Below are 72089 nucleotides of genomic sequence, written 5' to 3' on the forward strand. Positions count from 1 at the left end.
ATTCTTGCCCACATTAGTAGATATAATGGTCATCTGAATTAAATTCTCCTGTTCTTGTCCACTTTAGTTCACTGTTTCCTAAAATGTCAATGTTCACTTTTGTCATTGCCCGTTTGATCACATCCAATTTACCTTGATTCATGGAACTAACACTCCAGGTTCCTTTGCAATATTGTTCTTTACAACATCAGACTTCACTTTCACTACCAGACACATCCACAACTGGATATTTTTTCCACTTTGGCTCAACCTCTTCATTTCTTCTGGAGCTATTTCTCCACTCTTTTCTAGCAGCATATTGGAGGGAGATGTTCATCTTTCAGTGTCATATCTTTTAGTCATTTCATACTGTTCATGGGGTTCTCAAAACAAGAAGAATGAAGTGATGGGAGGGGCTGGCTTTGGAAAAAGCTGGGTCTTGGTATGGTGTGCAAGGCTATGCTCAGTAAATCTTGAGTCTGATTTTCTGCTGATGTGTGGGGATATATTCCCTCCCTATAGTTTGTTCTGAGGTCAAACCATGCTATGGTAAAGTTATGTGTGTCCTTGTGTGCTTAGTAACTCAGTCATGTCCAATTCTTTGCTACCCCATGGCCTGTAGCCCACCAGGCTCCTCTGTCCATAGGATTCTTCAGGCAAAAATGCTGGAATGGGTTGCCATGTGCTCCTCCAGGGGATCTTCCCAACCAGGGATCAAACTTCGGTCTCCCACATTGCAGACAGATTCTTTACCATCTGAGCCATCAAGGAAGCCTAGATGTATATACATACAGAATATGTATGAACACTTGCTTGACTCAGCTGCCTAAGTTTACTTGAGAAAACCCCTGTGGTTAGTTAGGGTTTGCTTAGGGCACATGTGCTGGTGTTGGAGAAGCCCCTGTGACTAGTTTGTACCCACTGTACACCTAGGGTGCAAGCAGAATAGCCAGAAAATTTTCTGTGGTTATTTCTGTAGCATATCTGTAAGCTCTCCTGGGTGTGTCTAGATGAGGTTTAGAGATCAGCTTGTGTCCTTTTCAGCCAGTCCACCCCCTCATTACTCTTGTCTAACTTCCTACCTAACAATTGTGATAAACTTAGCACATTCATAAAATTCAGGGTGCTTTTACATTTTGAGAAAAAAGTGGATTTGTGGGCACTCACTTTACAGGGAGTAAAGAAAAGGGGGGAAAATTGAGGGAGCTTTTGCATACACCAATTACAGAAACTTAACTTTTCTTTTGATTAGAGTCACAGAGGTGACTGAAGTGATTGAAAATGTTCATGCATTTTAAAGGAACACAACTGTTATTTATCTAGATGTATAAGAACAAAAAATAAATAAATAAAGAAATTAGAAACTCGGGGACCTAAAATTAACCCCAAACTGTACAGCTTTTATGAGATTATTGTATTCTACATACACATTAACATCGTAAGGATTGATATGCAGGTTGAAACTCTTTAGGAATGCCATAAATAGCATATTTCTCTATGAGATTACAGATGGTAATGGGATATTAGCAATAGCCAAGTCTGATGCTTTGCATTTTTATAAGTGTATAAAGCATTTTTACAAAGTGTGTATTCTGAAAAAAAAATGTATTCGACTACTCACATTCATGCCAGAGACTTCTGTGAATAGCTTTAAGAAAATTATTTTATGTAAAGGTGTACATATGTTATATATCAAAATTAACATGCCATTTATATAATATGCTAACTAAATATGTAACAAAATAAATGAACCTTAAAAAAAAAAAAAAGTGTGTAAAAATGCCTGGGTAGAAAGGACCCTAAGAAGAAAGGCACTGTAACTACTCAGAATACGAGTCTTTTTTTTTTTTTTTTTTCTGGAAATTTTCATTAATTAAAAATAAATAAGATTATTCCCTGAAGTTATTCATATTTATGAATTAATCTGATTATGTCCATTGTCTTTACACTATTTGACAATTATGATGTATACTTGTTTATCATTTTTATACTACCTCTTTTCCTTTGGGTTGTTTATTAGTTACAACATCATTAAGAATTTTTTTTTTTTTGTACTATTAACTCTCAGAAATCTAAGAGTTTGATTTCTGTTGCTGTTGGGAGGAAGATTCAATTTACATTGCAATTGACTTTTTCTGCAGGTCTTCAATGAAAAGTTGTGGAGAAGGTCATAGAACTGATTTCAAAAAATTATCTTTGATGGAGTCAACATAAAATAGAAATAGTACAGACAGTATCAGAGAATCTGTGCATATTTGAACTTCTTCTGCAGTAAGTAGAGTTCAAGTACTAAATGTGCAATAGGCTCTGTGCTAAGTGGTATGAATATGAAAATAAAAAAAGTATGAAGTGCAATCTATATTTTCAATGCAAACAAAATAAGTGGGAAAGAGACCTATAAATCAGATCATTACTATTCAACATGCTAAGTACAGTGTTTATACAAAATGCCAAGAAAAATACTGACAGAAACTAACTACACATAAGGATTATGGAAAAGGAGCTACAGGGAAGTTATGTCAGATGAGCTGTGAAGATAAATAAGAATTTCCCAGTGAGAGAAAAAGTATTGAGGAAAAGTAATTCCATGAAGAGAATTGCACACACAAAGTCTCACACATTAGAGAAATATGAATTTACTTTTTGAAAGATCCACAGGAGTAGTTGAACATGTAGCCCTCTTAGAGGGCTCATATCTTAATCTCTGAGAGATTTCCAAACGTTCAGAGAATTTGAACTAGCATATTCATGACGACAGCTCCTAATATGAATTTTTTAAGGTACTGCTATTTCACAGAATCAAACTTTGCATTTCTATTCATTTCTTCAGAACCACAGAGATTTCCTACTGAATTACAGTGTTTTGTAAACTTTTTTAAGTTTTTCTTTTGTTGTTGTTGTTCTTGTTGTTGTTCATCCATTACTTATTGAGAGAGTGCCAATTGTTGAGGGAAAATGGTGGTCCAACTTTCTTTTATTTGTTTTTGCTTGAGTCAGAGATTCAGCATACCTAAGAGTATACTGAATAATTAAAAAATACAGATTTACATGGAAAAACTTTTTCCAGCCCCTCACTTTCAGTCTGTATGTGTCCCCTGTTTTGAGGTGGGTCTCTTGTAGACAACATATATAGGGGTCTTATTTTTGTATCCATTCAGCCAGTCTTTGACTTTTGGTTGGGGCATTCAACCCATTTACGTTTAAGGTAATTATTAATAATAGAAGCCAAAAGAAAGCAGGATTAGCAATACTCATATCAGATAAAATAGACTTTAAAACAAAAGCAGTGAACAGAGACAAAGAAGGACACTACATAATGATCAAAGGATCAATCCAAGAAGAAGATATAACAATTATAAATATATATGCACCCAACACAGGAGCACCACAATATGTAAGACAAGTGCTAACAAGTATGAAAGGGGAAATTAACAATAACACAATAATAGTGGGAGACTTTAATACCCCACTGACACCTATGGATAGATCAACTAAACAGAAAATTAACAAGGAAACACAAACTTTAAACGATACAATAGGCCAGTGAGACCTAACTGATATCTATAGGACATTTCACCCCAAAACAATGAATTTCACCTTTTTCTCAAGCACACATGGAACCTTCTCTAGGATAGATCACATCCTGGGCCATAAATCTAGCCTTTGTAAATTAAAAAAAAAAAAAAAAATTGAAATCATTCCAAGATCTTTTCTGACCACAATGCAGTAAGATTAGATCTCAATTATAGGAGAAATACTATTAAAAATTCCAACATATGGAGGCTGAACAACACTCTGCTGAATAACCAACAAATCACAGAAGAAATAAAAAAAAGAAAACAAAATATGCATGGAAATGAATGAAAATGAAAACAAAACAACCCCAAACCTCTGGGACACTGTAAAAGAAGTGCTAAGGGGAAAGTCCATAGCAATACAGGCACAAGAAACAAGAAAAAAGTCAAATAATCTAACTCTACAACTAAAGCAACTAGAAAAGGAAGAAATGGAGATTCCCAGGGTTAGTAGAAGGATAAAAATCTTATAAATTAGGGCATAAATAAGTGCAAAAGAAACAAAATAGACCATAGCAAAAATCAATAAAGCCAAAAGCTGGATATTTGAAACAATACATAAAATTGACAAACCATTATCCAGGCTCATCAAGAAACAAAGGGAGAAAAATCAAATCAATAAAATTAGAAATTAAAATGGGAAGATCACAACAGGCAACACAGAAATACAAGACCCATCACAAGCATGGAAATTGAAACTGTAATCAGAAATCTTCCAGAAAACGTCCAGACTGCTTCACAGCTGAATTCTCCTGAAAACTTAGAGAAAAGCTAACACTTATCCTACTCAAACTCTTCCAGAAAATTGCACAGGAAGATAAACTTCCAAACTCGTTCTATGAGGCCACCATCACCCTAATACCAAAACCTGACAAAGATGCCACAAAAAAAGAAAACTATAGGCCAATATCACTGATGAACATAGATGCAAAAATCCTTAATAAAATTCTGGCAATCAGAATCCAACAACATATTAAAAAGATCATACACCATGACCAGTGGGCTTTATCCCAGGGATGCAAGGATTCTTCAATATTTGCAAATCAATCAATGTAATACACCACATTAACAAGTTAAAAAACAAAAGCCATATGATTATCTCAATTGATGCAGAGAAAGCCACTGACAAAATTCAACATCCATTTATGATAAAAAATCTCCAGAAAGCAGAAATAGAAGGAACATACCTCAACATAATAAAAGCTATATATGACAAACCCACAGCAAACATTATCCTCAATGGTGAAAATTTGAAAGCATTCCCCGTAAAGTCAGGAACAAAACAAGGGTGCCCATTTTCACTGCTACTATTCAACATAGTTCTGGAAGTTTGGCCACAGTAATCAGAGCAGAAAAAGAAATAAAAGGAATCCAAATTGGAAAAGCAGAAGTAAAACTCTCACTGTTTGCAGAAGAAATGATCCTCTATATAGAAAACACTAAAGACTCCACCAGAAAATTACAAGAGCTAATCAATAAATATAGTAAATTTGCAGGATATAAAATCAACACACAGAAATTCCCTGCATTCCTATACACTAATAATGAGAAAATAGAAAGAGAAATTAAGGAAACATTTCCATTCACCATTGCAATGAAAATAATTAAATACTTAGGAATGTATCTACCTAAAGAAGCTAAAGACCTATATATAAAAAAACTATAACAGACTGGTGAAAGAAATCAAAGAAGACACTAATAGATGGAGAAATATACCATGTTCATAGATCAGAAGAATCAATATAAGTAAGATGAGTATACTACCCAAAGCAATCTATATATTCAATGCAATCCCTATCAAGCTACCAATGGCATTTTTCACAGAGCTGGAACAAATCATTTCACAATTTGTGTGGAAATACAAAAAAACTCGAATAGCTGATGCAATATTGAGAAAGAAGAATGGAACAGGAGGAATCAACCTGTCTGACTTCAGACTCTACTACAAAGCCACAGTCATCAAGACAGTATGGTACTGACACAAAGACAGAAATATAGATTAATGAAACAAAATAGAAAGCCCAGAGATAAATCCATGCACCTATAGACACCTTATCTTTGACAAAGGAGGCAAGAATATACAATGGAGAAAAGACAATCACTTTAACAAGTAGTGCTGGGAAAACTGGTCAACCACATTTAAAAGAATGAAACTAGAACACTTTCTAACACCATACACAAAAATAAATTCAAAATGGATTAAAGATCTCAATGTAAGACCAGAAACTATAAAACTCCTAGAGGAGAACATAGGCAAAACACTCTCTGACATACATCACAGCAGGATCCTCTATGAGCCACCTCCCAGAATAATGGAAATAAAAGCAAACATAAACAAATGGGACCTAATTAAACTTAAAAGCTTCTGCACAACAAAGGAAACAATAAACAAGGTGAAAAGACAGCCTTCAGAATGGGAGAAAATAATAGCAAATGAAGCAACTGACAAAGAACTAATCTCAAAAATATACAAGCAACACATGCAGCTCAATTCCAGAAAAATAAATGACCCAATCAAAAAATGGGCCAAAGAAGTAAATAGACATTTCTCCAAAGACATACAGATGGCTAACAAACACATGAAAAGATGTTCAATATCACTCATTATCAGAGAAATGCAAATCAAAACCACAATGAGGTACTATTTCATGTCTGTCAGAATGGCTGCAATCCAAAAGTCTACAAGCAATAAAGGCTAGAGAGGTTGTGGAGAAAATGGAACCTGCTTACACTGTTGGTGGGAATGCAAACTAGTATAGCCACTATGGAGAACAGTGTGGAGATTCCTTAAAAACCTGGAAATAGAACTGCCTTATACAGAGCAATCTAACTTCTGGGCATAAACACTGAGGTAACCAGAATTGAAAGAGACACGTGTACCCCAATGTTCATTGCAACACTGTTTATAATAGCCAGGACATGGAAGCAACCTAGATGTCCAGCAGCAGATGAATGGATTGGAAAGCTTTGGTATATATACACAATGGAGTATTACTAAGCCATTAAAAAGAATACATTTGAATCAGTTCTAATGAGGTGGATGAAACTGGAGCCTATTATACAGAGTGAAGTAAGCCAGAAAGAAAAATACCATAAAACTTCTGCTGGATAATGGAAAAAGCAACAGAGTTGCAGGAAAAAATCTATTACTGCTTTATTGACTATGCCAAAGCCTTTCACTATGTGGATCACCATAAACTGTGGAAAATTGTGAAAGAGATGGGAATACCAGACCACCTGACCTGCTTCTTGAAAAATCTTTATGCAGGTCAGGAAGCAGCAGTTAGAACTGAACATGGAACCACAGACTGGTTCCAAATAGGAAAAGGAGTATGTCAGGGCCGTATACTGTCACCCTTATTATTTAACTTATATGCAGAGTACATTATGAGAAACCCTGGACTGAAAGAAACACAAGCTGGAATCAAGATTGCCGGGAGAAATATCAATCACCTCAGATATGCAGATGACACCACCCTTATGGCAGAAAATGAAGAGGAGCTAAAAAGCCTCTTGATGAAAGTGAAAGAGGAGAGTGAAAATGTTGGCTTAAAGCTCAACATTCAGGAAACGAAGATCATGGCATCCTGTCCCATCACTTCATGGGAAATACATGGGGAAACAGTGGAAACAGTGTCAAACTTTATTTTGGGGGGCTCCAAAATCACTGCAGATGGTGATTGCAGTCATGAATTTAAAAGACGCTTACTCCTTGGAAGAAAAGTTATGACCAAACTAGATAGCATATTCAAAAGCAGAGACATTACTTTGCTGACTAAGGTCCGTCTAGTCAAGGCTATGGTTTTTCCTGTGGTCATGTATGGATTGAGAGTTGGACTGTGAAGAAGGCTGAGCACCGAGGAATTGATGCTTTTGAACTGTGGTGTTGGAGAAGACTCTTGAGAGTCCCTTGGACTGCAAGGAGATTCAACTAGTCCATTCTGAAGGAGATCAGCTCTGGGATTTCTTTGGAAGGAATGATCCTAAAGCTGAAACTCCAGTACTTTGGCCACCTCATGTGAAGAGTTGACTCATTTGAAAAGACTATGATTCCGGTGAGGAATTGGAGGCAGGAGAAGGGGACGACAGAGGATGAGATGGCTGGATGGCATCACTGACTCGATGGACATGAATCTGAGTGAACTCCAGGAGTTGGTGATGGACAAGGAGGCCTGGCGTGCTGCAATTCATGGGGTCACAAAGATTCAGGCACAACTGAGTGACTGAACTGAACAAAAGTATACTAAGGCACATATGTGGAATTTAGAAAGATGGTAACGATAACCCTGTATGCGAGACAGCAAAAGAGACACAGATGTATAGAACAGTCGTTTGGACTCTGGGAGAGGATGAGGGTGGGATGATTTGGGAAAATGGCATTGAAATATGTATAATATCATATATGAAACGAATCGCCAGTCCAGATTTGATGCATGATACTGGATGCTTGCGGCTGGTACACTGAAAGGAACCAGAGGGATGGTATGGGGAGGGACGTAGGAGGGGGGTTCAGGATGGGGAAGACGTGTATACCTTTGGTGGATTCATGTTGATATATGGCAAAACCAATACAATATTGTAAAGTAATTAACCTCCAATTAAAATAAATAAATTTATATTTTATAATAAAATAATCAAAATACAGATTTTAAAAGTCACAGTCAATAAGAACTTTTATTAAAATTTTAACTTACAAAATTAGTAAAATCTTTCAATTCCCAAACATGTAAGTAACAAAAGAAATTTTGTGTCTGATATTTAAAGTTAGTTTGAACCCCAGTTGAACACCAGATATTATAATGGAATTATTTAAGATATTTCTCTCTGAGAGATTTCACAGCTTCAAAAAATAAAACTGGCATCCTTGATTGTTTCTGATCAGGAGAATGTGCATGTTCTACTAAATACAGATCTGAAGGAATGAAGATTATTTCTTGAATTTTGGACAAGTACATAAAAATTGAATATTCATGATATTTCTTTTCCATTGAAAGACTCAGATGTGAATTATTTAGTGATAACATTTATAACATTATTCAAAATGCAGTTATTAAAATACTAACAGTTTAGAAAACAATTTGTTTCAAAAGTTAGTTGCATCAAGTTATCTAATAAGGGAAGAACACAATTCAAAAATTGATGATTCATGCATCACCACATCATCATATGAAAATGTATTTCTTATTCCTATAGAAAATCATAAATACATTTAAAATAAAGCATGACATCCATCTTAACATTGGGTTTTCAACCTAATCCTCCTTAATGGAAAAAACAAAACCCAAACTACACTTCTCCTTGACTAATAAATTGAATAAATGAGAATAAAATATTATCTAACTTTCAAAATTAGGAATGTTTCTTACTAAATTTTCACTTTAAAAACTTTAAATATGGTCATTATAAACATGGCATTATTGGCTTGGTGACTTCACAAAATATTCTCTTTTGAAAATAACAATTATTACGATAGTATACAGTTTATTTAAACTTTTACAATTAACACAAAATGATCAGTGTTATCATATAATATGTTCAAACAAAACAAGAAAATAAAAATGGGAATATTTGTTTTTCAATCTAATTTTCATGGTTCTGACTCAATCAAGTACATTCTCAGAAATAAATTACAATCATACAATTCCAGTCTTTGATAAACATTCGAAGACAAATATATTAATGACAAATATTAGCTTAATAAATGTTTTATTAATGTATAGGTGATATACAGTTTTAAGTAAATATTTGAATATATTCTTCTAACGACAGAATGATCTCTGTTCATTTCCAAGGCAAACCATTCAATATCACAGTTATCCAAGTCTATGCCCCAATCAGTAATGCTTAAGAAGCTGAAGTTCAATGGTTCTATGAAGACCTACAAGACCTTTTGGAACTAACACACAAAAAGGATGTCCTTTTCATTATAGGGGACTGGAATGCAAAAGTAGGAACTCAAGAAACACCTGGAGTAACAAGCAAGTTTGGCCTTGGAATGCGGAATTAAGCAGGGCAAAGAATAATAGAGTTTTGCCAAGAAAATGCACTGGTCATAGCAAACACCCACTTCCAACAACACAAGAGAAGACTCTACACATGGACATCACCAGGTGGTCAACATTGAAATCAGATTGATTATATTCTTTGCAGCCAAAGATGGAGAAGCTCTACACAGTCAACAAAAACAAAGCCAGGAGCTGACTGTGGCTCAGATCATGAACTCCTTATTACCAAATTCAGACTTAAATTGAAGAAAGTAGGGAAAACCACTAGACCATTCAGGTATGACCTCAATCAAAGCCCTTATGATTATACAGTGGAAGTGAGAAATAGATTTAAGGGCCTAGATCTGATAGATAGAGTGCCTGATGAACCCGGAATGAGGTTCGTGACATTGTACAGGAGACAGGGATCAAGACTATCCTCATGGAAAAGAAATGCAAAAAAGCAAAATGGCTGTCTGGGGAGGCCTTACAGATAGCTGTGAAAAGAAGAGAGGTGAAAAGCAAAGGAGAAAAGGAAGTATAAAAGCATCTGAATGAAGAGTTCCAAGGAATAGCAAGAAGAGATAAGAAAGCTGTCTTCAGTGATCACTGCAAAGGAATAGAGGAAGAGAACAGAATGGAAAAGACTGGAGATCTCTTTAAAACAATTAGAGATACCAAGGGAACATTTCAGGCAAAGAAGGGCTTGATAAAGGACAGAAATGGTATGGACCTAAGAGAAGCAGAAGATATTAAGAAGAGGTGGCAAGAATACACAGAAGAACTGTAAAAAAAAAAAAAAAAAAAAAAAAGATCTTCATGATCCAGATAATCACAATGGTGTGATCACTCATCTAGAGCCAGACATCCTGGAATGTGAAGTCAAGTGGGCCTTAGAAAGCATCACTGCGAACAAAGCTAATGGTGGTGACAGAATTTCAGCTGAGCTATTTCAAATCCTGAAAGATGATGCTGTGAATGTGCTGCACTCAATATGCTAGCAAATTTGGAAAACTCAGCAGTGGCCACAGGACTGGAAAAGTTCAGTTTTCTTTCCTATTCCAAAGAAAGGCAATGCCAAAGTATGCTCAAACTACCGCACAATTACACTCATGTCACATGCTAGTATGGAGAAGGCAATGGCACCCCACTCCAGTATTCTTGCCTGGAAAATCCCATGGACAGAGGACCCTGGTAGGCTGCAGTCCATGGGATCGGAAAAGTCGGACACGACTGAGCAACTTCACTTTCACTTTTCACTTTCATGCATTGGAGAACGAAATGGCAACCCACTCCAGTGTTCTTGCCTGGAGAATCCTAGATACGTGGGAGCCTGGTAGGCTGCCGTCTATGGTGTTGTACAGATTCGGACACGACTGAGCAACTTAGCAACAGCAGCAGAACATGCTAGTAAAGTAATGTTCACAATTCTCCAAGCCAGTCTTCAGCAATACATGAACCGTGAACTCCCAGATGTTCAAGCTGGTTTTAGAAAAGGCAGAGGAACCAGAGATCAAATTGCCAACATCTGCTGGATCATGGAAACAGAAAGAGAGTTCCAGAAAAACATCTATTTATGCTTTATTGACTATGCCAAAGACTTTGACTATGTGGATCACAATAAACTGTGGAAAATTCTGAAAGAAATGGGAATACCAGACCACCTGACCTGCCTCTTGAGAAATCTGTATGCATGTCAGGAAGCAGCACTTAGAACTGGACATGGAAAAAAAGACTGGTTCCAAATAAGAAAAGGAGTACATGAAGGCTGTTTATTGTCAACCTGCTTATTTAACTTACATGCAGAGTACATCATGAGAAACGCTGGGCTGGAAGAAACACAAGCTGGAATCCAAGAGAAATATCAGTAACCTCAGATAAGCAGATGACACCACCCTTATGGCAGAAAGTGAAGAGGAACTAAAGAGCTTCTTGATGAAAGTGAAAGATGAGAGTGAAAAAGTTGGCTTAAAGCTCAACATTCAGAAAACGAAGATCATGCCATCTGGTACCATCACTTCATGGCAAATAGATGAGGAAACAGTGGAAAAAGTGTCAGACTTTATTTTTTGGGCTCCATAATCACTGCAGATGGTGATTGCAGCCATGAAATTAAAAGACACTTACTCCTTGGAAGAAAAGTTATGACCAACCTAGATAGCATATTGAAAAGCAGAGACATTAGTTTGCCAACAAAGGTCTGTCTAATCAAGGCTATGGTTTTTCAAGCGGTCATGTATGGATGTGAGAGTTGGACTGTGAAGAAGGCTGAGCACCGAGGAATTGATGCTTTTGTACTGTGGTGTTGGAGAAGACTCCTGAGAGTCCCTTGGACTGCAAGGAGATCCAACCAGTCCATTCTGAAGATCAGCCCTGGGATTTCTTTGGAGGGAATGATGCTAAAGCTGAAACTCCAGTATTTTGGCCACCTCATGCGAAGGGTTGACTCTTTGGAAAAGACTCTGATGCTGGGAGGGATTGGGGGCAGGAGGAGAAGGGGACGACAGAAAATGAGATGGCTGGATGGCTTCACTGACTCAATGGACATGAGTCTGAGTGAACTCTGGGAGTTGGTGATGGACAGGGAGGCCTGGCGTGCTGCGAATCATGGGGTCGCAAAGAGTCGGACACGACTGAGTGACTGAACTGAACTGTAAATGCAGTTAACATAATTAGAACTTCTTTTAAGGTTGACCTCTTCCGTTTTTCAAACAAATCTAATATCTAGACATAGAAAGGTAAATCAAATTGATTTTCACCCATATTATGCAATCTCTTTTAAAGAAATGACTTCACTTTATGAGTACCATTTTCAATACTAGGGTATAAATAATTAAACAAATTAAAATTTGTGATATTTATGTTTAATCTTTTCCCAAAATTCATTTATTAAAGAAATATAGTATGATAAATCTGCCAGGCATTTTTCTAGATTATTTTTTGCTTAAATGAGATAAGATTAAGTTTAACTCCTAACCACCTGATAAGAATTCTTCTACTATAAATTCAGGAAGTCTAACACTTCTAAATATTAGATATAATGCTAAGGATATATGGATTTGTAAATTGTAAGGAATACAGAAGAAAAATTAGTTTGTTTTTATTTCCTTTTAAGAATGAATCTGGCACTGAAATTTAAAAAATATTGCCCTAGGGAACAATTTTGGTAAATATGAAATGTTATATTAACATTTTTTAAATTGCATATTTTTCTTGAGAATGGGCTTATATTTCATTGTTTTATGGAAGACTCCTATAAGTCATTTATACTAGAAATGCTGATGTAGCATCATAATCACTTTCCAACCCCCAAGAATCTTCCTCAAAACTAAGTAAATAGTAAATTTATCTTTGGTTAGTTATGCTTTTACAGGTTAAATGGCTGCTTTGATTTGACAAATTAAGTACTTCAGAATTTATTATTGAGTCTTGGCTTTAATGGTGTAATTTCATTGCTGTTCTTTCAGTGCTCATATAAAAGATAAATTGTCTTGATGTTTTATATAAGATTAAAACATTAAAGTGTTGATCATATTATCAAAGAAGACATCTAGTAAACAAGCAAGATTTTTAAAGTAAACAATTTCATCTTTTTTTTAAGCTTTTCTTTATAAAAGCAATTTTATGTGATCAAAATAACTAAAAGTATTACATATAAAATAATCTAAGGTTGATTAAATTCATATGATGAGTTAAATAAATATATCTTAATAGGCATCATGAGTTGAAATCATATGTAATTAAAACTGAGCTTGGAAATATACTTAGTGTAACAAACCTGACTCTCTGTTGGATCTGTTCTTTTAGCTAACTTTTGTGCTCTGTTGCCTGTGCTTATTTGTGCAGGCTCTGAGACTTAGTCGAAGAATATTGCCTATAGCCTGAGTTATCCATGATAGCCATTCTCAAGTTTCTGAACTTTAAGGGTATAATACTTTTCCATTCATATAGAGACAAAATATTTCAGAATAGAGAGTAGCACTGATTTTCTTGGAGGTTTATAGGAACATCATGATCTGACCTATGTGGACAGCTGTAAGAACAAAGAATCCAAGCATCAAGAAATTTGCTACAACCAGTGACACTCCCTCCTCTTTTGATACTGAGGTAGTCTTTGGGGAACTAGTCTACCATCTTCTTGGTCTGTTGGCTTTCTGAATAAGGTCACTATTCCTTGCCCTAGCACTTTGTGTCTCAGTTTATGAGCTATGTATGGTCATGGACTTGGTAACAACAGAATTAATTTTCTTAGGACTCTAAGGTTCAATTTACCTTGATTCTACAAAGTCATCAGTGGAGCAATAGTTTCTAGTAGGAGAAATACTCTACTCTTATGTAATTGTGTGTACACAATCACATACATAACCATAATCTTTACTGCATTTTATTAGCAGTAAAGGTTATGTTTCTTCCCATATACACTCAAATGGGAGGTACCATACAAAAATCACAAATACCAGGAATTGAGGTTTACAGGGGCCACTTCAAAGCTTTTATGCCACACTAACTAATTTGTGTAAGATTCTGAAAATTTTTTATAGTGAAAATAATTTTTTAAGAACATGTATGTTCAATTTATTATACTGAACTCTACTAAACTAGAACTTTCCTGTTATGTTAGGGTGTATGACACTCATTCACATAGCATTTTATGAAGTAGAAAAGCTGATGATTGTATTTTATCATCATATCAGGATGAAAAATATATTTAGGTTTAGAAAATGCAAATGACTAGCATGAAATGATGTAGCTTGTTACTGAAGAGGTCTTCTGGCTGTCAATAAAATGATGCAGCTCAGCCACAGATTCCCTGCATCATTGATCCTGCATTTGGGAAAATTTTAAGCAAACACATATTTCATGTTTTTCTTTTAAAGGTGACACGTTTATTTTACATAGAATTGCTTAATGAACTATAAATTTACACCCGTGGTGGATTCATGTCAATGTATGGCAAAACCAATACAGAATTGTAAACTAAAATAAAAAAGTAAAAAAAAAAAAAGTAAAAAAAAAATTAAAAAATTTAAAAAAAAGGAATGCCTTACTGAAATTGTAACTGTTTAGCTGTGTTTATAATATGTTGTTAAGTAAAATAATATAAATAATAAGAATGTTTTCATTAGAAAATATTTTTCACTTTAAAAGCTTTAGAATATATTCTATATGACAATTGAATTATAGAATGTATATATATATATATATATATATATACACTTATGTTTTACCTTCTTTGGTGTTCTTTTTTAATATAAATTTATTTATTTTAATTGGAGGTTAATTACTTTACAATATTGTATTGGTTTTGCCATACATCAACATGAATCCACCACAGGTATACATGTGTTCCCCATCCTGAACCCGCTTCCCTCCTCCTTCCCCATACCACCCCTCTGGGTCATCCCAGTGCACCAGCCCCAAGCATCCAGTATCATGCATTGAACCTGGACTGGCGATTCTTTTCATATATGATATCATACATGTTTCAATGTCATTCTCCCAAATCATCCCACCCTTGCCCTCTCCCACAGAGTCCAAAAGACTGCTCTATAATATTGTGACAAGGGTAAGTTCAGCTTCATTTTCCAAAATAATGAGAAAAGATAGGGATAGAAACAAAGACATTTCTAGTTCTTCATGCTAATTCTCAGATGGTTAATTATGTGATAACTCCTTGAATGAATCAACCTTATCTGGGGGCTATTTCCATAGCCAGGGTGTTTGTATAATCTGATTCTTTGGGGTGCATTAAATTAGATTTGTATTACAGAAAAAGTCAGTTAAGCATTCAAAGGAAAAAACATTAGCAAGAAACATAATTTTATAAGATAAGATCCTTTTGTATTCAAATTTGTTATACATCTAAGCATTGTTATAGCCATCTCTGGTAAATCTTTTTCTTCCCATATATTTCATTAATTTTGGGTTTTGGGGGCACTTTAAAAGCAACAGAATATAATAATTCAGGTTGACTTTTCTATTTAAATTTTTAAACTGGAATTCATTTGGTGCCTCAGTTTCAGTGTTTGTGAGGAAACTATCAAAATATTGAAATCAGGCCAACTTTCCGAAAAGCTTCTAAACAAAGATGTTACACATGGCTCCATCAGGTAGATTTCAAGCTTATGTGGTATGTTCTATTCACATCTCCCTTCAAATTTCCCCCACAAGCTGCTTCTTTCAGGGTAAGTTGTGGTATCTAGATAGAAAGAGAAATAGCACATTTTTACTGAAGAATGACATGAAACAACAGGAAAATATGTGGCATTCATGTAACCAGAACTCAGATAGACAAATATAACCTGCAAACACCATTGAAAACTTTCTGTGTCTTCGTTATTTTGTTCAAACTTATGCTAGTTCTATTCATGTTCTTGTATATAATTCTACAGTGTGCATCCTCATTGATATATCAGTTCAATTGAATATAGTCACTAAGTCTTGTCCAACTCTTTGTGACCCCATGGACTGCAGCATGCCAGGCTTTCCTGTCCATCACCATCTCACAGAGCTTGCTCAAACTCATGTCCATCCAGTCGATGATAAAGGAGAAAAGCATGGAAGGAAAGAAACAGAAATTTAAATAATGAAATATTTTTGTTTTTTCCATGAAAAAGGCTGAATCTCATTGCCACAAGAAGAAAACCAAAAAAAGCACTTTACCTATGGGACTCTAAGTTTGAAAAATTAGCACAATCAGGGACATTAAAAGTTGGGGTGGAATGACAAAGTTTGGAATTAGAGTTTCATTTTGAAACCCAGTTCCTTTTCCTCCAACACACATTGCTGTTAGACACTCACCCATCATAAAATAATAGCAGCTTTTTTTTTTTTTTTAATTTTTGGAGTAGAGGGACTCTGCCTTTGAAGACTGAGGCCACATGTGAAGTGTTTTCTTAAAATCAATAAATGCAAGAATCTCTATTATAATTAATGGTATGATTCCCACCCATTGTCCTAGCCTTAGTTATCATGTGCAGGTATGGTAAGTCAATTAAGTCATGTCCAACTCTTTGTGACACAATGGAACCTGCCAGGCTCCTCTGTCCATGGAATTCTCCAAGCATGAATAAATAAAATTTGCATAAGTGCATGAAAACACATTTATAATAGTGATAACAACTTTATTTGCATTAGTCCCTAGGTGGCGACGACCTAGACTCCCAGATGTTCAAGCAGAATTTAGAAGGCAGAAGAACCAGAGATCAAACTGCCAACATCCACTGGATCATAGAAAAAGGAAGAGAACTTCAGAGAAACATGCCATCCAACCAGCTCATCCACTGTTGTCCCCATTTCTCCTGCCTTTAATCTTTCCCAGCTCAGAGTCTTTTCTAATGAGCCAATTCTTTGCATTAGGTGGCCAAAATATTGGGGCTCAGCTTCAGCATCAGTCCTTCCATAGAATGTTCAGGATTGATTTCCTACAGGATTGACTGGTTTGATCACTTGGCAGTTCAAGGGATTCCAAACAGACTTCTCCAACATGAATAGATTCTTGCTTGCTTTAAGTTTGCTTGTTTATTTGTTTTTAATTTAACTAAGAGTTTATTTAAGGGGAAAGGTGACATTTCCTCTGTGCTTTCTGATCACATTTCCATCAAAGAAAGCTCGTCATTTCTTAACTGTACTCCATTTAGACCTAGATACCCCAATAGTTATACTTTTTAATAACATATTTTTTCATTGTAACACTATGTAAATGCTGTCATTATGATACATTTAATTTTTGATAAAAATTACTGAATATTTCCATGAAAGTGTAAGGTCTTGGCCTATTCCTTCTTTATTAAGATTCCCAGAATAACTCTATTCCTCTTTCTCCTCCATTAAAGCATATAAATTATCCTATTTCAAAAATATATTTTCATATGTTCTATGAGACTTAATTTCAGTATATAAAAGAATTTTCCAAAAATATGATATAACCAATACTGACAAACATTTTGATAACCATGATATTATAGAAAGTTATGTAAATGTAATATGTTAGGAGAAATTATTTTAATGAAGAAGTAACTAAAATTCATTGGATATTCATTGGAATATTCTTTGAATATTCATTGAAAGGACTGATGCTGAAGATGAAACTGCACTAGTTTGGCCAGTTGATGCAAAGAACTGACTGATTTGAAAACACCCTGATGTAGGGAAAGATTGAAGGCAGGAGAAGGGGACGACAGAGGATTAAATGATTGGATGGCATCACTGATTCAATGGACATGAATTTGAATAAACTCTGGGAGTTGGTGATGGACTGGGAAGCCTGGCGTGCTGAAATTAATGGAGTCGCAAAGAATTAGACATGACTTAGTAAATGAACTGAACTGATTGAACTCTAAAATTCATATAAAAATATGTCATATGTTTTATATTTAAGATATTTCTTTCAGAACTCATCTTCATCTGCACAATAATTAACATACAGATTTATTTATCAATGTAATGAATGTGGAAGAAAAGTTAGAGACATAATTTCAGTTCTTATTTACTTATAGCCACTTTAAAATTCTGCATACTTCTTATGAAGTATGCATTTTTTTTTTTTTCAAATTGCTACGTGAAAATGTCTTAGAAACACTACATACACTCCTGTGCATACACACTGAAAGCAGTATCACTGCACTTTCATAGGTTAAAACCAGTTACTCATTGTTCACACCAGTTTTTTGCACGTTAATATTAATGATTATGGATATACATTGTGTTTGATTATTGTATGCATTTTATGTATTTGTTATGGCCATTTCCCTTGCCCTTCCAGAACGGTTAACAATACAATTGATGGCAATGTAGGATAAATGAATCCTGAAGAATGGCAACTCACTCCAGTACTCTTGCCTGAAAAATCCCATGGACTGAGGAGCCTGGTATGCTGGAGTCCATGGGGTCGCAAAGAGTCGGGCACGACTGAGCAAATTCACTTTCAGTTTTCACTTTCCACTTTCATGCATTTGAGAAGGAAATGGCAAACCACTCCAGTGTTCTTGCCTGGAGAATCCCACGGATGGGGGGCCTGGTGGGCTGCCATCTATGATATCACATAGAGTCGACACTACTGAAGCCACTTAGCAGCAGCAGTAGCAAAGTTGGAATAAACAAAGTATGTGATTGAGTGGATATTTGAAGTCAATATTGAATCTGCCATGTTTTTATGTGTCATACAATGTTAACAAATCATCTCTTTTTCCTCTCAAAAAAGAGTGAGTCAACATGAACCTTAGCATTTTATTGTTCTGAATAGCACGACTACTCTGAACACAAATATCATGGAATATACCAGAAGAAAAACTGACAGGATTCAGGATTTTTTAATACCAAAATGAGAGGGGGTTTAGCTGGTTGCTGAAAACTTTTTGGTGGAGAATCCTTTGTTTCCGTTCAGTTCAGTTCAGTCACTCAGTCTTGTCCGACTCTCTGCGACCCCATGAATCACAGCACTCCAGGCTTCCCTGTTCATCACCAACTCCCGGAGTCCACTGAGACTCATGTCCATCGGGTCAGTGATGCTATCCAGCCATCTCATCCTCTGTCGTCCCCTTTTCCTCCTGCCCACAATCCCTTCCAGCATCACCGTCTTTTCCAATGAGTCAACTCTTCACATGAGGTGGCCAAAATACTGGAGTTTCAGCTTTAGCATCATTCCCTCCAGAGAAATCCCAAGGCTGATCTCATTCAGAATGGACTGGTTGGATCTCCTTGCAGTCCAAGGGACTCTCAAGAATCTTCTCCAACACCACAGTTCAAAAGCATCAATTCTTTGGCACTCAGCTTTCTTCACAGTCCAACTCTCACATCCATACATGACCACAGGAAAAACCATAGCCTTGACTAGACGGACCTTAGTCGGCAAAGTAATGTCTCTGCTTTTGAATATGCTATCTAGGTTGATCATAACTTTTCTTCCAAGGAGTAAGCATCTTTTAATTTCATGGCTGCAGTCACCATCTGGAGTGATTGTGGAGCCCAAAAAAATAAAGTCTGATACTGTTTTCACTGTTTCCCCATCTATTTCCCATGAAGTGATGAGACCAGATGCCATAATCTTCGTTTTCTGAATGTTGAGCTTTAAGCCAACTTTCTAGCTCTCCTCTTTCACTTTCATCAAGAGGCTTTTAGTTCCTCTTTACTTTCTGCCATAAGGGTGGTGTCATCTGCATATCTGAGGTGATTGATATTTCTCCCAGCAATCTTGATTCCAGCTTGTGCTTCTTCCAGCCCAGGCTTTCTCATCATGTACTCTGCATATAAGTTAAATAAGGAGGGTGACAATATACAGTGTTGATGTACTCCTTTTCCTATTTGGAACCAGTCTGTTGTTCCATGTTTAACTTTTAGCAAAAACAACAGAATACAAAGGTTATAGTAAAATAAACAAACCCAATGTAGAATGAGATCTATCCATTTCTATTGCACTCCCATGTGAAATCAGGTCTGGATGAAGCACAAGCTGGAATCAAGAATGCTGGAAGAAACACCAATAACCTCAGATAAACAGAAAGTGAAAAAGAATTAAAGAGCCTCTTGATGAAAGTGAAAGAGGAAAGTGAAAAAGTTGGCTTGAAGCTCAACATTAAGAAAACTAAAATGATGGCATTCAGTCCCATCACTTCATGGGAAATAGATGGGGAAAAAATTGAAACAGTGACAGACTATTTTCTTGGGCTCCAAAATCACTGCAGATGGTGACTGCAGCCTTGGAATTAAAAAACACTAGCTCCTTGGGAGAAAAACTATGACAAATCTAGACAACATATTAAAAAGTAGAGACATTACTTTGCCGACAAAGGTCCACCAAATCAAAGTGATGGCTTTTCAAGTAGTCATGTATGGATGTAATAGTTGAAACATAAAGAAAGCTGAGTGCTTAAGAACCGATGCTTTTGAAATGTGTTCCAGAAGACTCTTGAGAGTCTTTGGACTGCAGGGAGATCAAACCAGTCAATTCTGGTTTGGGAAATTAGTCCTGAATATTCATTGGAAGGACTGATGCTGAAACTGAAACTCCAATACTTTGCCCAACTGATGTGAAGAACTGACTCATTGGAAAAGACCTTGATGCTGGGAAAGATTGAACGTGAGAGGAGAAGGGGATGACAGAGGATGAGATGGCTGGACGACATCAATGACTGGATGGAGATGAGTTTAAGCAAGCTCCAGGAGTTGATAATGGACAGGGAAGCCTGGCATTCTCCAGTCCATGGGGTCACAAAGAGTCAGACATGACTGAGTGACTGAACTGAACTTACTGAGTGACATAAAGTGAAAAGCAACTAAAGAGTTTCTTGATGAGGGAGAAAATGAGAGTGAAGAAGCTGGCTTAAAATTCAATATTAAAAGTAAATAATACTAAAATCATGGAATCCTGTCCTATCACGTCATTGCAAATACAAAGGGAAAAGTTGGAAGCAGTGACAGATTTCCTCTTCTTGAGCTCTAAAAATCCCTGTGGATGGTAACTGCAACTATGAAATAAGAAAATGTTTGGTTCTTGAAAGGAAAGTTATGACAAACCAAGCAGTGTATTATAAAGCAAATATATCACTTTGCTTGCAAAGTTCCACATAGTCAAGTCTATGGTCTTTCCAGTAGTCATGTACAGATGTGAGAGTTGGACCATAAAGGAGTCAGAGGAGAAAAGAATTGATGGTTTCAAACTGTGGTGCTGGAAAAGACTCTTGAGAATCCCTTGGACAGCAAAGAGATCAAAAGTGTCAATTATAAAGAAAATTAAACCCGAATATTCATTGGAAGGACTGATGCTATAGCTGAAGTTCCAAAACTTTGACCACCTGATGTGAAGAGCTGACTCATGGGAAAAGATCCTGATTCTGGGAAAGATTGAGAGCAAAGAGGAGAAGGGAGCAACAGAGGATGAGACAGCTGGAATGCATTGCTGATTTAGTGGACATGAGTTTGAGCAATTTCGGGGAGATAATGAAGGACAGGGAAGGCTGGTTTGCTGCAATTCATGTAGTCTCAAGGAATTGGACATGATTTAGTGACTGAACAACAATAACCTAAGACAACCATTTTGCCTTTTTGTATTTCTTTTTCTCTGTTATGGTTTTGATCCTTGCCTCCTGTACCATGTTATGAATCTCTGTCCATCATTCTTCAGGTACTCTTTCTATTAGATCTAAACCCTTGAATCTATTCACATCCATTGTATAATCAAAAGGCATTTGATTTAGATCACACCTGAATTGTATAGTGATTTGCCTTACTTTCTTAAATGTAAGCCCCATGCAATAAGGAGTTCATGATCTGAGCCAAAATCAGCTTCATGTCTTGTTTTTGCTGACTGTGTAGAGCTTCTCCATCTTCAACTGCAAATAATATAATCAATCTGATTTTGGTATTTACCATCTGCTGATCTCCACGTGTAGAATCATCTCATGTTTTTGGAAGAGAGTGTTTGCTATGAACAGTATATTCTCTTGACAAAGCTCTGTTAGCCTTTACCCTGCTTCATTTTGTACTCCAAGTCAAATTTGCCTGTTACTCCAGATATCTCTTGACTTCCTACTTTTATGTTCCAATGCTCCATGATCAAAAGTAAATCCTTTTATTTTGATGTTACTTCTAGAAAGTCTTTTAGGTCTTCATAAACCCAGTCAACTTCACCTTCTTAAGCATCAGTGGTTGGAACATAGAATTGGATTATTGTGATGTTGAATGTTTTAGCTTGGAAACAAATTGAGATCTTTCTGTCTTTTTTGAGAGTGCACCCATATATGGCACTAAAGGGATTTCCCTAATGGCACTAGTGGTAAAGAACCTGCTTGCCAATGCAGGAGATGAAAGAGATGTGTGTTAGATCACTAGGTCAGGAAGATTTCTGGAGGAGGGCATGGCAACCCACTCTAGTATTCTTTCCTGGAGAATCCTATGGACAGAGGAGCCTGGAAGGCTACAGTTCAGGGGGTCACACAGAGTCAGACATGAGTGAAGTGACTTAGCATGCATGCATGCTCTGCATTTCAGACTCTTGTTGATTGTGGGCACTACTTCACTTCTTCTAACAGGCAACAGTATTATATATAATGGTCATCTGAATTAAATTCCCCCATTCTCATTTAAATGTTGATGTTCACTCTTGCCATCTCCTGCTTGAACATGTCCAATTTACCTTGATTCATGAACCTAAAATTCCCTGTTCCTATGCAATATTGTTCTTTTTTTAATATAAATTTATTTATTTTAGTTGGAGGTTAATTACTTTACAATATTGTATTGGTTTTGCCATACATCAACATGAATCTGCCACACGTATACACGTGTTCCCCATCCTGAACCCCCTTCCCTCCTCCCTCCCCGTACCATCCCTCTGGGTTGTCTCAGTGCACCAGCCCCAAGCATCCAGTATCATGCATCCAATCTGGACTGGTGATTCATTTCATATATGATATTATACATGTTTCAATGCCATTCTCCCATATCATCCCACCCTTGTCCTCTCCCACAGAGTCCAAAAGACTGTTCTATACATCTGTGTCTCTTTTGCTGTCTCACATACAGAGTTATTGTTACCATCTTTCTAAATTCCATATATATGCATTAGTATACCGTATTGGTGTTTTTTTTTTTTTTTCTGGCTTACTTCACTCTGTATAATAGGCTCCAGTTTCATCCACCTCATTAGAACTGATTCAAATGTATTCTTTTTAATGGCTGAGTAATTCTCCATTGTGTATATGTACCACAGCATTCTTATCCATTCATCTGCTGATGGACATTTAGGTTGCTTGCATGTCCTGGATATTATAAACAGTGCTGTGATGAACATTGGGATACATGTGCCTCTTTCAATTCTGGTTTCCTCGGTGTGTATGCCCAGCAGTGGGATTGCTGGGTCATAAGGCAGTTCTATTTCCAGGTTTTTAAGGAATCTCCACACTGTTCTCCATAGTGGCTATACTAGTTTGCATTCCCACCAACAGTGTAAGAGGGTTCCCCTTTTCGACACCCTCTCCAGCATTAATTGCTTGTAGACTTTTGGATCACAGCCATTCTGACTAGTGTGAAATGGTACCTCATTGTGGTTTTGATTTGCATTTTTCTGATAATGAGTGATGTTAAGCATCTTTTCATGTGTTTGTTAGCCATCTGTATGACTTCTTTGGAGAAAAGTCTATTTAGTTCTTTGGGCCATTTTTTGATTGGGTGGTTTATTTTTCTGGAATTGAGCTGCATGTGTTGCTTGTATATTTTTGAGATTAGTTGTTTGTCAGTTGCTTCTTTACAGCAGCAGATTTAACTTTAACCACCAGACACATTCACAATTGTGTGTCATTTTCACTTTGGCCTAGTTGCTTCATTCTTTCTGGAGCCATTAGTAATTGACTTCTACTCTTTCCCAGTAGCTTAATGGACACTTCTGAACTGGGGGTCTCATCTTCCTGTGTCATATATTTTTGCATTTTCATACAGTTCATGGTGTTCTCATAGCAAGAATACTGGATTGGTTTACCATTCCCTCCACCTTTGACCATTTTTTTTTTGGTCAGAATTCTTCACTATGACCTGCCCATCTTAGCTGGCCTTGCATGTTATGGCTCATAGCTTTACTGAGTTACACAAGACCCTTCACTATGACCAGGTTTTGATCCATGAAGGGGGCTATAGTGTGTGTATATATATATACAAACTCACTGTATTAGAAATTGAAGTTGATTTTGGAAAATTTTAAAATAATTTAAAAATAATGGTAAGTTCATTTCATGCAAACATATATAATATGTTTATGAAAAATTACTGTACTTTCCAGTAACATTTAGTTATATGGTTGGTATTATTTTTATAATGTTGTAAATATCTTAAGGAGTGTGTCAAGGCTGTATATTGTCACCCTGCTTATTTAACTTATATGCAGAGTACATCATGAGAAACGCTGGACTGGAAGAAACACAAGTTGGAATCAAGATTGCCAGGAGAAATATTAATAACCTCAGATATGCAGATGACACCACCCTTATGGCAGAAAGTGAAGAGGACCTAAAAAGTCTCTTGATGAAAGTGAAAGAGGAGAGTGGAAAAGTTGGCTTAAAGCTCGACATTCAGAAAATGAAGATCATGGCATCTGGTCTCATCACTTCATAGGAAATAGATGGGGAAATAGTAGAAAAAGTGTCAGACTTTATTTTGGGGGACTCCAAAATCACTGCAGATGGTGACTGCAGCCATGAAATTAAAAAACGCTTACTCCTTGGAAGAAAAGTTATGACCAACCTAGATAGCATATTGAAAAGCAGAGACATTACTTTGCCGACTAAGGTCCGTCTAGTCAAGGCTATTTCCTGTGCTCATGTATGGATGTGAGAGTTGGACTGTGAAGAAGGCTGAGTGCCAAAGAATTGATGCTTTTGAACTGTGGTGTTGGAGAAGACTCTTGAGAGTCCCTTGGTCTGCAAGGAGATCCAACCAGTCCATTCTGAAGGAGATCAGCCCTGGGATTTCTTTGGAAGGACTGATGCTAAAGCTAAAACTCTAGTACTTTGGCCACCTCATGCGAAGAGTTGACTCAGTGGAAAAGACTTTGATGCTGGGAAGGATTGGGGGCAGGAGGAGAAGGGGACGATAGAGGATGAGATGGTGGGATAGCATCACTGACTCAATGGACATGAGTCTGAGTGAACTCTGGGAGTTGGTGATGGACAGGGAGGCCTGGCGTGCTGCGATTCTTGGGGTCGCACAGAGTCAGACATGGCTGAGCAACTGAACTGAACTGAAATATCTTAAATATCTGACTTAGTAGATCATAGTTGGATTCTTTTGTCAGTTTCTGCATTGAATCTGTTGTCATATATTTTTTTAATTAAAGTTCATGAAAAATATTTATCTGTTTTCAAAAGCATGCAGTTGGAAAAAAGAACAATATCTTCATGAGCTTTTTGCACATTCTTGGATATTCTCCTTTGTTCATGCTCATGCTCAGTTCATGTTTATTTTCATTCACTCATTTGTGTCCTACTTTTTGTGACCCTATGTATTGTACTCCACCAGGCTCCTCTGTCCATGAGATTTTCCTGTAAGGATATTAGAATGTGTTGCCAGTTTTTCCTCTGGGGGATCTTCCCAACCAAGAAATTGAACCTGAGAATCTCTGTTCTCCTTTGTTACTATATCACAATGCAAACTATGGTAGATTTTTTAATGCTCAGTTGAAATATGAAATGTGACATTTTATTAATATGTTTCATTCTCTGTTGCAATAAAAATTACTTGACCTTTCTCACATTTAAACACCCCTTTTTCATGCATTGATCGCTTGGGAAATAAGATTCAGTGAGTTATTTGAGAAAATTTTCCAGATGTTCAGATATCCTTTATCAGTATCAAAAATTCACATTCACTAATATCAACATCAAACTTATCAGAAAGTCTTTGAAGTGTTGAGAAGCTGTCAAGCTCATAGTTTTAGCTACAAGTTTTGAAAAAATTTTAATTTAGGTTTGGAATCTTGAGAGTTACTATTGGTAATAAATAATGTCAAAGTATTCTTTCAAGTTTGAGGAGTGCCTTCATGATAAAAGTGTGTAGTTCAAATAAAAAGTTATTGCAGTACTGTGTACTTAAACTAAGCAAGTTATGAAATAGTTGCAGTTTCTGCTGCTGCTGCTTCTAAGTCGTTTCAGTCGTGTCCAATTCTGTGCAACCCCATAGACAGCAGCCCATCAGGCTCCTCCACCCATGGGATTTTCCAGGCAAGAGTACTGGAGTGGGGTGCCACTGCCTTCTCCGAGTTGCAGTATAAGCAGCTATAAACATTTTAATATTCTCATTGCATAATGCAATTTGTAAAGATCATCTATGTAGTTTCCAGATGGTACTAGTGATAAAGAAACCATCTGCTAATGCAGGAGACTCGAGTTCACTCCTTGGTTGGGAAGATCCCCTAGTGGAGGGCATGGCAAACCTTTCCAGTATTCTTGCTTGGGATCCTGGGAGGATACAGTCTTTTCAAATGAGTCAACACTTCACATGAGGTGGCCAAAGTACTGGAGTTTCAGCTTTAGGATCATTCCTTCCAAAGAAATCCCAGAGCTGATCTCCTTCAGAATGGACTAGTTGAATCTCCTTGCAATCCAAGGGACTCTCAAAAGTCTTCTCCAACACCACAGTTCAAAAGCATCAATTCTTCGGTGCTCAGCCTTCTTCACAGTCCAACTTTCACATCTGTTTTGCTTCAGTATTACTAAAATTGTTAAAAATAAATTACTTATCTAAAGTCCCCTGCACTGCAAGGAGATTCAACCAGTTCATCCTAAAGATCAGTCCTGGGTGTTCATTGGAGGGACTGAGGTTGAAGCTGAAACTCCAAAACTTTGGCCACCTGATGTGGAGAGCTGACTCATTTGAAAATACCCTGATGCTGTGAAGGACTGAGGGCAGGAGAAGAAGGGGACGACAGAGAATGAGATAGTTGGATGGCATCACCATCTTAATGGACATGGGTTTGGGTGAACCCCAGGAGTTGGTGATGGACAGGGAGGCCTGGCATGCTGCAATACATGGCGTCACAAAGAGTTGGACACGACTGAGTGACTGAACTGAACTGAATTGATATATACATATATGCTATTGACGTAGCTCAGACATATATAGGTATCTCAGGGAAAACGCATATGTTGAGAATTTTGTGAAAATTTGGCTTTCAAATTTATATGGGATTAAAAATGAGAAAATGTCCATAGGCAGTTCAAAATTTGTAAAAAAAAAATAATAATAATAAATAAATAAAAAAGAAGAAGAAGACTGTTTTATTCAACCCATTAATTATATGAAATAAACTGTGTATTAAAACATGTGTCCCCAACCTCAGGCACAGACTGGTACCAGTACCAGTTAGGAACAGGACCACAGAGCAGGAGGTGAATGGCAGGTGAGCTAGTGAAGCTTAATCTGCAGTTTCCCATTGCTCTTCACCTTTCACATTTCTACCTGAGACTTCCACCCCCAGTTGGTGGAAAAATCATCACCCATGAATCCATTCCCTCATGCCAAAATGGTTGGGGACCACTGTATTAAAATATGACATTGCTAGATATGTTTAATATTAACATGACCAAAATATTATATGGCCTTTAGAAATCTTGTTTTTGATTGACACACTGTTATTAAATATGTACAATAGTAAAGAAAATAAACCAGAGTGTCAAATACCATTTTCTCAAAGATACCCTCTGATGTATGTAATAGTCACTCATTATCACCTTTGTCATCTATTTAAGTTTATCTTGACAAAAAAGTGTTTCTTTGCTTATTTTAAATATTTTTCTCAGGTAAATATGTTTCATGAGGAAATGAATTTTTACTGTTTATTCCTTTATTTCCTAGCAGATACACAGAACCTGGTATCTGGTAGAAAGAATTGGAATAATTGTTATGTTAATGATTAGATGAAAATTAAAAACATGATATAAATTTGGGAGTGAGAAACTTTTATTTTTTATAGCTTTCTGAGATTGTTTTATTTATTTATTTTTTAACAAATTATTTTCCAGTCCAGTTTTGCATGCTGCAATTACAAAAACTGAATGTTTGATAAAGCACAATCTTTTGAACAGTTATTCCATATCTTAGTTTTTTTTTTTTTTTCAAATTGGAAATTCTTTTATTATTCAGTGTAAGGGATGTTTGATTTCTAATGGAGCTCTTCTATATTCAAAGTAAGTACTTTAATTCTCTCTGTATTTACTCAATTCCTACCATGCTTGTGTTTTTGCTTTTGTTCGTTTGTTTTGCTTCTCACAGGAGACAATTCTGTTTTTGCCATGGGATAAGACTTTCTATATCTCTGGAATTGCCCTCCTGAGTATATTTTCTGGAATGTCAGATTATTATTGATTTCTGAACCTTTGCTAGGGCATTTTGAAGACATAAAACAATTACTGTGAATTTTCACTGTAATTACCCTGTGGAGTCTTTATTTTGCTTAGAAGAAAACCCCAGGTGGCACAATGGTCCATTTTTTTTTTTAAATATAAATTTATTTATTTTAGTTGGAGGTTAATTACTCTACAATATTGTATTGGTTTTACCATACATCAACATTAATCTGCCACAGGTATACATGTGTTCCCCATCCTGAACCCCCCTCTCTTCTCCCTCCCCATACCATCCCTCTGGGTCGTCCCAGTGCACCAGCTGCAAGCATCTAGTGTCATGCATTGAACCTGGACTGGTCCAGGTTAACTCTCTGAAACACTGCTACATAACAAATGAAATTTCACACATATTGACAAAGAATTCTTACTCTAATTATACAGTCAACAAGAATATATTCAGCTTTATTGCCTTGCCATTATCATTTCTTATTCATTACAAGATAATTTTGTAACTCATAGATACAATGCTGTCCTTAATTATCTCTTTGATATCCAGGGCATACATAGATTTAAAGGGATGTTTATTTTTATTTATTTATTAAAATAAATAAATAGAGGAATGTTTAAAGTTTATACCATGTGTTAACTGACATTTTGTACTCAGATTTTACTATGTTACCTTCTTTAGAACACTGTTTCACACAACCCTTCCCCATTCTAGAAGTTCCAGTTGTCTATATACTAAGCTGAATGCATTGAGGGTGGAGCGATCAAAATACTATAGAGTAGTCTGCCTCTTTCCTTATAGAATTTCCAGTTATATGCAGGATCATTCTGTTTAAAAAAAAAAAAAAAAAAAGGAAAGCAAGCAAGAAAGAGGCCCCTGAGCTCTGGAAAGAGTGGATGAAGAAGCACCATAAAATTGTCATCAGTTCCAGGCATGTGACTTAGGGCAGGTTTTTTGTTTCTATCATATCAACATTTTTGTCAAAATGATTGATTTTTGTAGGACCTGGATTATATATTACAGGCTATAAAGACACACCCCTACCCACTAGATAGAGCAGTATTTCTTACTCCCCTCGATGGCAACCAAAATAGACTCTAGATATTCACAGAAGTTCCCTGATAAAATCTTACAGCACTTCAGGTGAGAACCACAACTTTAGGCAGCAAAATAAACAAACAACAACAACAACAAAAACCTTTCATAATCACAAGGATTCTTACACTATGGACAACATCAATTAAAGGCAAAATAACCCTGATTTCTTGGCCAACAGCATTTTTCAAAAGTTGGATCCAATTATAGGGTTGAAGGTCCGGGTTTTGAAACTTTAATGTACATACAAATTATCTAGGTTTTCATTTAAAATAAAGATGCTTGGACTCCCATTTGTAAGAAATTTTAATTCAATAGCTTTTCAGCAAAGTCTGTCAAATAGAGTATTTGTTTTTAAATAATGGGATCTATAGAATCACAGTATAAATGAGTCACTTCATAGAAAGTTTAAGAAATTGAATAAGAGTTTTTAAAACTGAAGATAAAAATTAATGCAGGCAATAAACTGTGGGATTGGGTGGAGGTTCAGAGAAGTGCCCTGCTTTAGTGGGTAGATCTGTGCAGGAAGAAGCTTCAAAAAATATGTTTTACTTCTATTCCTCTGGAGTAAATGAGGTGATTTAGAAATACAAGTCATGCACAAACATTGAACACTGTTTTTGTGGGGGAAATTATAGCTGTTATCTTGAAAGGTAAAAGATTTTCTTGACTACATTTAAAGTAACAGACGGTGAATTGTCTTTTACACAAAGCTTTAGTTAGAAACTGTATCTTGTCATCGCAAAAGATTTTGAAGTTGAAAAGATATAACTGAATGTAGCACTTGCCAAGTTAGTTACATTTCAGTGGGACCTAAAATAAACCAGTGGAGGCTTTACACTGATTTTGTCTGACCAGTCTCACGAAAGAGCTCACTGACTAGATTTGGAGTATTCAGTGTTCCTTTCCAAACCTCGGCTGACACAATCCCGTCCGTTCTTCAGAAACAGTGATTATTACACACAATAATCTCTGTCAGCTGAATACAGAGTTCTCTTAAAAGAAACATTATCCAAGATATTTCCTTCATGCTTCTTTTTTTTCAGCAAGTAGTTACGCTGAAATTTCAACAAAGACAAGCAGGACTACACTAAAGTGACTTTCTTTGGAGATATTGGACTAACATTGTAGCTTTTTCTTATTCTTCAATTTGTTTTTCAAATTCAATAGCTTTGTTAAAAGGCAAACACCATGAAGGTAGCACTGCTTTTAACCTGTTTCCTTTGCTGCTGTGTTCCCACCTGTTAAAAATAGTTTCTAAGGCATAGAAGCTGCTACATAAAAAAGAAAAACAAATAATCGCTAAGTGAACAAATAAACAAACTCATTGTGTTGAATTCAAAAGGAGAGAAGTTATTTAGTTATCTCTCAAGCATTTCTGAGCAGCCGTAACTACAGATAAATACATTATGTGGTCACTTAAATCCCACCCTCCGCTGTTGCCTGTCTCTTTGTTTGGAAGAAGGTGATGTTCTTATCTTATTGTAAAAAGAATTCAGAGACAATACAGGGAGATCAAGAAAGTAAAGTGATAATTTATTTGCAAGAATACACTCAGAGGAAGAGTGAGTAGACAAGTGAGGAAAAGCTGTCCTGTGTGTGTGTGTGTGTGTGTGTGTTTGGTCGTTGTTGTTGTTATTGTCGTCTGTTTGTTTGTTTGTTTGACAAGCCAGTTATGAGGGGTGTATAAATGAAGGTGGACTTTTGGTAGTTCAGTTGGTAAAGAGTCCGCCTGCAATGCAAGAGTTCCTAGTTCGATTCCTGAGTTGGGAAGATCCCCTGGAGGATAGCATGGCAACCAACTCCAATATTCTTGTCGGGAGACTCCCCATGGACAGAGAAATCTGGCGTGCTACTGTCCATAGGATCACAAAGAGTCAGACACGACTGAGTGCCTAATCACAGCACATAAATGAAAAGACTGGATATTCACTGGAGAAGAAGGGGTTTGGGGTTTGTATTCCTTGATTTTTACCCCATCTCCACCTTTCCAAGGGAAGGAGAGATTTTATCCTTATTTAGCTTTTATTGAAAGTGTCCTGGTGTTGGTACGTGTTGGAGATTTCTTCTGTAAGGTTAAATTTATTGTAATGAGAGCATAATGAGCCATGGATTACTTTTTTTTTTTTTTCTAATTTTTATTGGAGTGCAGCTGCTTTACAATGTTGTGTAATTTTCTATTGTACAGCAAAGTGAATCAGCTATGCATACACAGGATTTTCTTCCCATTTAAGTCACCACAGAGCATTAAGTAAAGTTCCACTACTGGGTATATACACAGAGAAAACCATAATTCAACAAACATATGCACCCAAATGTTCACTGCAACATTATTTACAATAGCCAGGACAGAAGCTATCTAATTGTCCATCAACAGAGGAATGGATAAAGATGTGGTACGCACACACACACACACACACACTGGACTATTATTCTGCCATAAAAGGAATGAAATTGGATCATTTATAGAGATGTGGGTGGACTTAGAGACTGTCATACAAGGCACCATGTTACATTCTGATGCAGGAGATTCCCCCTTCTCTCATGTTTCTTTATCTGCCACTAAGACTTTATCACCCAAAATATGTGGTTTCCTATCAGTCTGGAGGTTCCTGCTTTTCTCTGTCTGCTCATGGAAGCCTGCTGTTAACAAGATGAGTGATTTCCTGACACCTGATTCATGCCTCCATTTGTCTGCTTTTTCTAGCTACCTGCTTGCTGTAACATTCTCACCTACACAAAGCCATTGATTTCTGCTCCCTGATGCATCACTATCCTTTCCTTTTCTAGGGGGGCATCCAGATAAAATACATGTGGGCTGGTTTACATCCTTGTGGGAAAAAAATAAAATAAAAGCTCATATAAGAGAAAGGAAAGACAAACCTTTCTCTTGTCTTCCCCTTATTCTCCAAATATATTCTCACTTCTCTTTCTATTTACAAAAAGGATTGTTTGAGCTTTTAGTTTTAATTCCTCCCTACCTAGTTTTTCTTGAACTTTCTCTAGTCAGGAATTCACTCTTACAAATTTACTTAAGGTGAATTTCACTGAAAGTGTAGCTCGGCAGATGTCCGTATAATGCTAAATCCAATATGCAATTCCATTTCTCACCTTACTTGGTGAAGTAGCCGAAACATTTGTCAAAATTAATTTTTAATTAACCCTCTTCTCCTTGAAACATTCCTTACATGGTCTCTAGTTCACAGAATTGTTAAATCTTATCAGGTTCTTCTCAACATTTTTTCTTGCCTCTACTTATCTCTCCATCCGGTTAAATTTGGAATGTTCTAGCCTTCACTCCCTGGACACCGTTTCTTTCTCTACTTGCCTTCTCCACTTTGAAATCTTCATCTCTTTTTCTGGTTACCCCCTTCACCTATACGCTGATGCCATCACATCTTTATCTACACCAAAGGGCTCCCTAGTGAAGCCTTGGCTGTTCAGTTGTGATGCCCACCAAGAACTGTGACTGCTTCAGATAAACTTTCGATTCACAAGAATGTCTTGTGCCTTAGCTGGCACCTACCCACACAAAAAGATGTGGATCAGCTACATCAGATGTCCATCAGGGGTGTCAAGCTTCCTCATCGGCAGGTGTCTAAATAGTCTCCTTTGTAGCAGTTCACACAGTCCAGTTACAAGGGCATAAAATTATTTCCAGGAAGAATCATGATCCCCCGCCTTGTTGCAATAAAGGGCATATGAGGGTTAGTAGGGTATCTCAAAAAAGGGGGAGGTATTGAAGGGCACGTAAGATTTTGAGGTCTGGAGTTAATCACAAGATGATTTTCCTAACTAGTTTTGCAAACTAGGATAGTATCAGAACAGTCAGTGATCTCTATTTTTAGAATATACACATTCACCTAGAGGTAGTTTAATTTCAGTTTGTTGATGGCTTTATCTTGAAGTATATGGTTCTCAATGAGCTTGTGTTAAAAGAATTGAGAATGGAGCATCTGTGTTGAACATCATGGCTTTGGTTTTGTGCCTTTATGGATTTTATGTGCCATAATGCAAACTGCTTTGAAATAATTTAGCTTTCACTTCAATTTTCAGTTTCACCTACTATCTATCAGGATAGTAACATTTTATTATTAATAATACCATTAGTATATTATCTTTATGAGCTTCCTAGGAAAACAAAAGAACAGAACAAAAATCAAATTTTATTATCATGCAGGGAAAGTTTTGTTAACTCTTTCTCACAATATCTAATTACCTACCTTACACTTCTCATGGAGGTAGATCACAGATGACATTCACAGTAAATTTAAGATTTCCATATTGAACATTCCATCCTTCACCAGAAAGCAAATAAGCTAACAAAGAGCAGAACCAAAGAAAACACACACAACCCAGCCTTGCTTCTTCTACAGGCTGCTATCTCATTAATAGAAAGTCCAAACTTTCAGTTTTACAAGTTAAACACTTTGTGTCTCCCTTTCTCTCACTACTCAATCTAGTCTCATATTTTATTAGGTTTATCTTAAAAACAAATCCAGGATTTAATCAGTTTATAATTTTTATCTTGCCTGGATGTTTGCAGTATCCCCTTCAGCCTATTGTGACTATTGCACCTAAGATGATTTTTTTTTTTTTTTTTTTTAAGTATCATCAGATTTTCCCTCTCCTTCTCAGAAGTCTTCTGTGGCTCCCATGTCACTCAGAGTAATAGTCAGAGCTATTAAAACGACTTTTAGGTCCGTAGGGAAATTTACCAGCAAAACTTCTTTAACCTTTACTCTTAAATGGACATGGTTTCCCCAACACCTCTTTGTGTTACTTTTGAATGATCTAATAATTTTTAATGAATAAAGAGAGGGCTCAAGAGGGAGAGGATATGTGTATAATTATGGCTTATTCACATTGTATGGCAGAAACCATCATAACACTGTAAAAAGTAAAACAAACAAACAAAAGATAGAGAAAATAGTAAAGGGGCAAAGATTTCATTAAATCTGGGGAAACAAAACATTAAAAAAATCAACAATATTTTCAAGTTTAAAAATTCATAAAAATTATGATCATTTTCTTCTGTTTACTTAATTTTATGTAATTAACTGATGTTTCACTTTATCTTTTGTTAGAAGTTTGATGAAACAATCAGTTTTTTATTAGGATTCTCTAATTTGTTACTCAGTTTAACAGTATGATTTGGTATTCACCAGAAACTTGTACTGTAGAGTGTTTATGGAACTTCTTTCCATGAATTTCTCTGAAGGTGAATCACTTGCAGGTAGACTTTGTAAAAGCATCTGAATAAAACGATGTCTTTTTAAATTGTACAAGATGTACACATGTACATTATTAAAGGTTATAATGGAATTAACAAGGAAATTTGGTATTTCTGTGTCACATCTTTTAAAATAATAACTAGAATTATGAATGGAGAAGGAAATGACAACCCACTCCAGTATTTTTGCCTGGAGAATCCTACGGACAGAGAAACCTGGTAGAGTGCAATCCATGGGGTTGCAAGGGTTAGACACGACTTAGTGACTAAACCGCCACCATGAATGATAACATTATATTAGGACATATTCACATTTTAGGAATTTTATATACATTTCTAGAACATTTATGTTACTTAATAATGTTTTACATGTAATTTAACATACCAAATAAACCTAATTAGTTTAATATTTCACTTTTTTAAAGAGAGAAAAAAATATTTTGAGGTGTTCCAGAAAGCCCTCTGGAAAATTCCAAAGTTACTTCTAGATCAATCAAGACTCATTTAGTACTTAATTTTTGAGAACTTTGTAGAAAATATATTTTTTAAATGATTGGTCCAATATGTTTATAAATTGCTGTGAAACAAGACAGTCATCTATTTAATCAAAGTTTCAAAGACTTTGCAGGCAAATACAGAAAGTTAAATATCAATTGGCCCTTGAACAACATGGAGTATGGGTGTGAAGACCCTGCACACAGTAAAAAATCTATATATAATTGTTGGACCTCTATGGATGCAGTTTCTCTGTATCTGCAGTTTTCCATGTCCACAGACTCAACCAAATGCAGATTGTGTAGTACTGTAGTATTTAGTATTAAAAATATCTTCATATAGGTGGAATCATGCAGCTTTTTCTTTTCCCTATATACAGAAAATGTTTTGCTTATACTTAGTACATTTAATTGCATATTCTAGAATTCTTAACCATTAGAAGTTATTCCCTGGTGGCTCAGTGATAAATAATCTGACTGCTAATGCAGGAGATGCTATAAGATGGTGTAATAGAAGGACAGGCTGTGTGCTCATTTTCTCCTGTGAGAACTTCAAAATTTTAACTTGCTGCTGACCAACCATTGACAGGAGAATGTTGGATCCCACCCAAAATAGACACCCTATGTCCAAGGGCAAAGAAGTCCCAACAAGACATTAGGAAGGGCAAAATTGCATTTAGAATAAAGCCCATACTTGACAGAGATGCTTGGAGGGTTCAAACAAAATCTTGTGTGCACCAAGACCCAGAGGCCCCACAGAGACTGAGCCAGACCTGCCTTTGAGTGTTTGAGTGTCTCAAACTATTTATTCAACTTGTATGAATAATATATCATGTTTATTTAACTTATATGCAGAGCACATCCTGTGAAATGCCAGGCTGGATGAAGCACAAGCTGCAATCAAGATTCCTGGGAGAAATATCAATAATCCCAGATCTGCAGATGGCACCAACCTTATGGCAGAAAGTTAAGAGGAACTAAAGATCCTCTTGATGAAATTGAAAGAGGAGAGTGAAAAAGCTGGCTTAAAAATCAACATTCAAAAAACTAAAATCATGGCATCCAGTCCCATCACTTCATGGCAAATAGATGGGGAAACAATGGAAATAGTGAAAGACTTCATTTCCTTGGGCTCCAAGATTACTACAGATGGTGACTGCAGCCATGAAATTAAGACTCTTGCTCCTTGGAAGAAAAGCTATGATCAAACTAGACAGCATACTATAAAGCAGGGACATTACTTTACCAACAAAGGTCCATCTATTCAAAGCTATGTTTTACTAGTAGTCATGTATAGATGTGAGAATTGGAATATAAAGAAAGCTGAGCAGTGAAGAACTAATTGTTTTGAACTGTGATCTTGGCAAAGATTCTTGAGAGTCCCTTGGACAGAAAGGAGATCAAACCAGTCAGTCCTAAAGGAAATCAGACCTGAATATTCATTGGAAAGATTGATGCTGAAGCTGAAGCTCCAATACTTTGGCCACCTGATGCAAAGAACTGACTCATTTGCAAAGACCCTCATGCTGGAAAAGATTGAAGACAGGAGGAGAAGGGGACAAAAGAGGATGAAATGATTGGATGGCATCACTAAATCAATGGACATAAGTTTGAGTAAATTCCAGGAGTTGATGATGGACAGGGAGGCCTGGAGTGCTACAGTCCATGGGGTCACAAAAAGTCAGACATGACTGAGAGACTGAACTCAACTGAATGTAGGAGATGTGGGTTCAATCTTTGGGTTGGAAGATCAACTAGAGGAGAATATGGCAACCCATTCCAGTATTCTTGCCTGGAAAATTTCATGAACAGAGAAATCGGGTAAGCTACAGTCAATGGGTTCACAAAAGCATTGGACATGAGTTAGTGACTAAGCAACAACAACAGCAAGCCATTAAAAGTCTCAATTTCTAATAAAAACTAAGAAGTAAGCCAATGTGAACTGTTCATTACATAAATATTCTTTAGATTGGCATGTTTCATAATTTTTAGTAGCATAAATTTTCTCATATATTTTTAGTGTGGTATGAGATATATTTATTAATAAACCAATATATCATTTATTCCTCTTTAATACGATGTCAAAAGTGGATACAATTAAGTTTATTTAATAATCAATGTTTCAGCATATTATATCACTTGGAAATGGTCTAAACATTCAATAAAGTTTCATCATTTAATTTAATTCTGTTTGGTAGAAAGGAATCCAAAATGGCCGAGGCTAAAAGACAAAGGAAAAGCCCGTGAAAAGGGAAGTAAAGAAAACCCAAGGACCGGAGTGAGAACTTCAGGTGAAAAAAACATCCTTCCTGGCCAGCCCAATTTACATAGGGCAGGCTCAGGGGGAAGAGATAAAAGGTATAAAAGGAGGAAGCCAAGATGGATTGAGGCGTCACCCTTTTGGGTCAGCCCACCCTCACACCTCCAGGGTGTACTAACCTTTGCTTGTTGAATAAAACTTAGCTGTAAGTTACATGTAACACTGGTATGCCACTTCAATTTTTTTGCTGTGGTGAGACAAAACCAATGAAATTACACACTCTCCCAACAATTATAAGGGGTCTAAGATGACTGAGCAACTGAATTGAACTGAACTGAACTGAACTGAAAGGGATGTTACCAAAGAGATTTGGGAAACTACTAGTAAACCATTAAACAATCATTGATAAAAAATTCACCCAAAAGTTTTCTCAGTTGCATCTATTTAATTCATTTCTTAACAATCATGAGACATGAGACATGAAAGCAATTAGTCATTCTCTTAAGGATTTTTTTTTTCTTTTTTTTGACAGGCATTGCAGCAGAGACAAACATGAATCCATTTAACTAGCAAATTCAAGTAGAACAGAGGTTGTTTAATTGAAGTATTACTACTGATGCTCTGAAGACACAATCATATTAATTAAACCTGCAAACTTAAACTTAGATTTATTTATCAAAGATTATCATAGATGGCATAAATTAAAAAAAAAAACATTTGGATTAACTTTTATTATATCTCTGACAGAAATAATTTATAACTCTGATTTTTATCCTCATTAAATAAAGCTCTTTTACAAGTTAATTTGGCAATGCTATCTGAAAGTAGAAAAATACCTTATCTATAATGTGTATACATAGACATACTTAAACACAGTTAGGGACAGATATTTCACGTTTTTATTTTAAAACTTTAGTCTGGGGGATCATATAGCTGAGGGCTTCAGGTTAGAGATAGGCAATGAGGAACAAAGGTTTAAAGATCTCATATTCTTCCTCTGGAGAAGGCAATGGCACCCCACTCCAGTACTCTTGCTTGGAAAATCCCATGGACCGAGGAGCCTGGTAGACTGCAGTCCATGGGTTCGCTAAGAGTCAGTCACGACTGAGCGATTTCATTTTCACCTTTCACTTTCATGCATTGGAGAAGGAAATGGCAACCCACTCCAGTGTTCTTGCCTGGAGAATCCCAGGGATGGCAGAGCCTGGCGGGCTGCCGTCTATGGGGTCGCGCAGAGTCGGACACGACTGAAGTGACTTAGCAGCAGCAGCAGCAGCAGCAGCATTCTTCCTCTTGCATTGTTTCAAAATCAATCATAGGCTGGCATCAGGTAGTCCAATAATTGGGTCTGGCAGTTCAGTAGCCTGGTAATTGAGTCCATTTTCTTTTGTGTATTGTATTGGAGCTTTCTTTCTGCAGAACGAGAAAAACTACAAGGGGTAATCTGCAATGAGAGTGCTGTAAAGGTGAGCACCAGATACAGGATGTAATTAGCATAGAATTAAAGAATAATAGCTGCAGAATGTAGCTCACACAGAGTTAGGGGTCAGTAAAGCAAACTTAGTTACAGACTACAGACTGAGCAACTGAACTGAACAGATTAGGAACGATTAAACTAAAAAAAAAAAAAAAAAGAGTGATAGGACAGTTCACTGTTCTCTTTATCTTCGTTTTCCTCAGGAAATAAAAGAACACATTCCTCTTTTTTCCTTTCCACTGAAACAATTTTGCTTCAATATGCCTATCTTTCATACCTATAAACACTTCGAGGGAAATAGGTGAGGTCTTTGAATTGATAAAGATATGTGGGTTTTGACATTTCTGGAGTTGCATTTCTGTTTTTGTAAAGGGTTACAAGACAAAGAGAGTTGCTTCTATTAGGTGTTGAATACTGGCTTCTGCTGATATATTTATTGATTTTTTGTAGACGAGCAGGAGGCCCTGGAGAATTATGAGGATGTGGAACATTTTTATAATTTCTTTTTAAAGGTATTCATATTGGATCTTTAAGTTGAATTTCTTTCTTTCTTTTTTTTTTCCCCCAGCTAAATAAAGGTTTAAGCACTAAGGCTAGCCATTACATACTGTGTGCATGTATGTGTGTTTTACTTTCAATCTGTCCTCCCTAAGTACCAGTAAAACAACTATTTAGGATAAGAGCACCCAGGGTTTTTTTTTTTTTTTTCCTCTCTCTTCAAATATAGTCAATTTAAAGAATCTATCATCGGTCTATTGATGAGTAGAAACTGATATCAATTTCAAATATCAACTTAAACTGACATGCTTTCTTTACAACTTAACCGAACACATAAGAGGCATCTTATAGGAGTCTAATACTAACTTTTTCAGCACTAACAAGCAATGAAGGTTGAAATGATAAAGGCCCTTCCTTATGGACCTTAATGCCTTATGACAAATACCCAGAGAGCTGGCACAACTGGACACAGTTCTGTTTATGACTTTGTGTCTTGGAATCTCAGTCTATTTGACTGAAGAGACCCTGGTAAGCGCACCTTCTGAATGGTGGAGAGCACAGAAAATATTTTCATTGGTCACCAAGCCAAGCTCTTGAGACACAGAACAAGATGTAACAAAACACCTCATTCAGTTCCACATAACAGGCCCAAAGCACTATTTTCCTATACAGACACTAGTCTGTGAGGCTGGCTTGAATAGCAGGCTCATAATAAAAGGCCTCTGCCCTCTGTTCTTCCCCATGGAAATCATCCCCTTCCTTATGACAAAGAGCGCAAGAAAGAAGAAGAAAATCAATGACCATCTCTGGAAGAAAAGGATCAATCAAAAGTACTAGTTTACCAAAGAACAGAGTTCTATATCTGAAAGAACCAATTCCAGAAACATTTTCTCCTACTAATCTAAGTTTAGAAGGAAAGAAAAAGGACTGTCACTGTTATAGCAAGCAAGTAGCTAGGTATAAGCAGAGACAGGTATCTCTGGATTGTTTACAGTAGTGGAGGTGGAGAGTGGGGAGTGGAAGAAGTCAGCAACTTTGTCCAATGAGTGTTGATGGTCTCCTTCTTCAGGGGAGTATCGAAATCTCTGGTATGACTTCATTTGAAGTTAGAGTTGTACTCTAGAGTATGGGTATCTAGCTAGGCAGTTAAAAATACAAGGACCAAAGAGAAGGATGTGTATAGTGGCTATGAAACCTAGAAATTGGAGAAGCCAAGTACATTCTGGGAACCACTCCTTAACATCTTCACTACATTCTTATTTCCCTTGATTATACCTCGGTAGCAAGGAAGCCTGTTTGTACAGTTCTTTCACACTTACTTCTACTTATCCTATGACATTAATATATGGGCAGCGCATTTAATTTATGACAGTACAAATCCCTCCTTGACTTACTAGGAGATAGTCTAGGGCTTGATGACTGTCAAAAGCCACCCCTGTCAAGGAATCTAGGTATTTTTGAATAATTTTGAGAGTGTCTACAGTTTTATTTAATGCTCTATCTAGGGAGGAAAATAGTTTTCCACATGGTAGGGAAATTTTTTTCCCAGGGGGCAGCTATAGTTTCCGTAATCCCTGCCAGCAATAGACTAAATTCCCACCTCTTTTTACCTTACATGAGGTAACAGTGGGCTGGAGCCACAGATCCCAAGGTGCAATTCCCATAATGAAATGTGTTGTCTAAAAGATGTAAGAGAGTAATGGCTTTGGTCATTATGAGATGGTTGCCTGAGGTCCCATATAGCCATAATAATCCAGGCACTGCTGATAGGACAGTATGATTGGTTTGGTTATACAGCTGCAGAAAAATTCTGGAAGGTAGGAAACAGCTGGGGAGGGATCTCAATCATATTTTGGCTTTGGTCCCTGGTTTATCGTGTGTGAGGTGGGGGGAGTCTATATTCAGAAAGAGTTGTGGTCAGAGGGTATTATATAATAGCTGGCACAAGATGTTTGGTTGGCATTAGTTTTTGATCTATCATAACATACATGTTTTTTGTTAAGGGTGCAGGGTGAAGTGTAAATAGCAACTCACTATGTCACTCTAATCTATAGGCTTAAAGATATCTAGGGGCAGGCTTATGTTTCTGTTAGAGAGAGTCTCAAGGTCTAAAGAGGAGTCTGTGCTACACACTTGGGTATTTTTGTATCAAGGCATACTTTTTAGGGTTTGATTGAACATTAGGGATATTTTGGTGATATTTATAGTCCTTGGATGGGAGGTGGCCTATCCCACGTAGGAATAATAATAATAATAATAATAAATCTTGTCTAGAGTAATTAAAAGAGGATTGTTTAAAAGATGAGAAGAGATATGATTTTTGACTGGGTAAGCTTTGAGGGTGGTGCTTATATCTCCCAGGATGGTGAGTTGGGAATGGCAAATCGAACAGAAAGAGAGATTTTCCAATTTAGCAATAATCTGGGAGATTTTGACTATTATGTTGTCATTCCATGTTAAGTTTTGAAAACAAAGAGATTGGTAGAGAAGATGAGAACAAGTAAGAGCAGAGGTAGGGTCCCCGGCACCTTTCAGAACAGAGGCTGTGGATCATCTTTTTAGGTTACAACTTGGACTTTGATGATTGAGCAGGTTTCAGAGGCAAAGGGCCCAGTGTAAGAAGTCAGGACACAGTAAGTGGCTCCCATGGCCATTAGATATTGGACAAGGTTACTTGCCATGTTAATGGTCACCAGTGGAACCTCCTGTGTGACGGTGACTGTCTTCTCAGAAGCCTTTGAAGGTCCCAAGTCCTCTCAATCAATCACCACCATGACGCATAGGGAGATTTCCTCACTTCTTTTGTAACTGAGGGCATTTTCTCTTCCACCATTTTGCATAGTGGGCATGACATTTTGGGTAAAGACTAGGAGCTGTTATAGTTAAAACAGTCCCCATTCCTTGCGGGAAGTCTTCCAGGTGTACTTTTGGGGTGACTAGGAGGTGTCAGATCTTGTCAAGACAGCTGCCAAAAGCTAAGCCTGCCATATTTCTCCCTTAGCTCATGTTCCCTCTTTTTCCCCTCAGACTAGTCTGGTGCTAGCAGGAATGATGGGAACCACAGCTGCAGCTGCCCCCAGGGAAGAATTTGCCTACCATGAGGCAACCTTGAGGGATCTAATCTCCTAGACAGCAGAAGAAAACAAGAGACACTCAAAATTGTTCAAAAATACCTAGATTCCTTGGCAGGATTACTCTTTGACTACCAAGCCCCAGACTATCTCCTAGCAAGCCAAGGAGGAGTTTGTACTGTCATAAGTAAAACATACTGCACATGTATTAATGTCATAGGAGAAGTATAAGTAAATGCTAAGAAACTCTATAAATGGGCTTCTTTGCTACCCACGTTTAATCAAGTGAAACAGGAATGGAATGGAGATGTTGAGAGCTGGTTCGCAGGATATACTTGGCTTCTCCCATTTCTATGTTCCATAACTACTGTAATTCTCAACCTTCTCTTTGGTTCTTATATTTTTAACTACCTGGCTGGATATCTAGCCTCTAGAATACAACTCTAGCTTCACATGATGCCGTGCCAGGTATTTCAATCCACCCCATCTGAAGAAGGAGTCCAGCACCTGCTGGACAAAGTTGCTGACTTCCTCCACATCCACTCTCCATCTCCACCACTGTAAACAACCAGAGACTCCTCTCTGCTCATACCTAGCTGCCTGCATGCTGTAACATCACCACTTTTCCTCCCATCAGAACTTGCAAGAAAAAATCTGGGAGGCCAATGTGGTGAGAACTCCCAACCTCAACTGGAATTTGTCAAAGGTCCCAGGTCTTTGGCTGCAGAGCTTTAGGTCAAGGAAGAGTGGATCCATCCATCCCTGCTGACTAGACCAACTGTTGACGAGTGAACAATCCCCCCCCACCACCCCTCTTGAGTTCTTTTGATGGTCTAAAGATAATTAAATTACTCACTTTAAAATAAGATTGATAGAAGAAAAAAAATAATGTTCATGTTTCTCCCATAGAAATGGGACACCTGATAGGGCCAAAACAAGTCTGTTATATACATATATATATATATATATATACTTAGGTAAATAATTACTTGTGAAGGTTTAGCAAAACAGGGCTTGTGCTTAGGGTAGTAGACTAATGAAGAAGTGATGAGAGTTTGCCTTCTTTGCCTTGAATTCCCTAAGTCTTGTGATCAGGAGGCTTTCAAGCCTCCTACTGTGAAAAGAGTATCTTTATGTGGGAGATTTAATCCACACTTGCAGGGGGAAAGAGATGATCAGAATGTTTTATGAAGTATTATTTTTTTCTACTGCTGTTTCTCAGGTAAGTTTAATTCAAAATAATTAAATATGGAATTGAGGCATATTTAAGGAGAACCTGGCCTGAACCCCAACCCTCTTCTGTCCTCTCACTCTGCCCTTTGGCCACACTGGCTTCTTTGTTTACCTGGAATATGCATGGGAAGTTCTTCCAGATTTATGCATGGCTTGCTACTCTACCTCTCAAATCATAGTTCATTGTTTTCCCCACTCTACTAGCTGGTCTCTCCTTATCTCTCACTGCTTTGCACTCCTCCTTAGCCATTATATGTTTTTCTTGTTCCACATTTATTTATTTTGTTTTTCTGCATCATATTGTATGCACATGAGGAAAGACCCCCCTTTTTTTTTTTGTTTTTTTCTGTTGCAGGATTCTATGTGTGCCTGGGATCTATTAAGTATCTGCTAAGTGGAGTTTTTGAAATTAAAAGTATATTATAGTGTTTAACATAATTATATAATACTTATAGCATGAATGAATAATACTGCCTGTTATGCCAGTAAACCTAAGATATTGTGGACATCAAGCCATCATATTGCAGTTGTTCTGATGGAGAGCCCTGTGGCAACTCAGGATAGAAACAAATGGTCTGCCCAGCTGTCAAACACTCAGCTGCTGCAGACACCCTCAACTGTGCATCCTAAGGGAATAAAAGATGGAGAAAAGCAGGAATCTGGGCCAAATAGCTGAAGTGCATATGAAAGGAATGATTTCAGTGAACCTAGACTCTTGAAACTTCCCATACATAGAAAAATGCTAAATTATTTAATTTGAGATATTTGTTTTCCATTAATTAATGATAATCTGTTGACGTTGTAGCTGCCTGTCCTTTGTTGCAAAAACATAAATACCCCTACCTTGCTCTTCATAGCAGTCTCTCAGAGTTATCTGAGAGTTATCTGAGATGCAATGTGGTATCTTGGGCTTAAGTACTCAGTTTTGCCAACCAAATAAAATATGCCTCAACTTCTAGGCTGTGTTTCTTTTTTTTTTTTTTTTTTTCAGTCAACAACAGTATAAGGGAAAGACGATAATAGCCTTAGTATATTTGGAAGTTTAAATGTCATGTTAAATGAAAGCCTATTAACTATCATTATCATTTTGCTGATGTATAATACAACAGTTAGTGTTTCTATATACATGAACATGCATATAATAGCGTTCAGTTCAGTTCAGTCGCCCAGTCATGTCCGACTCTTTGCGACTCCATGAATCGCAGCACACCAGGCCTCCCTGTCCATCACCACCCCGGAGTTCACTCAAACTGACACCCATCGAGTTGGTAATACATTCCAGGCATCTCATCTTCTGTCATCCCCTTCTCCTCCTGCCCCCAGTCCTTTCCAGATTCAGAGTCTTTTCCAATGAGTAAACTCTTCGCATGAGGTGGCCAAAGTACTGGAGTTTCAGCTTTAGCATCAGTCCTTCCAATGAACATTATTCTAAAGGACTGATCTCCTTTAGAATGGACTGGTTGGATCTCTCTGCAGTCCAAGGGACTCTCAAGAGTCTTCTCCAACACCACAGTTCAAAAGCATCAATTCTTCAGCGCTCAGCTTTCTTCACAGTTCAAGTCTTACATCCATACATGACCACAGGAAAAACCATGGCCTTGACTAGATGGGACTTTCTTGGCAAAGTAATGTCTCTGCTTTTCAATATGCTATCTAGGTTGGTCATAACTTTCCTTCCAAGGAGTAAGCATCTTTTAATTCCATGGCTGAAATCACCATCTGCAGTGATTTTGGATAACAAAAAAATAAAGTCTGACACTGTTTCCACTGTTTCCCCATCTATTTTCCATGAAATTATGGGACCGGATGCCATGATCTTCATTTTCTGAATGTTGAGCTTTAAGCCAACTTTTTCATTCTTCACTTTCACTTTCATCAAGAGGCTTTTTAGTTCCTCTTCACTTTGTGCCATGAAGGTGGTGTCATCTGCATATCTGAGGTTATTGATATTTCTCCTGTCAATCTTGATTTCAGCTTGTGCTTCTTCCAGCCCAGTGTTTCTCATGATGTACTCTGCATATAAGTTAAATAAGCAGGGAGACAATATACTGCCTTGACGTACTACTTTTCCTATTTGGAAACAGTCTATTTTTCCATGTATAGTTTTAAATGTTGCTTCCTGACCTGCATATAGGTTTCTCAAGAGGCAGATCAGATGGTCTGGTATTCCCATCTCTTTCAGAATTTTCCACAGTTTATTGTGACCCACACAGTCAAAGTCTTTGACATAGTCAATAAAGCAGAAATTTATGTTTTTCTGGAACTCTCTTGCTTTTTCCATGATCCAGCGGATGTTGGCAATTTAATCTCTGGTTCCTCTGCCTTTTCTAAAACCTGCTTGAACATCTGTATTATCATTATAATTAAATGTTGCCTAACATTAGAATCACAGTTTTCTCTCACTGTCATAGATGATATATCAGGGTGAAAAGACAAACTCTGATACAAAGGAAGATAATTTCTTGGTGAAAGTGAAAATGTTAGTTTCTCAGTCATCTCAGACTCTGAAATTGGATTCCACTGCAATTCGATTCCATGAATTGTAGCCCACCGGCTCCTATGTCCATGGAATTCTCCAGGCAAGAATACTGGAGTGGGCTACCATTATCTTCTCCAGGGGAACCCAACCCAGGGATCAAATACAGGTCTCCTGCATTCCAGGCAAATTCTTTACCACCTGAACCACCTCATAAAAGTTGTGATTTTTCTCACTCCAACAAAGATAGCAGATTCATGTTATGATCAAGCATGTATGTTTGCGTGTATGTCTGTATATGTGTTTTATGTGTGTGCTTATCTAGCTGTAAGTGCTTATTACAATTATGTAGACCGATGATTAATGTAAGCATTAGAATGGCAAAGGTAAAAGAAGAAAGAGCCTTAACAAGGCAAGCAAATTCTAAATTTGAGAACAGGAAAACTGATAATAAGATTGCATACAGTTGTCAAAAATAGAACAGAGACGAAGTATCCCTTGACTTCTGATATTTAATAGCTTTATAACAAATTTAAGTTTTTCTCTTCATGTGGACTTGGAATGTATCTACGTATATCAAGTATGCCTTGTGGAAGGCAGATTTTTATCAAATGTAAGCCATGAAGTTTACATAGCTATATGAACTATACAGGCTAATTTCCTGGGCAGGCAGAGTTCTCTGGCTTCCAGTTTAAAACTAGATTTCCTTCTCATGCTAGATTGATGGAAGTGTATCTATGGACATCCATAGAAACCATGACTTATTGCATATTGGGCTCCATTATTCTCTGGATATAGATCTTAATGAGCTATTGCTGCTAGAGAACATGATATATCTGACAATCCAACTAAGACCTAGACACACTGCATGTACTATATCCTGAGCATTTTACTTATGATACATAAACCTGGCCTTAGGCCATGTCTGTACAATAGAATTCTGCCTCACTGAACAATTCATTTGATATGATTTGTTGTGATCTGTCTGCACAGCTTTTGAGTAGAGGATGTCTTAATGAGCCACAGCAAATTGGAAGGGCCAGTTTCTAGCTTCTGTCACATACTATAGCAACGACCTCAATTAAAGTTATATATTGTTTCTAAGCATTATTCATTGTTAGTGACTCAAGCCATAGCTTGGCAAACTCTCATTAACACCTTGATCGAATGGAGAACATACATGTCAGACAGCTCTGCACTGAAGATATTACTCTACCTACTGGGATATTGTATAATTTGATTGACAGTAATTGCTGCCATATGCTTTCAATTATCTAATTAGTGATTGCCACTACATATGTTACCAATTATATACAGCTAGGATTGCTTTAGAGCTTCCATTCAGAACTGTCACTGAATCTCCGAATGTTGCACTGAATCTGCCCTGAAAAATGCTTCTTGAATTGATGCATATCTGGACAATGAAGAGTTTTATTTGAGACAATAATAGTAATATTTTAAGCTAGGATAACTTTTTAGTTAGCATAAAATTATTGAAAATAAAATTTGAAAAGTAAAAGAGATAATACACATATTAAAGATAAATTCTAAACCAATCTCAATATCTGATTAACAATCCATAACACTAAGATTTCTGCCTCAGTTCTTTTAATTATGGAAGAAGATTAAGGAGTTATTAAAACATCATGTTTTTCTTTTTTAATTTATTCATTTAATGAACACATTAATTAAGGATCATTGCACACAAAGTATTAGATATAAAAACAATAGCAGATATAAAGATTAAAGACAACTTTGTAAAATTAGTGGACACTAATGCACAAATATTATAAATCATGATTCAATAGTTTAAAAGATACAAGTACTAAACTTTATACTCATTAGAGATTAGATTTAGCTCAATGGAGATAAATATGTTTAAACTGATAGGGTAAAATTTCAATTAATGCTTGAAAAATAAAATTCCATTTCCTAAAAATAAGAGAAGATGAAGGTTGCTTCACAAAGAGGGAATAAGAAGGGCAAAGGTGATTCATTTACAAAGGATACAATGACACTGAATCACATGTCTTGCCTACCAGACCAACCTAGCCAAATATCAGAATTTTAGTAGTCTGCAAGTATGATGCTAGTCATTTGAAAGTTTTCTCCTCTTTGTTTCTACTGTGTCTTGGAAAAATACCAGAAATACACAGTTGATATTTCAAAGTAAAAGCCAGTAAAAGGTGCAATATAAATAATAAAAATTGTCAGAAATCCTTGGGAATAGTGACATACATTCATTTTTATAACTGTTTGTTCATCTTTTCCTTTTTTATTGGCATCCACTTATGTAATTCCAGTGTATCATAGCTATTCACTAAAATTGCATAATTTTCCTATTTCAATTCATATTTTATGCCACTTCCTGACTAATCTTTTTAAAATAATTTATGTTTTCATTTGTGCAACGCTTATGTACTGATCATCTATTGTGCAGCAGCTTTTTCCTAAAACTGGCAAGATTATGGCCTTTGTGGACTAAAATTCTACAACTTGAACTTACCATTCTCTTGCAGCAAAGGCTAAAATGGACTATCCTTGCCTAGAACAGTATTTTTCCATTATCAATTTCATTCTGAGTCATATTCCTGAAAATTTGTATTTTTAACAAGGGTAGTGGGTATTTTATTATATGCACAACTGAAAAATGCACAACCTAGAAGTTGAGAGTTATGTTTTATTTAATGGAAATTCTTAGGACTCCAGCCTTGGAGACAACATCTCAAATAACCCTGAGAAATCTGCTCTGAGGAGACAAGTGGAGGAGCCAGGATATATAGGGTTTTTTGCAACAAATGGCAGGTAGTTGGAAAATCAAAAAATTACTGTAAATTAAAGCAAACCATATATCTCAAGTTAAGGAATGTAATACTTTTCTATATATGGGAAGATTCAAAAGCCTGGGCTCACTGACATCATTCTTTTGATATGCACCTCAGCTGTCTCAGACCAGTATCCTATGCTTTCTCATCCTGAGTTTCCTCAAGATACACCATAGAGGATGCTGTAGCTTGATGACTGCTAGATGGCAGACATTGTTGGTTTCCTTCTTTCATGTGTTCCTTTAAGACTCACAGTCAGGGAAGCTGTAATGTAATGGCTCGATGGGCATAACATTCTCTGATTACTGATATGATAAGAAGGTTCGAGTCTTAATCTAATTAATAAGCTCAAACTAGGACCATGCAACTTTAAGACTTTCATACACAATAGGGCCTTTCATTTTATTTATGTATGAAGTAAATTAAATCAAGGTCAATTTTGATAGATAGTTTTAAAAATTTCAGAGTATAAATTCCAGCTGAAGGGAAAGCTAATAATGTTAAAAGTTTTGATTAGCTAAGAAGGACAGTATTGAAAAATAACCATTTGGACCTGTAACAAGTGAGGGTCTTATGACTGGTAGCAGATACTAAGTTGCAGTCTATATTCCTACACCAGGACCAACTTCTTCACAATCTGCCAGCTCAAAACTCAATGCTGAAAGAACTATTTTACAACACAATTATATTAAATACAATACAGGAGAAAAGTTAAAAGAAATAATTGTTTGATTTAACTGAAGCACAATTTCAAGAAATCTAAAAAAGCATCAATTGTATTAGGGGAACCACTAACTGAAACTCCACTCCCTGGCCAGACACAATAGTAACCATGTGCATGAGTTTACTTACAACAAAGTTCTGCTAAGAAACTTGAAAATATCAAGGTGCCACCAACAAGAAGAATTTGAGAAAGGACTAGAGGAGAGAGGAGAGCCAGTCTATATGTCTTACCAACCTCCCATTATCCTTCTCACTGGAATTCATCTTGGCTGAGTGATGCATGCATCACTGAAAATGATGCTGAGTCAAAATGAATGACCAGAAACAACCAGGAAACTAATCCTACTACTATAAAGCCCAAAACTGTGAGCCATGTGGCAGAGTATTTCTCCTGAGTTTCCTTACCCTGCTGCTCTCTGCCTGGGCACCCCTTCCTAACAATCTCTTGCTTTCTCAGTATGTGAGTCTCCTTGGAAAATTCATTTCTGACTGCTAGATAAGAGTCCACTCTTGGGCCCTGCAAAGGGTCCTCCTTTCTCTAACAGTGGCATGAAGCCGAAGGTATTGCTATGGACTGAATTGTGTGTCCTTATAATCTCGTTGTGCAGATGACACCGCCCTAAAGGCAGAAAATGAAAAGGAATTAAAAAGCCTCTTGATGAAGGTGAAAGAGGAGAGTGAAAAAGCTGGCTTAAAACTCAAGATTCAAACACTAAAATCATGGAATCCAGTCCCATTATTTCATGGCAAATAGATGGGGAAAAAATGGAAACAGTGAAATTATTTTCTTGGTCTTCAAAATCACTGTAGATGGTGACTGCAGCCATGAAATAAAAAGACATTTGCTCCTTGGAAGTAAAGCTATGACAAACCTAGACAGGCAGAAGTCTGTATAGTCAAACTATGGCTTTTCCAGCAGTCATGCACAATGTGAAAGTTGGACCATAAAGAAAGCTAAGTGTTGAAAATGTATGCTTTCAAACTGTGGTGCTAGAGAAGATTCTTGAGAGTACTTTGAATATCAAGGAGATCAAACCAGTCAACCCTAAAAGAAATCACCCCTAAATTTTCATTGGAAGGACTGATAGCTTCAGCATTAGCCCATTGGCCACCTGGTGCAAAGAGCTGACTCTTTGGAAAAGACCTATTTGCTGGGAAACACTGAGGGCAGGAGGAGAAGGGGGTGATAGAGGATAAGATGATTGGATGGCATCACTGACTCAATGGACATGAGTTTGAGCAAACTCTAAGAGTTGGTAATAGACAGAGAAGCCTGGTGTGCGGCAGTCCATGAGGCTGCAAAGACTCGGACATGACTGTGTGACTGAACAGCAAAAACAAATTCATATGTTGAAGCCCTAGCCATTTCTAGCCACCTGTAGAGGTGATTCCATGATCATTCAGATGATAGAGAACTTGCCTGCCAATGTAGAAGACACAAGAGACACAGGTTTGATCCCTAGGTCAGGAAGATCCCCTGGAGAAAGAAATGGCAACTCACTCCAATATTCTTGCCTGGAAAATTCCATGGACAGAGGAGCCTGATGGGCTCACAAAAATTCAGATATTACTGAGTGACTAACACACACTTAGAGGTGATTAGATTTAGATAGGGCTTCCCAGGTGGGTCAGTGGTAAAGAATCTGATTGCCTATGCAGGAGACATGGGCTTGATCCTTGGATCAGGAAGATCCCTAGAGAAGAAAGCAGCAACTCACTCTAGTATTCTTGCTTGGGAAATGGACAGGAGGGCCTGGCAGGCTATAGTCCATAGGACCACAGAGGAGTTGGATACTACTGGGTGACTAAACAATAGCAAACACAGATAGATGATGTCTGGCATCTGGGACCTTCAACAGGGTATCAGACCCTTATAGGAAGAGACACCAGACAGCATTCTCTCTCTCTTTGACAGGTGAGAATGCAAGAAGTTAGCTATGTGCTGACCAGGGAGAAAATTCTCAAAAGGACCTGACCATGCTGGTACCCTGACCTCAGGTTTCTAGCCTCTAGAACTGTGGGAAAATAAATTTCTGTTTTTGAAGTCACCCAGTCAATGACACTTTCATGGTATCCTAAATAGACTAATACAGCTACGTACAATCTGGGATATGGCAAAGCCCTGGAGCAAATAAGTCACTTTCTGTTTAAGATAAAATATTTAAACTGAAAATAGATAAAATAATAAATAGAACTATTTTTTTCAACAGCAAGAAAAAAATCAATCCATGGTTAGACACAATGAGAAGGATGTGACTAATCATTAACAGAAGCATACTTTTAATTAAAAGAAAGGAACCACACAAAATTATGCTGTAAAATGCTACATCTTTATGAATAAATTGAAAAGGAAAACCAACATTAGTTTATACAATGATAGCAGCCACTAATATTTACCAACTTAACTTCATGAATGTATGGCAGGACATTTTTATAATTACATACATTTGGATTTCCAGTGATTTTGCTTTTATTTCAAGGTCCCAATCATGTATTATCAATTTTGATCAAACTGTAACACATTAAAATTATAATTTTTATTTCGTTAGTGAAGTGTATTTTAAAAAAGACACGAGGTACTATTTAACTTTTTTCTTCAGCTTTCAGTTCAGTTCAGTCGCTCAGTCGTGTCCAACTCTTCCCAACCCCATGAATCGCAGCATGCAAGGCCTCCCTGTCCATCACCAACTCCCGGAGTTCACTCAAACTCATGTCCATTGAATCGGTGATGCCATCCAGCCATCTCATCTTCTGCCGTCCCCTTCTCCTCCTGCCCCCAATTCCTCCCAGTGCCAATGAGTCAACTCTTTGCATGAGGTGGCCAAAATATTGGAGTTTCAGCTTTAGCTTCAGTCCTTCCAAAGAACACCCAGGACTGATCTCCTTTAGGATGGACTGGTTGGATCTCCTTGCAGTCCAAGGGACTTTAGATAAGTAATTTATTTTTAACAATTTTAGTAATACTGAAGCAAAACAGATGTTTATAAAATGTATCCAAACGTAAAATCTCAAACATTGTAAGGGATTATTGTTTTTTATTTTTATTTTTTTTTAATTTATTTATTTATTTTTAATTTTTACTTTACAATTCTGTATTGGTTTTGGCATAGATTGACATGAATCCACCACAGGTAATTACTATAAAACTGCTTTTGAAATTTACATTGTCATTGGGGGTAAACATTCTACATAATGACATCTAAGTTAGTCTATTATTTTCTAAAATGAAAAACAGGCAATGCTGAAAAATGTGTGGAAACCACCTGAAAGTAAAGCACACTAAAAATAAAGTGGGCATAAATGTGCTATATGCTGATTATAATTTCATCTGATATTTCCTCCAGAAATTGAAAGAATCTAAAATATACACAAACTTGTAGTCAGAATTATTTCTTGGAGAAAAGATATGCCATCCCCACTTGGCAAGGTGGTACAAATAAGTACAATAGTTATCAATCTTTTGTTCTGCTGACAGAAAAATCTCTTGGAAATATGCTATATTTGTAGAAACATAAATTAACTACAGTAAGAAAAAGCAACTGATAATGTGTCTAATGTATTTGATGTGTTTCTTTTTCATGTGAAAATGCAAAGAAAGTGCTGTTCCTCATGGTCTCTTTTTATGTAGAGTATCTTCCATTTGTTGTGAGTATGTGTATTACAGCCTATCCCCTTTATGCATGGTCTCATGTTATGAAAAGTGTATTGAATGAGTAGTTTTAAAATGAAAGGAGAATTATGTTCAGGAATTAGAATAAATTGAATCAAGACAAATCGTACTTGTTAAAAAAATGCTCACTTCTAAAGTAAATGACTGCAACCAAACAAACAAGAGATGGGGGTATGTATTATATTGCAATAGATTCCACATTCTTAAAGATGGTCAAGTTCAATTCTAGCTTGTTGAATCTGAAAACAAGGTTGGAAGAAATTTTAACTAGTAACATGGAAACATGGAAAGTCCATGATTCCTGTAGACCAAAGATATATAAAGCTAATTATCACATTTTGCTCTAACTCTGTTCATTTTTTTTTTCTTTAGCACTATAAGTATTAATTTGAATAATTCAAGAGCCTTGTAAATAAAGAAGTTTGAAATTTTTTTAACATTTTGTCAATAGAGTTAACTTTCCAAAACTTATCTTGATCAAATCTAAGTTAAGGTTGAAAGGAATTTTTTAATCAAATTGAGAAGGCTTTATTAATGACATGCTTATTATGAATAATACATATAACAAATTATTTATTAAATGAAAGTTGTCAATATTTATGTTATTTTTCATTACTTATTTCCATAAGCTCAAAAAGTATTAGATAAATATTTGTGTAAAATTATAAAACATAATCTCATTAAATACACTATGACTGCCACTGAGTTTGAGAGAGGGCTGTGTGTGTGTGTGTGTGTGTGTGTGTGTTTTAAAGAAGAGTGGGAGGAAAGAGGAGAAAGACTTGTATAATCATACACTGTAGGACAAGATTTTCAAATTCAAATTTTAACTCACTATATGTTGCACATAGGCAAAAGACTCAGTCTAAATGACTTAATATCAAAAAGGCAGTTTGCAAGTGGTTGTACTCAGTTTTCTAGAAATGATTTGCAACAATTACTGCAAATTTGTCAAAGCAAATAATAGAAAAAGCTCTCATTATTTAAATTATTGTCTTGAACAAAAGACACTTAGTTAATGTCCTCTCTCCCTGGTGTAAGCAGGATATTGAACCATAGAATCCATTTGTTAAACACACCAAGATTCCAGGACAGGGAAGGGAAGGGATGTGTCTGGGTTTTGCTTTTGACATTAAATTGTCTTTATAATAAAGAACTCTCTCCATGTAGACCTTAATATACAATAGCTTTATTTAAAATAACTAAACCACAAGACACTCCAAAGTCACAGAAAGATACCACAAAAAATGCAGGAAAATTACATGATGCAGAGGAGTAATAGCAGTGTTTATAAAATAGCCCCACCCTAGGTGTTTCCCCTTTTTTATTTTGCAAGGGTTTCTTGTTAGTTTTTATTCAATCAGAGTGAAATGTTCAGTTTTGTTATAGTAAGTTATTACAAGTTGCTTAGGAAATCCCAGGCTAAAAGTAATCTTATGGGGTACTAGCTAATAATGCTTTAATGCATGTTTTACTCTTTACTTGCATAGACAGATTTCCTCTCCTACCCTACTGCTTTATTTAGTTATTTTTCTTTTCAGTTATGTTTATCACTAGTTATGCATTTACATACACTAAAATTTTATTTTTGTGCCATTCATTTCTATGAGCTTGACATATAGAGTTACAGGTTCATCATCACAGGCATGATACAGAATAGTTTCACCACATCAAAAATTTCCTTGTTCATCTCATTTTAACCAACCATCAGTTGTATTTCCTACCCCTGGAAGCCATTGATCTGCTTCGTGTCCCATAGTTTTGACATTTTTGAAATGCTAGAAAAATAGAAGTAGGCAGTCTGGAGTCTTTTGGCATTGGCTCCTTGTATTTAGTAAAATGTACGTTGTTGCATGCATCAGCAGTTTTTCTTTTTATTGCTAAAAACTATTACTATGTATAGATGGATCATAGTTTTGTTAAGGGAAACACAGTGATTGAAACTGCCCACTCTGGCCAGTCACCACAGTAACCATTTGCATGAGTTGTTTTAGGACAGGAAGTCCTGGTAAGGAACACCAAACTAATAAACCTCCCCCAACTAGAAGAGCTTGGGAAAGGTCAAAAGGAGACACCACATGTCTGACCACCCCCTCCAAATCCTCTCTACCATGCATCTTGGCTGAACAAGGCATGCACTAGCAGGAAGGACTCTGATTCAGAATGATTGGCTAAAGACAACCTGGAAACTAATCCTATCACCTTAAAACCCGAGACTGCAAGCCACATAGCAGAGCAGTTCTCTTGGGTTCCCTTACCCTCCTGCTCTCCACCTGGGCACATTTTCCCAATAAAAGCTCTTGCTTTGTCAGCACATGTGTCTCCTCGGACAATTCGTTTCTGAGTGTTAGAGAAGAGCCCGGTTGGTTCTGGACCCTGTAAGGGGTGTCCTTCCTGCAATAGCTTGTCCATTCAGTGATTAAAGGCATCTGTCTTGTTTCCAGATTTTGTTGACTATGAATAGAGTTGCTATAAACATTTAAGCACAGTTGTTGTTGTTTTCTTTCTGTAAATCTGTTCATATTTTTCTCAAATGAATTTCTGGAATGAGATTATAGAGTCATGCAATAGGTATTTGTTTAATTTTGTAAGAAAGTGCAAAACTATTTCCCCAAGTTGCTGTACAATTTTGCCTTCTCACTCTCAAGGTAGGAGAATTCCAGCTACTTCATGTCCTTTTAAGTACTTGGTATGATTAGTTTCACTCATTTTAATTGGCATTTATTTGTGCTTATTTGGATTATTTTTATTTCCCTAAAAATATATGATGTTCAGCACTCTTATAACAGGGGAATTGGCACCCTATCCAGCTCTTTGTGTTCTGAATACATGAGAGGAATTTCAACTGATTGATTTATTTTTTACCAAAATAATAATAATAATAATATTACATTTTAAGAGAATTCAGTGTCTTAAAAATTACTAGATCCTTAATGTTGATAATTATTTAAAGAGATAATATAGTCAATAGGCAAAGTTATATTTTTTTAATTGATTTTTTCTTCTTTTTATTGTGCTAGAGTTGATTAACAATGTTGTGTTAATTTCTGCTCTACAACAAAGTGATTCAGTTGTACATGTATGTAAATTATTTTCAAATATTCTTTTCCATTATGATTTATCATGTTATTGTATATAGTTCTTTGTGCTATGGAGTAGTATCTTGCCATCGTTAAGACAATGTTATATTATGACAATGTCATTGTTATGTTATACTTTTGACATTCTGACTCTTAAGTTACAAAGGTTTAAAGAATTAATTTCCTGACTAAGGTAAAAGCATGCATAGAGGTTTGATTCCACTAGGGAATTTGAAAGCCGAGAGAGAATATTATTTCTACCTTAACAATGAGAGCAAGTCAAACAAAATACAAAATGAGAGGTTTCAAACTGTGGTGCTGGAGAAGACTCTTGAGAGTTCCTTGGACAGCCTGAATTTTCACTGGAAGGACTGATGCAATGAAGTGATGGGACCAGATGCCATTATCTTAATTTTTTTAATGCTGAATTTTAAGCCATTTTTTACCTCTTCTTTTCCACTCTCATCAAGAGACTCTTTAGTTCCTCTTCACTTTCTCCCATTAGGTGGTATAATCTGCATGTCTGAGGTTGTTGATATTTCTCTGGAAATCTTGATTCCAGCTTGTGAGTCATCCAGCCTAGCATTTCCCAAGTTGTACCCTACATATAAATTAAATAAGCAGGGTGGCAATATACAACTTTCATGTACTCTTTTTCCTATTTGGAACCAGTCCATTGTTCCATGTGGTTCTAACTATTGCTTCTGGTCCTGTACACAGGTTTCTCAGCAGCCAGGTAATATGGTCTGGTATTCCCATCTCTTTAAGAATTTTCCACAGTTTGTTGTGATCCACATAGTCAAAGCCTTTAACATAGTCAGTGAAGAAGTCAATGTTTTACTGGAATTCCTTCGGTTTTTCTATGATCCAAAAGATGTTGGCACTTTGATCTCTGATTCCTATGTCTCCTATAAATCCAGCTTATACATATGAAAGTTCTAGGTCCACATAGCTAGCATGTGAAATAAGCACAACTGTACAGTACTCTGAACATTCTTTGATATTGCCTTTCTTTAGGATTGGAATGAAAACTGACATTTTCTAGTCCTGTGGCCACTTCTGAGTTTTCATAATTTGCTTGCATATGAGTGAAACACTTTCACAGTATCATCTTTTAGGATTTGAAATAGCTCTGGAATTCCATCAACTTCACCAGCTTTGTTCATAGTAAATCTGGACTTGACTTCACAATCCAGTATTTATCTGGTTCTAGGTGAGTGATCACACCATCTTGATTATCAGAGTCATTAACATCTTTTTTGGGTAGTTTGTCTTTGTATTCTTGACACTTCTTCTTAATCTTGTATACGTTTGTTACTTGCTTATCATTTCTGTCCTTTATTGTGCCCAGTTCAGTTTAGTTCAGTTCAGTCACTCAGTCGTGTTCGACTCTTTGCGACCCCATAGATTACAGCACTCCTTGTCCTTGTCCGCCACCAACTCCCGGAGTTTACACAAACTCACGTCCATCCAGTCGGTGATTCCAAACAGCCATTTCCTCCTCTGTCATCCCCTTCTCCTCCTGCCCCCAATCCCTCCCAGCATCAGAATCTTTTGCAATAGGTTTCCTCTGTATATAGGTTTCCCCTGCAATAGGTTTCCCCTGCATATAGGTTTCCTCCTTTGCCTTTTGCTTATCTTCTTTCTTAGCTACTTGTTAGGCTTACTTAGACTACCACTTTGCCTTCCTGCATTTCTTTCTCTTGGGGGTGATTTTCATCACCAACTCCTGTACATTATTATAAACCTCTGTCCATAGTTGTTCAGGCACTCTGTCTACCAGATCTAATCCCTTGAATTTATTTATCAACTCCACTGTGTAATCATGAGAGATTTGATTTAGGTCATACCTGGGTGGTCTAGTGGTTTTGCATACTTTCCTGAAAAGAAAAAAATAGAGATGCAACCCAGAGGCTATTAGCTAATGTCTGCTTTTAGTATTCTAGGACTTAGAATACATATTACAAAAAAATAACATAGCTTTAACCTATCTTCAGATTTTTAAAATAATCCAATATTATGCTTCCATTCAAATTTCTGAGAAAGATAGTTCATGAATTTCCATTTTTTGATCATTTTGTGTTCAGTTCAGTTCAGTCGCTCAGTCGTGTCCGACTCTGCGATCCCATGAATCGCAGCATGCCAGGCCTCCCCGTCCATCACCAACTCCCGGAGTTCACTCAGACTCACGTCCATCCAGTCAGTGGTGCCATCTAACCATCTCATCCTCTGTCGTCCCCTTCTCCTCCTGCCCCCAAATCCCTCCCAGCATCAGAGTCTTTTCCAATGAGTCAACTCTTCGCATGAGGTGGCCAAAGTACTGGAGTTTACAGCTTTAGCATCATTCCTTCCAAAGAAATCCCAGGATGATCTCCTTCAGAATGGACTGGTTGGATCTCCCTGCAGTCCAAGGGACTCTCAAGAGTCTTCTCCAACACCACAGTTCAAAAGCATCAGTTCTTTGGCGCTCAGCCTTCTTCACAGTCCAACTCTCAGATCCATTTTGCATTAGACCATCTAAAATAATGGTTGAGGTCAGGGAACTCTATGCTGCTTGACTTTTAAAAACAGTTTTCCTTTAAGCCATTGTATCTTTATTTAGCATGGATGTGTGTGTGTGTGTGTGTGTGTGTGTATGTGGTTTATGGTGATTTGTGGGAAGACACCTTTGTCTCTTTCTATGATTTTATGACAAGAGACACAATTATCTCTAGTTTTGTAGTCTTGCTTTTGTAGTTCTTCATCTAAGGTAAAACAAACAAACAGAAAGCAATTTCATACAGGAATATCTCAGGAATAATTTATGATTGTCCCAAACCATATCATGTGCCATTATCAGAATTCTAGGAGAGGGTTGAAATGACTGATCCTCCTAGGGTACCCACATAGCTTTGGCAAAAATTAATTCTCAAAATGAAAGATGTATGAACAGAAGTGATAGCAACTATGTAGAGGGATTGATGGATAGATTAACAGTGGATATACACTATCAATGATGTGTTCTTTTTAGAAAGCCATGTATCCCATGCCCTTCAATCTTGGTTAAATTTCTTTTCCTTATATGCCCCAACCCCTCCCCTGTTTTGTGTTACTTGGCACCAGAAGAAGCTCTCTCCTTCAGGCTTTTTTATCAGCTGTCTTTGGGATGAGTTTAATCAAGGCACTCACAGGGAATAGGAAAGCAGAAGAAAGAAAGAAGACTAAGGATTTCTCTCTTTGTTGTACTTAAAGTTCCTGTCTCACCCCTGAGGTGACCTTGGATCTCCTGGACTTTGATACCACTGCCTGGTTCCTTAGGTTTTTCAACCTGATGGTGGCAGTGGCTTCTTGTTGCTACTAATCTCAAAGTGCTTCACTATCTGGGTTGAATTAGCAACTCTTTTTAAAGGGTAATCATTTCAGTAATTAAATTTCCATTTTCTCCTTAGGTTGTGACTAATATTATTTATATATTATTCCATAAGAATATTATCTATTCTCCAAAGACCAACTTAAATAATTTTCTTGTTAAAATACAGTCTTTCTTAGCACTTTGTTCATCTATGTGTTAAGATGAATACCTATGTTCATCTTAACACAACCTTATATTCATGCTAGTTTTGTATAAGCCTATTTTAATGACTCTTTGAAGAGAACTACACTTTTCTTTTTATCTCTCAATACACAAAAATTATGTCGAAGTTGTACTGTCTTTCCAAGACTACATTCTTATATATAATATAGAGTTAACAAATGTGTACTATAGCAGTGTGTGGTAGATATCCATTATATGCTGATGTCATAAATGAAGAAAAAATGATGCTAAATTTGGAATTTCTTGAAGACAGAGACAATCATCAATTAGATTATGGCAATGTCTAATATTATATTATATATAACTCAGATTATAATTTTGATTTGGATACTACTGGTTTATACCTATTCTTGCTACCTACTTTTATAACACATTTCATTCTCAAAAATGTCCCATTTGGACAGTAAAAGTATATATTATCCCAGTTATAACCCAGAGAGTTAAATCTAATAGAATGTAATTGTATGTACAATATTTATATACCACAAAATGTATTTTAATATCATAAGGCCTGGGATCAAGTTCAAGAATGGACAATGAGAGATAAAGAGAAGAATAATGATTTCTATTTGTTAATGATTTTTCAAAACTTCTGAAGCTATTAAAAAATTCATGAATAAATTGAACTGAGAGAGAAAAATTAATGTTGTAAATAGTTCTGATAAAGAGTATCTTCCATTCATAGTAGATGGGAATTGTGCATTTGACTGACTTGCATGTGTAGATGGCTTGGACAGGATTTGCAGAAAATGTAAATTAGAGAAAACTGAGAGCTAGAGCACAGACCATAAAAGTGTTCCCTTACTGGATGAGGCAATATTTATAAGTATCCCATGGATATTTAGGCAGAGGTGAGGGAAAAATTAGAAAGTATAAGTGATCAATTCTAAGTCTAACTATCACTCAGGTAATCTTCCTAAGATATTCAATAATATCCAACATTCTGATAAATTAAATGATATTATGTCTATCATTCAATGAAGATTGTATGCCTACACAGAAGATTAATATGATGCCAGATGCTTGGTGTAGAATATTGAATAAAGCAAAAATGATGCCTCTCCTAGAAATTACCATCTCATGCAGAAAATGTCACTGAACCAATAAACAAAGCAAAAAGTGTGATTATATAATATGAAATGTACCTTCATATTTCATTTTAGTTGTTAACTTTCATTGATTACTCTTTGAATTGCCATTTGCACTTGGGGATTAAAAATAGTTGAATGAGATTCATTTCTCACACTGGTGATGCTCATGTATAGACCAAGTTTATTATAGAGTTTTTTTTTTTATTATAACATTGAATTTATTGAAATAAGAAACAGAAAAAGGGTCATTTAAAAATATTGGCAGAAGTGAAAATTCATATAAGGAATTCAAATCGATGAAAGTTTTTGGAAAAATAATGTAGTAGTGCGATTTCCAAGGATTTTTGCTTAAAATAAGGGCAAACAAAAATAGGAAGCATCTGCTCCAGGCACTCCCAGGATATATGATGTCATGAAGAAGTAGAAGCCTATTTTAAGATAACATTTCTTGAAAATAAGAAGTCCTTCACCCAGAGTACAAAAATAGATAGATGAATACATAGATATAGATTTAAATAATGAGAAGGAGATGCTTGTTTTGTGAAGAAAAGCTGAGGGCAGAAGATAATGATTTTTGATACTACTAAGAAAATAAATTTTACCTTTCTCTGCCTTCATTTTTTTCTCCAGTCCAGTTGAAATATTGATCTTACAACTTTTAGCTTTAGCAGTAAATTTCAGAATATCTGTAGGGCAAATCCTCTGAATTTGATTTACTCAAGGTTATTCAAAGACAAAGTCAGGGAGTTGGATCTCAAATCTCCCTTCTATTACATTCGGATGATGAGGTTTATTCAGAACTTCAAAAACAAAATACCATGGAATTAGATCCTGTTCTCTAGAACTCTGAAGTTATTGCCAGGTTAAAATTGGAAAGTATTAGTATTTGAGTACCAGATAAAAGTGAATTTCCATGGATCTTAACTCAATTTGTATAGTCAATTTCTCCACTCTGACTGTTCCATCCTATAAATCTGTTGTTGTTCTTTAGTCACTAGTTCAGTTCAGTTCAGTAGCTGAGTTGTGTCGGACTCTCTGCAATCCCATGGACAGCAGCATGCCAGCCTCCCTGTCCATCACCAACTCCTGGAGTTTACTCAAACTCATGTCCATTGAGTCAGTCATGTCATCTAGCCATCTCATCCTCTGTCGTCCCCTTCTCCTCCTTCCTTCAGTCCTTCCCAGCATGAGGGTCTTTTCAAATGAGTCAGTTCTTCGCATTAGGTGGCCAGTGTATTGGAGTTTCAGCTTCAGCATCAGTCCTTCCAATGAATATTCAGGACTGATTTCCTTTAGGGTAGACTGATTGGATCTCTTTCCTGTCCAACAGACTCTCAAGAGTCTTCTCTAATACCACAATTCAAAAGTATCAATTCTTTAGTGCTCAGTTTTCTTTATAGTCCAACTCTCACATCCATACATAACTATTAGAAAAATCATAGCTTTGACTAGAAGGACTTTTGTTGGCAAAGTAATGTCTCTGATTTTTAATATGTTGTCTAAATTGGTCATAACTTTTAGTTTAGTCACTAAGTAATGTCCAAGTCTTTTGCAACCACAGTCTGGCCAGGTTCCTCTCTCCATGGGATTTCCCAGGCTAGAATAGTAAAGTGGATTCCCATTTCCTTCTCCAGGGAATCTTCTCAATGCAGGAATCAAACCCACGTCTCCTGCATTGGCAGACAGGTTCTTTACCACTGAGCCCTCAAGGAAGCCTCCCATACATCTATCACCTGCTAAAATTGTTTCTAACCGTTCCATCCCACAGGGCCCTTGCTTTATTGAAACATATATAGCATTTACCATTTATGTAATATGTAGACTACACTCTTATTCTACATATTTTTACATAGCATGGTAGAATATACTCTTAATCATGCCTCTACCATTTTTACTCACCACTGTTCTATATATAACAAATTAATTTTGAGTAGGGTAGAATCCATCATTAATATTCTGGGGACTTATTTTTATCTATTAAGCAGGTACGTTAATTTTGATCCTATTTTTAAAATATAAGTAGGGGTTCTTTTATTGTTACAAGCTAATCAGCTTCAGCTTCATTTCTTAAGTTTAACTTAAATCTCTTTAGAGTTGTATTTATTTTCACTTTTCTATCCATCTACTTTATGAATTTAAATATATTTGCATTCAGATCTGTTTTAATGCAATATAAACATGGTATAAATATAAACTCATCACAACTGTTGACAATTTTGTAATAATAAACAATTAAAGACAAGACTTCTCAGGTGGTATAGTGAATTAGAGTTCACCTGCCAATGCAGTGGACATGGATTCAACCTCTGGTTTGGGAAGATTTCTCATTCCACATGCCATGGAGCAACTAAGACTGTGGGCTGCAACTATTAAAGTATAGGAAATCTAGGACTCAAAAGCCACTACTACTGAGCCCACCTGCTGCAACTACCGAAGCACATGGACACCTAGAGCCTGTTCTCTGAGGCAAGAGACACCACCACAGTGAGAAGCCCATGCACCACAACAAAGATAAGCCCCTGCTCTTTACAACTAGAGAAAAGCCACACATAGCAACAAACATCCAGTGTAGCCAAAAGTAAGTAAATGATTAGTTTTTAAAAATTAAAGACAAATTTATGTTTTAATGATAGCTGTTAAGTATTTAAATACATTTTCTTACCACTTATCCCTCACATCTAACATGATGATATTTTTTTCCTTTCTTTTAATATGCAGAATAAGTATATAATTTCCTTTTACTTTCTTTTCCTCAAATGATAAATTGATTAGATAGTATGTATGGACAGTTGCATAAAAACATTAGAGACAAACATAAATATGATTTCCTTAACTTATGCACACATTTATTAATTCTGAGTGGTTATTTCTGTTAAGTAAGGAAAGTAGAAAAAAAGAAAACCCTCTATGAATTATGTTATTCTTTATAATCATGATGGTGTGATCACTCATCTAGAGCCAGGCATCCTTGATTGTGAAGTCAAGTGGGCCTTAGAAAGCATCACTATGAACAAAGCTAGTGGAGGTGATGGAATTCCAGTTGAGCTATTTCAAATCCTGAAAGATGATGTTGTGAAAGTACTGCACTCAGTATGCCAGCAAATTTGGAAAACTCATCAGTGGCCACAGGACTGGAAAAGGTCAGTTTTCATTTCAATCCCAAAGAAAGGCAATGCCAAAGAATGCTCAAACACTCATCTCACATGCTAGTAAAGTAATGCTCAAAGTTCTCCAAGCCAGGCTTCAACAATATGTGAACCGTGAAATTCCTGATGTTCAAGCTGGTTTTAGAAAAGGCAGAGGAACCAGACATCAAATTGCCAACATTCACTGGATCATGGAAAAAGCAAGAGAGTTCAAGAAAAACATCTATTTCTGCTTTACTGACTATGCCAAAGCCTTTGACTGTGTGGATCACAATAACCTGTGGAAGATTCTGAGAGTGATGGGAATACCAGACCACCTAACCTCCCTCTTGAGAAATCTGTATGCAGGTCAGGAAGCAACAGATAGAACTGGACATGAAACAACAGACTGGTTGCAAATAGGAAAAGGAGTGCACCAAGGCTGTATATTGTCACCCTGCTTATTTAGCTTTTATGCAGAGTACATCAGGAGAAATGCTGGACTGGAAGAAACACAAGCTGGAATCAAGATTGCTGGGAGAAATCACCTCAGATATGCAGATGACACCACCCTTATGGCAGAAAGTGAAGAGGAGCTAAAAAGCCTCTTGATGAAAGTGAAAGAGGAGAGTGAAAAAGTTGGCTTAAAGCTCAACATTCAGAAAACGAAGATCATGGCATCCTGTCCCATCACTTCATGGGAAATAGAGGGGGAAACAGTGTCAGACTTTATTTTGGGGGGCCCGAAAATCACTGCAGATGGTGACTGCAGCCATGAAATTAAAAGACACTTACTCCTTGGAAGAAAAGTTATAACCAAACTAGATAGCATATTCAAAAGCAGAGACATTACTTTGCTGACTAAGGTCCGTCTAGTCAAGTCTATGGTTTTTCCAGTGGTCATGTCTGGATGTGAGAGTTGGACTGTGAAGAAGACTGAGCACCGAAGAATTGATGCTTTTGAACTGTGGTGTTGGAGAAGACTCTTGAGAGTCCCTTGGACTGCAAGGAGATCCAACCCGTCCATTCTGAAGGAGATCAGCCCTGGGATTTCTTTGGAAGGACTGATGCTAAAGCTGAAATTCCAGTACTTTGGCCACCTCATGCAAAGGGTTGACTCATTGGAAAAGACTCTGATACTGGGAGGGATTGGGGGCAGGAGGAGAAGGGGACGACAGAGGATGAGATGGCTGGATGGCATCACTGACTCGATGGACATAGGTCTGAGTGAACTCCAGGAGTTGGTGATGGACAGGGAGGCCTGGCGTGCTGCAATTCATAGGGTCGCAAAAGTCGGACACGACTGAGTGACTGAACTGAACTGGACTTATCAACTAACATAGTGAACACTGTTTATCTCAGATAATCATTTATGATTGATTTATGGGTAGCAATATAGCAAAAAGTGTCAGTAGTTCTTTTGGTTTGAATCTCCTTTCCCAAAAAGTGTCTTTTTTTTTTTTTTAATACGTTTCTTCTTTTATTTGTGGGTGTAGAAAGGTATTGTCTTGGTTATAAACAATCAGAAATTCACAAAATATATTTAATCTGTATTTCATTTTATTACTTTGCATCAGTTACCATTTCTATAAAAAATTCTTCATCTTAGAGAAAATATTCTGTTGTTGCTAGGTTTGCAATGTCATGTTTGATTTATTTATAAACGTTTGTCATATTGTGTAGCATATTTCAATATGACTATGAATGTGTATTTAAAGTATATTTTGTGCATTTTGAGCTTTCTGCAGCCTTAGTTCAGTTCAGTTCAGTCGCTCAATCGTGTCCGACTCTCTTTGACCCCATGAATTGCAGCACGCCAGGCCTCCCTGTCCATCACCAACTCCCGGAGTTCACTCAGACTCACATCCATCGAGTCAGTGATGTCATCCAGTCATCTCATCCTCTGTCGTCCCCTTCTCCTCCTGCCCCCAATCCCTCCCAGCATCAGAGTCTTTTCCAATGAGTCAGCTCTTTGCATGAGGTGGCCAAAGTACTGGAGTTTCAGCTTTAGCATCATTCCTTCCAAAGAAATCACAGGGCTGATCTTCAGAATGGACGGGTTGGATCTCCTTGCAGTCCAAGGGACTCTCAAGAGTCTTCTCCATCACAACAGTTCAAAAGCATCTATTCTTCATCACTCAGTCTTCTTCACAGTACAACTCTCACATCCATACATGACCACTGGAAAAACCATTGCCTTGATAGACGGACTTTTGTTGGCAAAGTAATGTCTCTGCTTTTGAATATGCTATCTAGGGTGGTCATAACTTTTCTTCCAAGGAGTAAGCGTCTTTTAATTTCATGGCTGCAGTCACCATCTGTAGTGATTTTGGAGCCCCAAAAAATAAAGTCTGGCACTGTTTCTACTGTTTCACCATCTATTTCCCATGAACTGATGGGACCAAATGCCATGATCTTCGTTTTCTGAATGTTGAGCTTTAAGCCAACTTTTTCACTCTCCTCTTTCAGTTTCATCAAGAGGCTTTTTAGTTCCTCTTCACTTTCTGCCGTGAGGATAGCCTTAAGCCATTAATAAACAATAAAAATCAATAAAGTTGTTTTCAATTTTTCTAGAAAGAATGGCTTATGTGGGGATATGACAACCTAACACACCTGTGAAATTTTGCTTAATGGAAAGATAACTCAAGTGTCTTCCTTCCTTTTAGCAGGGTCCTTTCCATCATCATATTATGGAATATTCTTGATGTTATTGAGCAAACTTTAGTTTTCAAACTTGTCCAAACTTGTTTTTAATCTCTTCCATCCAGTTCTGGATATTTTAAAGAGAAAAGTCAGCCAGCAACACATGGCGCCAACTCCCTTAGTTGGTCCACTCAGGAAGGAGCAGAAATGTACTGAATTAAAGGCCACCATACCCAGAATATAGTTGCAAGCTATATGATTTATAGTTTCATTGAGTTAGACAAGGCTGGGATTCATGTGATCAGTTTGGTTAGTTTTCTGTGATTGTGCTTTTCATTCTGTCTGCCCTCTGATGGACGAGAATAACAGGCTTGAGGAAGCTTCCTGATGGAAGGGACTGGCTGTGGGGAAAGCTGAGTCTTGCTCTGGTGGGCAAGGCCATGTTCAGTAAATCTTTAATTCAAATGTCTGCTAATGAGTGGGGCTGTGGTCCCTCCTCATAATTTGGGCTGAGGCCAAATATGGTAGGGATAATGACAGTAATGATGATAAAGTTCTTCAAGAGGACTTATGCCAGCACACCTCGGCTCCCAGGATGGTTGTAGTCAGGGCCCTGATCTCACGGCAGGCCACTGTTGACCTACACCTCCATGGGAGATTCCTGGACATTCAAAGGCAAGTCTGACTCAGTCTCTTGTGGGGTCACTGCTCCTTTTTCCTAGGTCCTGTTGCACACGGGTTTTTATTTTATTTTTGGTCCCTCCAAGAGCCTGTTTCTCTAATCCTGTGGAAGTTCTGTAATCAAATCCCACTGGCCTTCAAATCCCACTGGGTGTTCTCAGTTCCTTGCTGGGTCTCCAGGCTGGGAAATATGTTGTGGGCCCTAGAACTTTTGCAACATTTTGGAAACTTCTTTTGTGTAATTGTTATCCAGTCTGTGGGTTGTCTGCTTGGTGGCTCTATGATGGTCTAATGCTGACCTCCTCAAAGAGGACTTACACCACATACCACACTGCCTTGGTCTGCAGCAGCAAGAGCTGCTCTTCCTGTGTCAGGGTCACTGCTGACCCGTGCCTCCAGAGGAGACACTCAAACACTCAAAAACAGGTCTTTCTCAGTCTCTTGTGGAGGTCACTGCTCCTTTCTCCAGTTCCTGGTGCACACAAGGCTTTGTTTGCACCCTCTGAGTGTCTCTGGTGGGTCTGAGATTTGATTTTAAATGCGATTGCACCCTCCTACAATTTTGTTGGGTTTCTCATTTGCCCTTGGACATGGGGTATCATTTTTTGGTGGGATCTAACATTTTCTTCTAATGGTTGTTCAGCAACTAGTTGTAATTTTGGTGTTCTTACAGAAGATGACCACACATCCTGTACTCTGCCATCTGAGATTATACATTTTCTAATGGAAATAGTGACCAACTTTATTTTCTTGGGCTCCAAAATCACTGAAGATGTGATTAAAGTCATGAAAGTCAAAGACACTTGCTGCTTGGAAGAAAAGCTATGACCACCAACCTAGACAGCATATTAAAAAGCAAATATATTACTTTGCCGACAAAGGTCCATCTAGTCAAAGCTATGGCTTTTCCAGTAGTCATGCATGGATGTGAGAGTTGGACCATAAAGAAGGCTGCGTGCCAAGAATTAATGTTTTTGAACTGTGATGTTGGAGAAGGTTCTTGAGAGTCCCTTGGACAGCAAGACAATCTAATTACTCAATCCTAAAGGAAATCAGTCCTGAATATTCATTGGAAGGGCTGATGCTGAAGCTGAAGCCACACTTTGGCCTCCTGATGCATAGAGCTGACTCTTTAGAAAAGATCCTGATGCTGGGAAAGATGGAAGACAGGAGGAGAAGGGGATGACATATGGTATGGATAATGATAGTAATGATGATAAAGTTCTTCAAGAGGACTTACACCAGCACACCTCGGCTCCCAGAATGGTTGTAGTCAGGGCCCTGACCTCACAGCAGGCCAGGATGAGATGGTTGGTTGGCATCATTGACTCAATGGACATAAGTTAGAGCAAGTTCTGGGAGATGGTGAAGGACAAGGAAGTCTGGCGTATTGCAGTCCATGGGGTCGTAAAGAGTCAGACATGATTGTGTGACTGAACAACAGCAATATTTAATTCCATGCTATCCTAGAACATATTGCAAAATAAATTCCTTATTAGAGCATTGATGAAGTTGAAGCAACCTGTTTAGATATCTTTACTTACACTCAAAGTTCATTAGAATGAGCAAAGTAATTCTTCTTTTAAGATTGATCATCATCTTTGACAATGATGGATAAGCAAAAGTTTTATTTGTTGCTTGGATGTACTATATGTTTATGGGAAATGATATCAGACATTTGTTGGTAAATTTATGAAAGGGGGAACATGTGGATGACTCTGAAATGAAATATTGTTGCCAGTTTACTGAATTTTTAAAAACTTTTTTGATTGTTTGTTTGTATTTACTTTAACTTAGCAACAAAACAGTGTAGGATTGTGTGAGGGAGATTCAGGATGGAGGGGATATATGTATATGTATAGCTGATTCATGCTGTTGTACAGCAGAAACTAACACAGCAGTTTAAAGCAATTATTCTCTAATTAAAAAAAAAAAGAAAACAATGTATATTAAGTAAGAAACATTCCATTTACTCACACTTTTATAGTAGATAACACCACAGAAACCAAACATATGCAAAATAAATTTGCAAGTCAAATTAGTTGTTGAAGAGTTTTTCTGTCAAAAATGTTAGTTCAGTTCAGTCGCTCAGTTGTGTTGGACTATTTGTGACCCCATGCATCGCAGCACTCCAAGCCTTGCTGTACATCACCAACTCCTGGAGATTACCCATATTCATGTCCATTGAGTTGGTGATGCCATCTAACCACCTCATCCTCTGTTGTCCCCTTCTCCTGCCGCCGATCCCTCCCAGCATCAGGGTCTTTTCCAATGAGTCAGCTCTTCGCATGAGGTGGCCAAAATATTGGAGATTCAGCTTCAGCATCAGTCCTTCCAATGAACACCCAGGACTGATCTCCTTTAGGATGGACTGTTTGGATCTCCTTGCAGTCCAAAGGACTCTCAAGAGTCTTCTCCAACACCACAGTTCAAAAGCATCAATTTATGGAACTCAGCTTTCTTCACAGTCCAACTCTCACATCCATACATGACCACTGGAAAAACCATAGCCTTGACTAGATGAACTTTTGTTGGCAAAGTAATATCTTTGTTTTTAACCAGGGATGGAGGAGCCTGGTGGACTGTCGTCTATGGGATTGCACTGAATCAGACACGACTGAAGTGACTTAGCAGCAGCAGCAGCAGGTTGGTCATAATTTTTCCTTCCAAGGAGTAAGCATCTTTTAATTTATGGCTGCAACCACCATCTGCAGTGATTTTGGAGCACCCCCCCAAAAAAAAAATAAATAAAGTCTGACACTGTTTCCCCATCTATTTCCCATGACGTGATGGGACTGTGCCATGATCTTCGTTTTCTGAATGTAGAGCTTTAAGCCAACTTTTTCACCCCCCTCTTCCACTTTCATCAAGAGGCTCTTTAGTTTGTCTTCACTTTCTGCCATAAGGGTGGTGTCATCTGCATATCTGAGGTGATTGATATTGCTCCTGGAAATCTTGATTCCAGCTTGTGCTTCTTCCAGCCCAGCATTTCTCATGATGTACTCTGCATACAAGTTAAATAAGCCGGGTGACAATATACAGCCTTGACGTACTCCTTTTAGTGTTTGAACCAGTCTGTTGTTCCATGTCCAGTTCTAACTGTTGGTTCAATTCACTTCAGTTGCTAAGTCTGACACTGAGTGTCCTCTTGAGTGTCCGACTCTTTGTGACCCCGTGAATCGCAGCACGCCAGGCTTCCCTGTCCATCATCAACTCCCAGAGTTCACTCAGATTCATGTCCATCGAGTCAATGATGCCATCCAGCCATCTCATCCTCTGTCGTCCCCTTCTCCTCCTGCCCCCAATCCCTTCCAGCGTCAAAGTCTTTTCCAATGAGTCAACTCTTCGCATGAGGTGGCCAAAGTACTGGAGTTTCAGCTTTAGCATCATTCATTCCAAAGAAATCCGAGGGTTGGTCTCCTTCAGAACGGAACTGTTGGATCTCGTTGCAGTCCAAGGGACTCTCAAAATTCTTCTCCAACATCACAGTTCAAAAGTATTGATTCTTCGGTGCTCTGCCTTCTTCACAGTCCTACTCTCACATGCATACATGACTACTGGAAAAATCAATGCTTACTGACCCGCATATAGGTCTCTCAAGAGGCAGGTCAGGCGGTCTGTTATTCCCATATCTTTCAGAATTTTCCACAGTTTATTGTGATCCACACAGTCAAAGGCTTTGGCATAGTCAATAGAGCACAAATAGATGTTTTTCTGGAACTCTCTTGCTTTTTCGATGATCCAGCAGATGTTGGCAATTTGATCTCTGGTTCCTCTGCCTTTTCTAAAACCAGCTTGAACATCTGGAAGTTCACAGTTCACGTATTGCTGAAGCCTGGCTTGGAGAATTTTGAGCATTTCTTTACTAGTGTGTGAATTGAGTGCAATTGTGCGGTTTGAGAATTTTACAGGTTCCTTATCCCACTCTGATAAATCATAGTGCTGGGTTGTTCAACTCAAAAGACACATTAGAAATGTAAACATAATAATATTTTAAGTATTTACATAAAATGTAATAGTTCATTCTGAATTACAGGCCATAATTATGTGATTCAACTTTGATCCTAAATTCCAGACTTAAAAGAGCTTCTTTACCAAATACAGAACTGCACTGATGTAAATATCTGTGAAGGATGGAAATATCATTCCCAGAGTAACAGTTCATTTCAATGAGCCATGTTACTGTGGTTAATTATATGTGAACCAGTGTGGTCCTGTGAAAACTTCCATGAATCTTGTTGCTAATCAGAGATTCCTTCCATAATGGGCTCTGTCAATTTTAAAATGATTGCCCCTGTTCAGATTTTCTTCCTCACTTGTGAGTTTCCTCATGGTGAAGTTGAAATAACATTTCCTTAACCATATCTATGCAAGTTAAACTTTATAATATATTTAAAATGTCAGGCTCAAAAATAGGCTCTTAGGAAGTAACACAGTATTCTCGTTTTACTTTATGAATACATGC

This window comes from Oryx dammah, unplaced genomic scaffold (genome assembly GCF_014754425.2).
Source record: "Oryx dammah isolate SB20612 unplaced genomic scaffold, SCBI_Odam_1.1 HiC_scaffold_19, whole genome shotgun sequence".
Taxonomy (NCBI): Eukaryota; Metazoa; Chordata; class Mammalia; order Artiodactyla; family Bovidae; genus Oryx; species Oryx dammah.